The 70235-nt window shown below is 38.1% G+C and overlaps 3 protein-coding genes across 4 annotated transcripts; 1 reads left to right on the top strand and 2 right to left on the bottom strand.

Moving 5' to 3' along the window:
• Positions 1–9659: 9659 nt before the first annotated feature.
• LOC110895321 (zinc finger BED domain-containing protein RICESLEEPER 1) lies at positions 9660–12535 on the bottom strand. Of its 2 annotated transcripts, XM_022142606.2 has the most exons (6): positions 12198–12535; positions 11645–11711; positions 10593–11554; positions 10206–10515; positions 9965–10121; positions 9660–9860 (listed from the first exon to the last, which is right to left on the bottom strand). In XM_022142606.2, the coding sequence occupies exons 3-5, from the start codon at positions 11331–11333 to the stop codon at positions 9985–9987; spliced, it is 1188 nt and encodes a 395-aa protein (XP_021998298.1). In that variant the 5' UTR covers positions 11334–11554; positions 11645–11711; positions 12198–12535; the 3' UTR covers positions 9660–9860; positions 9965–9984. The 2 variants fall into 2 exon arrangements, with proteins under 2 accessions (XP_021998298.1, XP_021998299.1); XM_022142607.2 differs by lacking the exon at positions 11645–11711 and having other exon boundaries at positions 12198–12523.
• A 14734-nt stretch (positions 12536–27269) lies between these two features.
• On the bottom strand, positions 27270–28157 carry LOC110893104. The gene has a single exon (XM_022140225.1). The coding sequence runs from the start codon at positions 28155–28157 to the stop codon at positions 27270–27272; it is 888 nt and encodes a 295-aa protein (XP_021995917.1).
• Positions 28158–60741: 32584 nt separating this feature from the next.
• On the top strand, positions 60742–67355 carry LOC110895322 (GDSL esterase/lipase At1g28580). The gene is made up of 5 exons (XM_022142608.2): positions 60742–61048; positions 61386–61610; positions 66255–66403; positions 66473–66749; positions 66903–67355. Exons 1-5 carry the CDS (start codon positions 60793–60795, stop codon positions 67175–67177), a joined length of 1182 nt encoding a protein of 393 aa, XP_021998300.1. The 5' UTR covers positions 60742–60792; the 3' UTR covers positions 67178–67355.
• The last annotated feature ends 2880 nt before the right edge of the window (positions 67356–70235 follow it).

The raw sequence follows: 70235 nt of genomic DNA, 5'->3' as shown, positions 1-70235 counted from the left end.
TCATAGTTGGCCAGTAGTATCCTGTCCTTAAGATCCTTGAGAACAATGCCCTGCCCCCAGTGTGGTTTCCACAATCTCCTTCATGGAAGTCTTTTAACACTTCTTGAACTTCAGGATCCTCGATACATCTTAAATATGGTCCTGCAAGAGATCGCTTATATAGCACATTATTTAAGATTGTGAATTGAGATACCTTAATCCTGGAAGCCCTAGGATTTTCTCCCATAGGAATTTCCCCGTGTTGTAAGTATCTTATGATTGGTGAGATCCATGATCCTGAATAAGATTGAGTATCCTCACTAGGGATCATTGCAGTATCCTCTTCTATTTCCATGGCCACCTGATTTTCAATAGCAGGAGCCAGGATATGGATGATGGGGATACTTATATCCTCTGGGATCTTCAAAGATGATCCTAGGTTGGCCAATGCATCAGCTTCTTTATTTTCCTCCCTTGGTATCTGTGTTAAACTGAAAGAAACAAAGGAGAGTGCCAATTCTTTGACTATCTCTAAATATTTGGTTAGTTTTTCACCTTTAACAGCATAGGATCCATTAAAGTGATTAGTGATTAACAATGAGTCCACGTATACCTCAAGATACCTGATCCCCATATGTTTAGCAATTTGCAAACCAGCGATTAAGGCTTCATATTCAGCCTCATTATTAGTGGCTTGGAATTCACAAGCTATGGAATGGGGTATTATGTCCCCCTGTGGCGATTTTAGTAGTATACCAAGCCCCGTGCCTTTAACATTTGAGGATCCGTCAGTATGTAGTATCCAAGGATCCTTAGTTTCATCCAGCTGCTGGACTTCCAATTCGGCTTCCTTTTGTAGATCACTACTGAAATCAGCCACAAAGTCTGCTAATGCTTGGGATTTGATGGCTGTTCTGGGCTCATATCTTATATCATGGGCACTAAGCTTTACTGCCCACTTAGCCATTCTTCCGGACATCTCTGGTTTCCTGAGGACATTCTTAATTGGGAAATTAGTTCTAACAACAATAACATGGGTTTCAAAATAATGTCTTAGTTTAGTAGATGCCATAATCAGTGCAAGAATAAGTTTTTCAAGGTGTGAATACCTGGATTCAGCATCAAGTAAACTCTTACTTACATAATAGACAGGATATTGTGTACCTTCATGATCCTTAACAAGGACTGCACTTACTGCTTTTGAGGATACCGCAAGGTATAAGGATAACACATCTCCTTTTTCTGGTTTCATCAATGCTGGTGCTGAGGACATGTATTCTTTTAGGGCTTGTAAAGCATTCTCATGCTTTTCAGTCCATTCGAATTTCTTGTTCTTTCTTAGGATATCATAGAATTCTTTACACTTTTCTGAGGATTTGGATATAATTCTATTTAAAGCTGCTATCCTGCCTGTTAGTCTTTGCACATCCTTAGCGTTGGCAGGGGATTTGATATTCACCAATGCTTTGATTTGTTCCGGGCTTGCTTCAATGCCCCTCTGGGTTACCATATATCCTAAGAATTTACCTGCTTTAACACCAAAGTGACATTTTGAAGGATTAAGCTTCATGTTATAATTATCAAGGATATCAAATGCTTCCTCCAAGTCCCTTAGGTGATCCTCAGCTTTTTTGGATTTCACCACCATATCGTCTATGTACACTTCCATAGTTTGTCCAATTTGATCTTTGAACATCATATTCACTAGCCTTTGATATGTTGCACCTGCATTTCTTAATCCAAAAGGCATAGCAATATAGCAATATAAACTGGTTGGGGTCATAAAGGCCGTATCCTCTTGGTCAGATGGTTCCATCTGGATTTGTTGGAATCCAGATGATGCATCCATAAAGGTTAACAGTTCATGACCCGCCGTTGCATCCACCATGGAGTCAATGTGGGGTAATGGGAAAGGATCCTTGGGACATGCCTTATTCAAATCAGTGAAATCGACACATACCCTCCACTTTCCATTTTTCTTTTGAACAACAACCACATTGGCTAACCATTTTGGATACTTCACTTCTCTAATCATACCTGCTTGTAGTAATCTTTCTACCTCTTCCTGGATAATGGCATTTCTTTCTGGTGCAAACTTCCTCCTTTTTCGATGGATTGGTTTGACTGACCTGTCAATGCCAAGTTTATGAGTGATAATATCCTTAGATATACCTGTCATATCCTCATGTTTCCATGCAAAGGTAGATTTTCTTCTTTTGAGGAAGGATACTATGTCTTCTTTCATTTTATCAAGGATCCCTAATCCGATGTAGATCTTGGATTCAGGATCATCAGGATCCAAGAGGATTTCGTCCACATCCTGCTCTTTTGCCTCCAAGACACCCCTTGGAGGATACTTTAATTGCTATTGCTCCCTTGATTTCGAGGCTGGTTTCATTGATGAGGTGTAACAATCCTTAGCCTCCTGTTGATCACTATCGATCTTGATTATTCCCCATGGGCTAGGAAGCTTCACACATTGATGGTAGGTGGATGGGACTGCCTTCATATCGTGTATCCAGGGCCTGCCAAGGATAACATTACAACAAGACAAACAATCAATAACACAAAATTTCTGATAATTATGTAATCCTTCCACGTAAATTGGGAGTTTAATGTCCCCCAGGGTTTTCTTAGTTTGGCCACTAAATCCTACAAGCACGGAGGATCTTGGTGTGATATCTGATTCAGGGATACCCATTTTCTTCAGAACATCAAGCTGGATAATGTTTACTGAGCTTCCTCCGTCAATAAGGATCCTGCGGACAAAATGGTTAGAAATAAAAAGAGTAATAACTAAACTATCATGATGAGGATCCTGGATGTTAATTCTATCATCCTCATCAAAGGTTATGATTTTTCCTTCCGAGATGCTCGATGTTCGAATATGTCTTTCTCCGTTATCCATTTGAGCTTCCTTTGCATGCCTTTTAGCTGCTGAGAAGGATGTACCACAGATGTCTGATCCTCCAGATATAAAGTTGATCACTTGTGCATCTACTGGAGGAGCTGGAGCTTTCTCAGGGATCCTTTCAGGATCCTGAGTCCTTTGCTTTTTTCTTCCCAACAATTCTTTCAAATGCCCCTTGCTCAGCAGATATCCAATTTCCTTTCGTAATGCGATGCATTCCTCTGTCAAATGCCCAAAATCTTCATGGTATGCACACCACTTTGATTTATCTTTAGTCGCGGCTGTTTTGTCATTTTTTCTGGGCCATCTGGCCTTTTCTCCTAGATTCTGCATTGCAAGGATTAGTTCATGATTATCAACGTAAAAACAGTATTCAGAAATTGGAGGATAATCTTCATCATCCTCTTCTTGGTCTACAACATGCACATTCTGATTGTCAGTTCTGTTATAGGATTTGAATTTGTTGCTTTTGAAAGAGGATCCTTGCTTTTCTTGTTTTGAGGATCCTATTTGTCTCTCCTGGATCCTCTTGTCATCCTCTAGCCGGATGAACCTGAGTGCCCGAGTTCTTACTTCGTCTAGGTTCCTGCATGGTGTCATAACAAGATCATCATAGGACAATGAATCCTTAAGCAATCCCATCTTGAAGGCCTCAACAGCTGTGGCCACATCCAAGTTAGGAATGTCCAAAGATTCTTTACTAAATTTGGTTACATAATCCCTTAATGATTCATTATGACCCTGAGTTATCCTATATAAATCACTAGTCAATCGTTCAAATTTTCTGCTACAAGAAAATTGATTATTGAATAGGTTAAATAAATTAGCAAACGAAGTAATAGAGTAAGGGGGAAGACTTAGCAGCCATTTAAGAGCTGATCCAGTAAGAGTGGATCCAAATGCCTTGCACAGGCATGCTTCCTTTAACCTTTCTGGAATAGGACTGATCTCCATCCTCTCCCTGTATTGTGCTATGTGTTCCTCAGGATCCGTTGTACCATCATACAGCTTCATAGTAGGGATATGGAATCTTTTGGGTATCTCAGCATCACAAATTGGTGGTGCAAAACGAGATACCTTATGGCTTCCATCTGCAATCTCCGGGATTGGTTTGACTATCCCTGGAACACTCGATATCATATCCTTCAGTTTTTGTAGTTCTCTGGCCATAGCATGATTGATACCTGTATCCTGCATGAATCCATGGTTAGCGGTAAGAGAATTATTAAAAGTGTTACCTTCCATCGGGTTCAAGTTAGGAACATTGGATGTGAATCCATATTGCTGGGATTCTGGGATGATGGAGGGACCAGTGGAAGCAATGGTCTGTATTGGAATAAAATCTCCTTGAGGGACATCAGGACTTCCTGTTTGCAAATTCTTCAAGGATCCTGATATCTGAAGGGATCCCTGAACATGGGATGATCCTGGAACAAAGAAGGATCCTTGAACCTGGGATAATCCTGAAACGAAGGAGGATCCTTGAACCTGGGATAATCCTGGAACGAAGGAGGATCCTTGAACCTGGGATAATCCTGGAACGAAGGAGGATCCTGAGTTCGTGAAGGATCCCATATGCTGAGTATAGGATCCTGCCAGTTGGAAATATGATCATGATGCCTGAGTCACTACTGCTGGGCCGAAATGCACTCCTCTTAATCCACCCATATGTTGAACGTCTGGGGCCTCTGATGGCTGTGAAGTAACCATCGGAGTATCAAAATTCAAAGATTTGGGCATTAGTGGGGAATGATCCTCTGCCGTTTTCTTTTGCCTTTTGAGATCTCCGATTTCCTTGAGGATCCTATCATTAGTTTCATCCTGCTGCTGCATACGATCCCTCATCTGCAAAATCAAAGTAAATATATCACTAGTACTGGGAGCAGAAGAAGTTAGAGCAGAAGATGAAGGTTTAGAGAAGATAGGAGTTGGTCTCTTCTTAGCATTTTTCTGAGATCCAGCTGGTGGTGGAGGCAAAGGTGGAATGCCATTAGATGAATTGACTGCAGACATCGCTGTGGAAGTATTTTTCAACGACGAAGCCATGCAACACTTCCGGAATGATCACCGACAGAAAAATTTCCTTATGAATGAAGCACCAATTGCCCCACGGTGGGCGCCAAACTGTTTTGGTCAAAAATCACTTAAAGATAATGCAACCAAACTTTATGTAAACGGGGAATGATGCTTGGTATGATGAACAAAGTGAAGGATCACTCAAATGTAAAATGCACAAGTGACACAAGGATTTATACGAGGAAAAAGCCCTTGATCAATGAATGATCTACGGCATAAAAAACCTCGGGTGATGGAAACTACCGATCACCAAACTTCAATATAACAAATAATGGTTACAACTTCGGATGGTAACGAGCTAGGTACAAGGATCACTATAGTATCGTATGCTAAAGCGTGTGAGAAGTGTGTTGTGTCTTCTGAATGTTCAAGAGTGCCATTTATACAAGTGTGTGTGGTTCTATTTTAGGCAAATCACCTAACTACTAGCTCGTTACCCCTTTAGAAATAGAAGTAAATTTAGCCTAAATAATCACCCTTGAATTGTGCTGAGTTTCCATATTTGTCATAACGTCCATCTTTGATTATGCGTGTGCGAGATTAGTGTGACAGATTCCTTGTTTACGTTGCTAAGACCAGATCCAACTCGTAATTCCTGCAAGATAACACTAAATCCAAAGAGAACAGTTGTTAGTATGAGGATCCTTAGGATGATCCGTGATCCTGATCCTGGAGCTCCTCTGAGGATCACAATCTGCCAAAGAAACAAGGATCACTTGTTAGGATCACATGTAAGGTTCATAGGTCATAAAAATCCAGCCCTAACAATCACCAACAGAAAAACTTTCTTATGAATGAAGCACCAATTGCCCCACGGTGGGCGCCAAACTGTTTTGGTCAAAAATCACTTAAAGATAATGCAACCAAACTTTACGTAAACGAGGAATGATGCTTGGTATGATGAACAAAGTGAAGGATCACTCAAATGTAAAATGCACAATTGACACAAGGATTTATACAAGGAAAAAGCCCTTGATCAATGAATGATCTCCGGCATAAAAAACCTCGGGTGATGGAAACTACCGATCACCAAGCTTTAATATAACAAATAATGGTTACAACTTCGGATGGTAACGAGCTAGGTACAAGGATCACTATAGTATCGTATGCTAAAGCGTGTGAGAAGTGTGTTGTGTCTTCCGAATGTTCAAGAGTGCCATTTATACAAGTGTGTGTGGTTCTATTTTAGGCAAATCACCTAACTACTAGCTCGTTACCCCTTTAGAAATAGAAGTAAATTTAGCCTAAATAATCGCTCTTGAATTGTGCTGAGTTTCCATATTTGCCATAACGTCCATCTTTGATTATGCATGTGCGAGATTATCGTGACAGATTCCTTGTTTACGTTGCTAAGACTGGATCCAACTCGTAATTCCTGCAAGATAATATTAAGTCCAAAGAGAACAGTCGTTAGTATGAGGATCCTTGGAATGATCCGTGATCCTGATCCTGGAGCTCCTCTGAGGATCACTATCTGCCAAAGAAACAAAGATCACTTGTTATGATCACATGTTAGGATCATATGTAAGGATCATAGGTCATAAAAATCCAGCCCTAACAATACTTTTATCAAAATACGCATTTAAGAGTATTTTCTAAAAATACATAAGTTACATTCTAACGTTCGTGTGGTGATAATAATACCGGTGTAACTTAAATATTTATTTGTGGGGGCGTTAGTATTATTTTGGAGTCGTTACTGTTTAGTGTATTTCAGTAATATTATTTTTACCCTAAAAATAATATTTATGTAGTTCACAAAATAATCATAAAATTACACAAGTGTTGCTATGAAAAATATATATTCTCAATATATATTTAACAAGCTTTATTTATGAAAATCCCACCTCCGACACTTGGAGATTTTGCAATAAAAATCATGGCGAAATTTATATTTTGAAAACAAGTTAAAAATTTATTTCTAACACTTGTCATAAAAATATTTCCAAGTGTTATATTTCTGGAAAAATTTCGCCAGAGTTTTCTCTGTAACTGAAGGTGGCCACGCTTACTAGCGTATCATTTTTCTTTTAACAACTCAATCAATCAATTTTTAACCATCTATACTCAATATCAAAACATCAAACTTAGTCAAAAATATGCATAAATTGCAAACACATGAACTTGTAAGTTATGTGAAAATACGTAGTAATCTTCCAACATTTTTAGTAGATCTTTTTACCTTAAAAAAAATAAAATAAAATCGGTTTCTTAAAGACTTTATTTTCAAAGAACATGTAACTTTACAATTTCTTAGTCAAAAATTACGAAAATACTTCTTCGTTAAAACCTTTTGTCACCCAAGTGTTTACACACTTGTTTGTTCACAAAAAAAATGCTTTTAGTCATGAAAGATCCGGCCTTTAAACATGATTTGCATCGTACACTTGGTTCTTCGAAAATACCACTTGTAGATCTTTAGATCTACTGGTTTAGAATTCCTTTTTACAATTTACTCAAGTTCATGTTTATGTATGAAAGGGTTCGTCATCTAGTAACTTTCCTACTTAACATAATGCTAGTTCATGTTCGATGAACATGATCTAGCGTGGTTTGATGACGATCCGTTCCACTACTAGCAACCAACAACATAAAATAACCATAACTAAATAAAATTAATGAGTTTTACACCATTATTTACTCTTTAACCATCTTGTTTATCATTCTTGTAAGACTTTTAGTTTTGTTTTCGCAAGTTCTTGATTTTTATCCGTTAAACTTCTTATTAACCACTTTAGACAAGATCAAGAGGGTGTTTAGAATCACTTACACCTAGCTCAAGGCTAGGGAAGAATCAAAGCGAAAACAAGGTGGTTAATAGCGATGTAGAGAGGTCCTTGTGATTCCGTAAGCACCGAGCCTCCTCGTATGAACTCTAGCACACTTGTATGTATGTGGTTTAACAGGATCAAAATTTGAAGGTGAGGGTGGGTGTGTGGGAGCTCTCGGTCGACTTCAAGAGAGGAGAGGGAGAGTAGAAATTGTGTGAAGTGCTTGAATGAATGAAAGTCTTGATCTTGTGGTGATACTTATAGACCATTTAGAGCTATTAACCATGGTGTATTATGTCATCTTGATACTAGACATAGGTAAATAAAATAATCAAAAATTGTAAGGGTGTGTCCCCTCATGGGACCGATTCGGTTGAAGGGGGGGGGAGGGTAATTGGTTTGGTTTGAACTTTATAGTTAGTAACTAGTTAAGTTTAGTTAGGAGTTTAAGTAAGTTACTAGTGTGTTATGTGTTATAACGGATGTTAGGGTGTTAAGGGACCCTAACTAGCTTAGAAAAGGAAAAACAGTGTCATTGACAATATTTTTTTGTTCCGAGTAAAGTCCGGTTGTTCGGTTGGATACTGATCCGTTAAAGTGCTTAATAAGCATTTAAAGTGTCTTTAATGTTATTTTTAGTGACACAATGAATTCCCGACACTTTAGAAAGTGTCTAGTATTATTTTCCATGTTTTTGCACTTTACTAGTTAAGAAAAATGCTGAATTTAGTAGTAATGTGCAGAATTTTGTACTTAGAGCATGTTTTAGGCACATCCGGTCACTATAACTATCACCTAGTGACGCAGTCTTACAATCCTCACCTCCCTACATTCCCTACCAGTGTAGTAATCTATTCCCGGCTCATACTGGCCTCAGAGACAGTGTCTGTCTAGTGCTGGCTATGTCAGCATATCTACTGGGTTATCCGTTTATTGTGCTAACTACGCTTTTGTGCATCAGTTGGTCAATATTGTTTTGTGTGTAATAAATGAAGTGACAGTGATAAAGTATGATGTACGAATATGTATGTATTAGAAATCAAGAAGCAGTTTAACCACCTTTGTAAGCAAGCACAGTAATTAGGCATTAATTAAATATAAATTAATCGTACGGATACCTGAAGTTTTTAGGGTTGTCACAAGGATGCCACATAAGCAAAATAGCTCCACCATCCAATCCAATGACACATAGCCCAAATCATCTCATTTATTAATATAATATAGATTCATAATTTTAAGGTTAAATCGCTTAATTTCAGTTAATCAAAACTAGTATTAAACGTATGTGAAAAACATTATTGGATGAAAATTGTAGTAGAGGATCGTGATCATAAATTGGAAACCTTACAACTAATTTATTTATACAATAAATTAAAATTTACACATAAAACATTATATCTGTTGCATGTAATGTGTATATGTAAAATTCACAATAGAAACATAGCGTTATATATGAACGTTACAGAGCATCCGAGGCCAGGAGTAACTCGACCTGACACAAAAACGACCCGCAAGGTAGGAGCAGAAAAAATGTCGAAACAAATGAAATGGTCAATGTCTATTTTTTCCTAATCAATTATCTATTAGTTGGTCAAAGATAGTTGTTGATTGATTAAAATTAGTTTTTAATTGATTGAACTGTAGTACTTATGGTAGGGCTGGCATATCGGGTCAACCCGATCTGTTAAGACACGAACACGAAACATGTAAATACGAACACGACACGAAATCTTATCGTGTCAGATTTTTAAACACAAACACGAACCTGTTAATAAGCAGGTTACACGAAATGACCTGTTAAGACACGAAAATGTTACCAACATATCATATGACCTGTTTAAGACACAAATACGACCTGTTAAGACATGAACACGACCTGTTAAGACACGAACATGACTTGTTATTCCATATTTGAAATTAGCGATTAAGGAACCTGTTTAGTGAAAATTTAGTCGCCAAAGGTTCACAAAAGTCATAAAACATGCATAAACACATAATGTCTTAACAAACTTAAATCGAAATCCATAAAAGTCTAATCATAACATCCAAATAGTGTCAACATTCAAGTTCGGAGTTCCCATGTGTCTTTCTTTCTCAAGATCTTCAATTCCAAATAATCAAACCTACACACAAATAATTACAATCGTAATAGGCATGGACAATTTGACATAAACTCATTCGTATAGTTTTATCAAGCAACACTACTTGAAGCATTTGGAATGGGTACCTTAGGATGTTCTCTGATTTTTAACAAGCAACACTACTTGAAGCATTTGGAGTGGATACCTTGGGATTGTTCACAGAATTTGAAGCATCTGATTCACGGCTAATGTCAAGCGACATTATATCTTCTGTGAGCTCATCTACACTAACTTGGTTCGAACCTACAAAGTACAAACAAATATACATAATAACATTAATAGAATACCATGCAAAAAACATAGAAAAATCAAGAGAAAAGACATTACAGTAATCTCCAAATAACCAATCTTTTGTGCATATGAGAACCTCAACGGTATCTTTGCTAAGTGAACTTCGATGTTCATTAAGTACTCTTCCACTTGCACTGAATGTAGACTCTGCTGTGACAATAGATACCGGAATGGTCAAAAAGTCTCTTGCCATTCTCGCAAGTGTGGGATATCTAAACTCATTGGCTTTCCAAAAATCCAACACATCAAGTTCACAGCTTATGTCAACCCTTAACTCCTCCAAATACATTTGCAATTCTGATTTTTTGTTAATTGTAAAATCTTTACTTTGAAATTGATCAAAATCCTAAAAAACATATTAGGAAATTAGTTAGTCAATAATTAAACACAACATACAAATATATAAATATATAAATAAATTACCTTAAGCCTTGCGCTCATTCCATAGGCATGTGTAGAATCATCCATTGTGTCCCCAACCCCTTTACTTGCATTTGAAGCACGTGTTGGATCATCCCTTCTATCATCACCGGCCACATTTAACATGTTGACATATTCATTAAATGTAGAATTCAAAAACTGCTCAACATTTGAATATTCGGGGCTCGCCTCTCCATATATTTGTGAATAACTCCAGTCGATAAAATGCAACTTGTATCTAGGATCCAACACTACGGTTATGGCTAAGGTAAGACCAAAATCTGACCAATATTTTTGAAACCTGGTCATCATCAGTTCTGCCATATTCTTGATATACTCATCATTTGAACTCATATCCTCAAACAACGTAAGATAAGCCATAAAGACGTGCGGATGGTACAAGTTTGCAGTCGGATATTTGGTACCCGAAAAAACATTGGTCACATCATAACATACTCCAAGAAAAGTACATATCTTTCTAATCTTTTCCCACTTTAATGCATTTGGACTATGCTTAAAATTAGAATCACTTAATTCTAAATGACAAAAAGCACGTCGATAATAAAGAGCGCCATCAAGCATCACAATTGCAGCTACAAGCATTTCACGAAACGTATTTTGACTAAAACTAGATGTCTTTAACTTCATGTCAGTATCTAAAAGCATTTGACCAACAGCTTGATATATGTCGAGTAAAATTTCCCGTACCTTGCTTACTATCAAACATGACCACATTTGTTGCATTTTGATGGAACCTTTCCGCCTAAAGCTTTTTTTTGTTGTTTGGTAAAGTAATGGAAAACAATTGATCTTTCCTTTCGAGATCTCTTTGCCTTAGGTTTTCAAACACCACTATCATTTTTATCATCTACATCCACAGAGCCAACTTCATCATCTTCCAAATCCAAATTCATAGTGCTATCATTTTCTAGGTCGACTTTGATAGAGTCAGAATCCATATCCATCTAGAATAGAGAAAAAAAATACACAAAGTTACTCAAAAAGTTAATAAGGAAATTGAACGAAAAGCTATCATAGTTAAACCAAAAACATACTGGTGTTTTGCCCGTCTTCTTCCCGACTTTATTTTGTGAATCACTCATGACTTTAATAAATCGGCAACTATATCCAAAAACAAAAGTTAATTGATTATAATTTTTTTCAAGTACCTAAATATTCGACTTTAATGAAGTAGATTCCATATCAAGAAACAAACAGTTAATTGATTATAATTTTTTTTTCAGCAGATTCCATATCAAGAAACAAACAGTTGATTGATTATAATTTTTTTCAGTAGAATCCATATCAAGAAACAAACAGTTGAAGTAGATTCCACATCTAGAAACAAACAGTTGATTGATTATATTTTTTTCAGTAGAATCCATATCAAGAAATAAACAGTTGAAAGAATCTGATTTATTATAACTTTTTCAGAAGAATTAATCAAGAAACAAAAATCTACATATCAAGAAACAAAAACGAGATACTGATTAAGCATATCATCAAACAGTTGGTGGTCAAACTAAATAAGCATATCATCAAATAGTTAGCATATCATCAAACGAGATACTGAATTACTGATTAAGCATACTGATAAAAGTGTCTTACCTTAACAAAACGAGATTCTGATTAAAGTATCTGATGATGAGCGGCGACTGAAGTTCGAAGGAATAGCCGACTGAAGTTCGAAGGGATGAGTGAGCGGCGACTGAAGTTCTTCGAAGGGATGGCGACTGAAGTTCGAAGAGATGAGTGAGCGGTGACTGAAGTTTTTCGAAGGGATGGCCGACTGAAGTTCGAAGGGATGAGTGAGCGGCGACTGAAGTTCTTCGAAGGGATGGTGGCGACTGAATTAGGAAATTAGGGTTTGGTTACTTTGAAGCGTGAAGTGAAGGAAAATGGATTTCAAAATTTTGGGTATACATTATGACTCCACATGCCCCCACCCCACCCCACATATTTGATATATTTTTAATTTAAAATTATAAATAAGTCATTAACGGGTCTTAACAGGTTAATGGGTTTTAATCTGTTTAGACACGAAATTTAAACAGGTATTATCGTCTCGACCTGTTTAGACACGAAACCTATTAAGATCAAACACGAGACCTATTAACTTCGTGTAGGTTCGTGTCGTGTTATCGTGTTCGTGTCAGAATTGTCAACCCTACCTTAAGGGATATGTGTGACGGTAATGTGTCTCTGTTGATGCATATGTCTGTCGACTTCGTCTTGTATCGAGTCTTGTATCTAGATTGGATAGAATGGAGCTCGGTAGACTAGTTTATAGGATTTTAGAGATGTTGGACCATTTCGCACGAATTGGCAGAGGCCAATTCGCACGAATTGAACATTGTCCATTTCGCACGAAATGGATCATGTCCATTCCATGCGAAATGGCATCCACTATAAATACCTGAGCTTGTGATTTCATTTGAAATAGTTCATGATTCCAGAGCCGAGCTGCTGCTGAAGTGTCGTTTGATCTGTAATCGTGTCAAATTAATATACAAGACATTTAAAGTGAATCTGTGTGTGAATCAAGCTGCAATCAAGTCCGAATCACTGAATTTTGCCTTTGGTTTGGATTAGAACTCTTCTGATAGACTCGTTTAGGTCGAATCTCGATCCTACAAGTGGTATCAGAGCTCAGGAGGAAGAGTTCTTACCATTTCAGCTTGTGTTCACCAAAATTTCTAACTTCTACTCATTCTTCTTCACATTTTTCAAAATTAACGAAGATTTCACGGTTAAAATGGATTGATTTTCACATATAACGTGCGAAACGCTGTTTTAATCAATCCTTGAAAGAATCAGACCTTAAATCAAACTAAAACTTGATCAATTTTGTTAAAAACTAGCCGATTGTGTGACATCAGCATCATTTCGCACGAAATGGACCTTCATTCCATTTGAAATTGCTTCCATTTCGCACGAATTAAAACTTAAGTGTTCCATTTCGCACGAGTTGGTAATTCAGAGGTCCATTTCACACGAATTGAACTCTAAGTGTCCCAATTCATTTGAAAGATTATCAATTCGTACGAAATGGCCCAATTCGTGTGAAACAGACCTCCATTTCGCACGAAATAGATTTCCAAATCGCACCAAAGTGACCAGTTCGCTTGAAAAGGACCAGTTCGCTTGAAAGGAACCTCCAATTCACACCAAAGATCCAATTCGCACCAAAGGTCCAATTCGCACCAAAAAGTTCAATTCGCACCAAAAAGTCAATCCGCACCAAAGTTCATTTCGCTTCAAAGTTGTCCAGTTCGTTGGAATCGTCAATCCGTTTGAACTTTGTGAATTTGTGAAACTGTTTTACCGAAACATGGAAGAAGAGTTTTATAACGCTTTTGCAACCACTCCAGCTGCTCCAGTTACAGTTGCCGAAACAATTGAAATCGAAAATGAAACAGGAACCTTTCAAAAGCCTCCGAAGCTTATGTACATTGAGGATTTTAAAGGATGACAAAATCGTTTTGAAAACTGGGTCCAAGCTTATAAGTTTGATGCATGGGTTTCGTTAGACAAAGATTATGTTATACCGACAGATGACCGTGGAAATGAAAAACCTTTAAGTGAATATTCAGCAAATGAGAAGTTAAAATACACCAGTGAAAAAATGATGATTAGCATTCTCCAACAAGCGATGAAAGAAGATATTTTTGTTTTGCTTCAACATGAGGAAACGGCTAGATCAATTTGGTTAGCGTTGATTCAGAAGTTTAAGGGAAGTGCTGATATGATAAAAAATAAACGTGCATTACTAAAGAAATCTTTTGATATGTTTACAGCTTGGAAAGGTGAAACGACTAAGAAGACTATCAATAGATATTGTCATCTTGTCCAGGAAATGAAAAGATTGGACATCAAAAAGGAAGATGATGAATGGGTTAATAAGCTTTCTGATGCGACCACAAGATAAATGGGGAACATATCTGTTGATTTTAAAACATATGAGAAAATCTGAAAGTATGAATTTGTGCAAGTTCATTCAGAAGCAAATTTGAGACTACTCCGAGTTCGAAGATTCAGACTACTTTCAGTGCTGATGGTACTTCCGGAACAAATGTTAGCACTACAACTTAAAGTGGTGGATATTCGTCATCGTATTCAAGTTTTGATCCGAATTTCTCAACACCAAGTTCTCAACGACAGAGTTCAACAAATCTGCAATGCAATGTGACATTAAACATACAAAATGGTCAAAATCTCACTCCAGATATGGCTAAGCAACACATGGCATCACTTGTTACTATGTTAGAGTCTTATGAAAGCTTAGTTTCTGCAAGAATTGGGAATCCGATGCTCACCAAAGAGGATTATGATCAGATTGATTCTGAAGAACTTGAGTTGATGGATATCAAGTGGTGTTTAGCTAGTGTTTTGAGAAGAGCAGAAAAATTCAAACAAATCACCGGTAGAGATGATCTTCGTGATGCTGCTACATCTCAGTTAGGGTTTGACAAATCAAAGGTTACTTGTTTTCGTTGCCGAGAAAAGGGGCATTTTAAACGAGAATGTACAAACAGAGAAGCAACCAGAAGACAAGATCCGTTTGGAAACAACGATTACCATCGAAAAGCAATTTATCATCAGGTTGCTCAACAACCGTCATCATCCCGTGTTATTGAAGATGGAAAGAAGAAAGCTTATCTAGTTAATCAAGATGATGAAAGATTGCCAAAGGGATTTAGTTGGGACAAATACATTCCGGCTGATTCAGAAAAAACAGCATTTGTTGCTCGAATCTTGGAAGAAGAATCAGTCAAATCTAAGCCAAACAAGTCATCAGAAAGTGATGAAGACACAGATGATGAGGAAGAGTATATTAATACAGCTAGAAAAAATTTGGACTCGTTTAGTTTTAATTTGTTTTTTGCAGATAAAATCGAGATGTTGAAAGAGAAAAGGGCTGCTCGACTGAAGAGAGAATTGGAAGAAATTGAAGCAAGAAGGGTTGCTGAAGAACAAACTAAAGTTCAGATGGAAACTGCAAAGGTAAACGCTGAAGAAAAACCGACAGAGAGGGTCGAAATTGATGATAATGAAGTGATGACAGAAGTTGAAACAGAACAGAATGTGATTGAGAAGGTGGTTGAAAAAATTGTTGAAGTTGAAAAAATTGTTGAAGTTGAAAAAATTGTTGAAGTTGAAAAAATCGTCGAAGTTGAAAAGATAGTCGAAGTTGAAAAGATTATCGAAGTTGAAAAGATTATCGAAGTTGAAAAGATTGTCTAGGTCACGAAACCTTGTCTAAAATGTTTGGAACCATGCAAACATTGTGAAGAGAAAGACAAGAAGTATAGTGAACTAGACGAGTTGAAAGAAAAATTGTTGTTTGATGTTAAGTATGTAAAAGAATCATATGATGTGCTGAACAGAATGCTTGACAGTTTGAACAAGACAAACTTAGAAGTAGAAGCTGCCTCAACGATGATGAGTTCAACATTAATGACTAAGCAGAAGGTCATAAATAGCTATATTGAAGAGTGTGCAAAACTGAAGCAGGATTTGGAGACCGAAAAGTTTGAAAATGAAAGAATCAGACGATTGTTGCTGAGTTATTCAACTTGTGATTATTTGATTGATAGAGTTTATCCTACTGTTGCAGGTCTTGAAGCTTTTCAAGATAAAAAGATGGAAGTTACGAATACTGGTAAGAAACAAAGTATCAAGTATAACAAGTGTCCGCCTCCGATCTGGGAAAGTTATTCTCCTAGAAAACCAAATGAGGAACAATTAAAAAAGGCAATCAATATAAAGTTAAGGTCTGAAACAACTGATGAGTTACCAGACAACATTGACGTCACATTCACAGCGTCTGACACTGATCATGAGTCTGAGTTATTAAAGAAAGTGGTCGATCAGGTGTTGGATATGGATGAAGAGTCAACGTCGGAGTCTAAATCTGAAAGTTCGAGTTCATTAGACAAGAGTCCGAGATCACCGGTCAAACGGGTTTACAATAAAGAATTTCTGATGTCAAAAAATATTTGGAATGATGAAACATTCAAAGTAGCATATACTTTGAATGATTCTAACAAATTATTTTTTGATGAGGAATTTCCAATAAGAAGTGTTAAAACTGAACAGATCAAACATGTTTTCAAATTAACAGAAATTAATATTTCTAAAATAAAAGATGTAAATCTTACTGAAAAACCTAAAAAATACACTTCAAGGGTTCAACAAAGATTGAACAAGAAAAAAAGGTTACAGTTCTGGTTCTGGTTTTCAAAAGAAACTAAACCATAACAGTAATTTGAAAAAGAAAGGTTAAGGATATATTCCCCCAGAAAATCATAAAAATGAGAAAAATTTTAAACCAAAAACTAAATTTGTTTCAGGTACTAGTTCAGAAGAAGAAAAGGAGAAACTGTTCAGAAAACAGTCAAACAAAGAGTTTCTCGCAGAAAAGAAAAAGAATGTTTTGAAAAATTCTGCACCAAGAGTTGACAGAAGAACCTGTTTCAAATGTCAAGAAGTTGGACACATTGCTTGGAATTGCCCCAAGTCTACTTATACAAAACAGGGAGTTACTTATAACTCAGATTTGAAAAAGAAATGTGTTGATAAAAAAGAACAACCAGCAGAAAAAATCAAAGTTTTCAAAAATTCAACTTTCGAAGTTGGTGAAAGTTCGAAACGTTTTTTATAAAAGAAAGTCGATTTGAATAAACAAAAACGGGTTGTTAAATCTGAAACTAGTTCTGACAATGAATCTGACTCGTCAAAGTCAGAGGAGTCATTTGTTGTGAAAAATAATGAGAATTTCGTTCCAGAAATGAACGATGAAAACTTTCCGCTATTGTCAAAAGAAAACTTGAAGTTAAAAGTTGGAAAGATTGAAATCTCAGATCAATTCTTCCTTGGTAAAGAAGAATTTGATGCTGAAACAGCGTTTAATGGAAAAGTGAAATATATTTTTGGAAAGATGATCGATGGGAAGGTGAAAGGTGCAAAAGAGTTTTATAAATCAAAAAAAATGGTGGATTGAAGATGATTCACAATCACCCAAGACTGGTCAGGCTTGGGTGACAGCATTTTCTACTTAAAATTCTGACTTGCCGGAGCTCCCAAGTTGGTAATCGTGGAGCAGGAATCGGCATCATTCTTGAATATGTTTGTTTGAAAAAACCTACAAGTGGTAAAACTCAAATTGTCATATTTCAACTTACAAGTGGTATTGTTGATAAGTTCCTACAAGTGAACTTACAAGTGGTTAATCAAGGTCATTAAGTTGAACTTGATTTAACTTTCATACAAAATGATTGAAAAAACAAAATAATGAGTTTATCCCAATCTTACAAGTGGTTTCAACAAAACTAATTTTCCGGAAAAACCATTTTGATTAAAACAAACTTAAGTGTTTTGAAATCATAATGGGAAAATAGTTTGTTGTCAGGGGGAGTTCTGATTGTTTATGCCAAATAGATGGAGATTTGAAGCAATTCTCATCGGTTTGTCAATTTTTCTTTAAACGATTTTGTATTTTAAGGGGAGTCTGTGGATGCATATGTTTGTCGACTTCGTCTTGTATCGAGTCTTGTATCTAGATTGGATAGAGTGGAGCTTGGTAGGCTAGTTTATAGGATTTTAGAGATGTTGGACCATTTCGCACGAACTGGCAGAGGCCAATTCGCACGAATTGAACATTGTCCATTTCGCATGAAATGGATCATGTCCATTCCATGCGAAATGGCATCCACTATAAATACCTGAGCTTGTGATTTCATTTAAAACGGTTGTGATTCCAGAGCCGAGGTGCTGCTGAAGTGTCGTTTGATCTGTAATCGTGTCAAATCAATATACAAGACATTTTAAGTGAATCTGTGTGTGAATCAAGCTGCAATCAAGTCCGAATCACTGAATTCCGCCTTTGGTTTGGATTAGAACTCTTCTGATAGACTCGTTTAGGTCGAATCTCGATCCTACAGTCTCCCACCTATACTGGAGATAGAGGGTTCAAATCCTATGAGATACAAGTATAAGAGTATTTAGTAGTAGGTTAGTTTGTCATTAAAAAATTGATTGAATTATAATTATTAGCTTTTTATATGGTTTCCAAAACTAGGGTTTTGGTAGTCCTTAAAATTCGATAAGGACAACCTTTTTTATAGCTTTTGTTTTGAATATTGAAGAATTGTAATCAAGACCTTGTGAGCTCTTAAGGTAGCCGAGATTCAGACGGAACCATTCGGTTCCAAGCCTTTAAATAACTTATGACTTTGAGACATTTGAGTGCGCTTCCAGCTCGCATAATTTGGTATCACAACATGCTTGTTCAAATGACTTTGCGTGAAGATTAATGCCTTACTGTTTATAGAGTCGCCAGAAGAGATAACAGAGTGCCTAAGGAAGAGACAAGTTTTCTTCCAGCCTGCATCATTTGAGCAAAACTTGTTTTCATCATTGTTTTTGATCGCATTGACCGTTTGACTTAAACAGTAATTGTTTTTAGTGTTTATGATAGGCTTCTAAGGCAGGAACTAGATGGAAGGACAACCAAGTACGCGAAAAACCGAACACCTTTAAACCGCCATTTCCGCGGGAGCATACTTTCGGGAAAGTTTAAGCATGATCACGCATGACAAAGTTTTGTGTATAAAACCTTATTCTTTTTTCCTGTAATTTATTTGTGTAATAACCCGTTATGTCGGTTCGTCTAGATTGCCAATCAACCCAGACTTGTTTGATATTCTTTTAAAAATATATGGAACCTAATCATTCAAACTTGTATGTTATTTGATCTTAACAAGATAGAGTGTTAGATATTACTTGTGTTAACATAAAAAAAAACAAAAAATAAAACAATCAACAATTATAAATATCAATAATTTACATGGTTAGTATCCGTGGTTTACTCATTTTGCTATTTTCATGCCTATTTATTGGAAATTACACAATTGTTACTAAATTTTACAAATTGTTTCACCATTAATATAACACAAGTACTAAGTATGTAATTAATTCTACAAATACAAATGATTTCACCATTAATACACCACAACCACATGTACTAAGGCCATGTGTAATGGGCGTTATAAGGGCATGAAAGGGTTTGATAACGCACCCACCACCATCCCCCTGGACGTTATATAGGGGCATGAAAAGAGAGAGACATTTTTAGATTAATGACAAAAGATGAGAAAAAATGAAAAGTATTGAATAAAATGGAAATTAAGAGCCATTAACCATTATACGATTTTTGAAGAGGCATTATGATATTGATGTAATGGAAAATGCCCCTTATGAGACATTAACCATTACGCATGATCTAACGGTAAAAAGTTGGTGACAGTTGTAGAATTTCTAATAAATATGTATGAAAATAAGAAAGTAGATCAACTGCATGTACTAATTAAATAATTAGTTTAAAAATAGTAAACAAATATTACATGATAAGTATAAATAATTTGTTTGTTATAAAATAATTTGCTAACCATTTAATCTTTCTATACTAATAAATAAAAATATTTTTTTAACACGTGTCAATCTCTAGTGTCTTCTTATCTTATTTTTCAATTTTTTCCTATTAAATAATAGTTTAACTGCATGTACTAATTAAATAATTAGTTTAAAAATAGTAAACAAATATTACATGATAAGTATAAATAATTTGTTTGTTATAAAATAATTTGCTAACCATTTAATCTTTCTATACTAATAAATAAAAATATTTTTTTAACACGTGTCAATCTCTAGTGTCTTCTTATCTTATTTTTCAATTTTTTCCTATTAAATAATAGTTTAACTAAATATAATTTAGATAAGGATAATACTTTTTTTTCAAACTTTGAATTAATAATCTCCTTATCTTATTTTTCATTTTCTTTTTTCTATCAAACAATAGTTTAACTAAATACAATTTAGATGAGGATAGTAACTTTTCTATCAAAGTTTTGAATTATTAATTAATAATAATATAGAATATGTATTTTCTCCGTAGGGGATAGAAAAAGTTTTTTTTTTCTTTATAGAACCAGGCGAATATATAAATTTTTATTCTCATTTAAATTAAATTTAGTTAAATAATTTTTTAATATGATTTTTATTTAATATTTAATAGGATATAGAAATAAGAAAATCATATTAAATCACAAACTTCATGGAACTCTCTTATTTATTTATTATTTCTTTTATTTTTTCCGTTTATTAATAATCATCTAATATTTCATTAGTTTTACCACGTTTAATACATATGTTTCTAACCTAATAATAAATAGAAAAACAAATTAAAATTTTAATAAGTAAATAGTACATCAAATTTATTATTTAAATACGTATCTTGACGACCGCATGTGTTAATCGATTACATTATATTTATATAACTTGTGCAATATACAAGGTATTTTAAAGATATAACTATATTGATTATTATATAAAATTAAATTTATGCAACACGTGTAAAACACGGGACTTTAAGCTAGTAAATGATTAAGAAAAAATATTAGAAAAGGTTAGCGATTATTAAACAATCTAAAACCAAATGTTTTTTATGAACAAAATAATATTCTTTTATTGAAAAGAATAACAAGATACTGATGTGAGAAATTCTTGACAAAAAACGTAGAGAGAACTAGACGATGTGTTGTAAGTTGGTAACTATTACCAAATGCATAGGTGTCACTAAAAACATAAAATACAAAGCACATTATTATTTTTGTTACGTTTTTATAATTATTAATATCTGATTTCATCATGACAAATAAAATACAAAGCATATTATTATGTTTGATTACGTTTTTATAATTATTAATATCTGATTTCATCATGACAAAGATGTCTTCTCGATGGTGAGGCGTTTAGATACACACATATGTGTGTTTAAAATCAATATATACTACATACACATATACATGCGTCTAAAATCAATATATATAGGCAGAAAAATAGAGTAAATTGTCACAATTATCCCTGAGGTTTAAGTTTGTTTGTCAGTTTCATTCAAAATAATTTTTTTGTATCAAATAGCCCTTCACCTTTGGCATTTTTTGTCATTTTCATCCAAATCACTAACTTAGTTTACTTTTTCTGTTAAGTTAAAGGATATTTGGATGAAACTGGCAAATATAAAACCTCAGGGACGATTTTGTCAATTTACTTAAATTCTTTTTAATTTCTTTTATTTAATTAATTTTATCACATATATATAAAACAGAATATACATACAATTCTTATAAAAAAAATTAATAGTTTTGTCATATATTTTTTTAATAAATTTTCATCTAACCACTAACTCAGTTATTTTTTTTCTATTAAGTTGAAGGATCTTTTAAATTTTATAAAGTAAGATAAAAATTAATTTCCATTTTTTATATACATCAGTTTTATAAAAATAAAATTTACTTCAACCTCTAAATTTCATAAAACTAAAATGCTAGTGACCTTACAGAAAAATGTCAAATAAACAAATCTTATCATATGTACCAAATTTGTAATTTATCTTCTACTATTTTAAATTCGCTCCTAACAAAAAAACAGAAGCCACTGCCCCCTATCAAACAGCGTATCGTTACCAAACCTTAAAATTACCGACCAAATAGTAAGTATAATGCCATGAACCAAAAGTTTCTTTACTCAAACTACTCGTAATAAATATTAGTTAGTTACCCCCATAATCTTAATTAGATAAATATTTTGTTTCTGCAACATATTCCTTAGGTGCTCAACACATTTAAAAATATGTAACATTTTACAATTTTTTTCTATATATACACTTGATTAAATACTAAAAGTTGTAATCGATTGTTATGTGTTGCACACCATTGATATTTATTTTATATATCGTCTTCTCTATATAAAACTAATCTATATAAAAAACTGGATATTAATTTCTGTCTTAATTTAGAAAATTTAAAACATCCTTCACCTAAACCTTGAGTTAGTGGTTTGGATGAAAATTTATAAAAGGAAAAATTACAAGTCTTGTCCCTTTATCTTTATACCACTTTTCAGGCGGTGTCCTTTTTAACGAATGTTGGCAGACGGTGTCCTTTACTAGGTATTTTGTTGCAAGTTTAGTCCTTTACACCCAACTCAGTTAAAAAAACCCTATTAATTGTTGGGTGTAAAGGACTAAACTTGCAACAAAATACCTAGGTAAAGCACTAAACTTGCAACAAAATACCTAGTAAAGGACACCGCCTGTCAACAATTAACAGAGAATTTTAACTGGGTTGGGTGTAAAGGACTAAACTTGCAACAAAATACCTAGTAAAGGATACCGCCTGTCAACATCCGTTAAAAAAGACACCGCCTGAAAAATGGTATAAAACTATTATTTTTTTTTAAAAAACTACATGTATATTCTGTTTTAAATATATATGACAAAATTAATTAAATAAAAGAAATTAAAAAGAGTTTGAGTAAATTGCCAAAATCGTCCCTGAGGTTTTATATGTGCCAGTTTCATCCAAATATCCTTCAACTTAACATAAAAAGTAAACTACGTTAGTTGTTTGGATGAAAATGACAAAAAATGACAAAGGTGAAGGGCTGTTTGGCATAAAAAAGTCATTTTGGAAGAAACGGGCAAACAGACCTAAACCTTAAGGACGATTTTGGCAATTTACTCCAGAAAAATATTATGATATGTTGACATCAATTCGTTTTATACGTTAGACAATACGTAATGGAGTCACACGCCTCGCAATCTCATCATTTTCTAGCGCCAAACGGTGAAACAGGGGCTCGAAAGCGGGGCGTGAAAGGCTTGGGCATGAGTGGTGTAACAAGCATGGTAGAAGTTTGGATATGTGTGTGGCTTAAATAAAAAAACACGTGTGCATAGACATCGATCAACTTAGTGCCCCGAGAGTGCTCGAGATTGATTCCGTTGGCCGTTTAAAAAAATTTGTGTTTTGTTCTCTGTGTATTTTAACCCTTTAGTTTTTAGCATTATAATATGACGTTTTCATACTTTTTATAGGTACGTCGGTTGGTCTATGTTTTGGCATAAATTTGGTTTGGAAACGAGTCGGGTCAAATATAATACGTGTTTACTAGGCGGTATAAAATCGAGTTATTTTACGTTTTGATGTTGCCGCAACGCACGGTACCATTCTAAAACTTAAAAAACATTATTTTCTTACGTGCCTATTTTTAAGTACGTTGCGGTATTAATCCAGTTTCAGAAATGAGTCAGGTCAAACAAGAAGTTTTTGTGCTTATTTTCTATGCGTTTTTAGTTGGTTTGCGTTTTGCCATAAACTTTGGTCGGAATCGGTTGGGTCAAATATAATACGTTTTCACTACACGATATAAATTCGAGTTACTTTACATTTTGATGCCGCCACAACGCCCTATACCAAGTTTTAACTTAAAAAAAACACTATTTTCTTACGTGCTTGTTTTAAAGTACGTTTCGGAATAAATCCAAGTTGGTTTACGTTTCGACGTAAATTTTTCTCGGTAATGAATTAGATCAAATATCATACGTCTTCGTGCTTATTTTTATGTGTGTTTTCAGTTGGTCTACGTTTTGACGTAATTTTTGTCGGAAACGAGTCGGATCAAATATTTGACGATATAAATTCGGGTTACTTTAAGGTTCGACGTCGTCGCAACGCGCGGCGGGTCAAAATACTAGTAATAAATAAAGTATATTAATTCACAAAATTGAGAGAAATATTGACTTTTTTGTTTTGTTTTGTTTTTGGGTTTTGTGTTGTGAGCTATAATTAAATGAAACGGATCAATCATGCCACCCGTCTTTAGTTAAGTTTTTTTAACGGAAAAGAGGATTATAACATTGCTCAAAAAACAGTTACAAATATAATTTCTAGCCAGGAGCTAGAAAGGCATACAAGTAAGAGACATCTATCACCTATTTATAATTCCTTTCACACCCAAGCTAAACCAGAGATCTCTCCCAATATCCTTCATTTGGCCTCTATGTTTAAGCCAAAGTAGTGAGCATTCTTTGATATTTTCGACAATTCTTGAGTATGACTTATAAGTGTTATTAAAGACAGGGGCGGAGCTAGTGTATTAGAAGGGGTAACACGCGCTACCCCTCTACCCCGTCTCTGTATCGTTTTCGTAGTGTAAAAGAAAAATAAAAAATCTGATTATATATAAAGGATAACCCTGATCCCAAAAAAATAAATAAACTGGGGATGCCACTGAATTTTTGGGCTAGCTCCGCCACTAATTAAAGATCCTCTCGTTCCTTTGTATCCAAATGTTCCATAAAGCCGCCATGATCACACAATAAAAAGCCTTCTTTTGTACAGTCGGTAAGTTAACCCCCATGCCACAGCGAGAATGTCTTTGACCGTCATGCAAGCAGGTAAACCCATGTTTTCCAGCCAAACTCCGACGAGCCACCATATGGTTTTAGCCTTTATGCACGTGACGAAGATGTGATCAGCCGTTTCTTCCTAATAGCCGCAAAAAGGACAAATCACGGACCCGACCAGTACACCTCTTTTGGCTAGTTCTACACGCGTTGGAATCCTACCCGATATACTCCTCCAAGCCAATGTGTTCGCTTTGGCTGTTGCCCATCCACACCACTTCATAACCGGGTCACCGTCACTTTGGTAAGTCGCATCGCCTAGGTCATTTCTCACGGCTTTCACCGAAAAAAGACTATCTCTTTCCGTTTCCCAACCCCACGCATCATTCGAATCATTCATTCTTTTGTTGTTAAGTATTTCGAAAAGCCGTAAGAACTCAGCCTAACTCTCGCTGTTTGATGGTTTAGACTTCCAGTCCCAATGCCAAACAATATTTGAGCCCAACTTTATGTAATTCTCATATACACTAGCATTCTTCTTAGAGGCCATTTTGTATAACAGTGGGAATTCTTCTTTTAGTTTTTTATTGCATATCCACAAATCTTCCAAGAACCTTACTTTTTTCCCTTTGCCCACTTTGCATTTCAATTTAAGATCAATGTTTAAATTTCTTTTTTGGAACTCCTTATTGATTGCCCCAATGTTTTTCCACACCCCTGTTAATGACTTGTTTATTGGAATGATTTCTTTTTTCCAACATCTCCCATGTATCGCTTTTATCACCCTAACCCATAGTTGATTTTCGTCTTCCCTTAGTCTTCACCACCATTTGATTAGCAATGCCAGGTTTGCGTCTCTAATGCTCCCCAATCCCAACCCGCCCAGCTTCTTTGACACCACCAATTTTTCCCATTTAATCCATCTGATTTTTTTGTCGAACTTACTCCCCCCCCCAAACAAATCTTCTCCGAATGCCTTCGAGTGTGTTAATTACTTTTGTTGGTGCTTTATATAGTGAGAGGTAATATGTGGGAAGATTACCCAATACCGCCTTCGCTAATGTAACTCTTCCTGCTAACGATAGACATTTTGCTTTCCACCTAGACAGTTTAGAGTTAAAATGATCTACCACAAGTTTCCAATTTCCGATTCTGTTCATGTTGGATCCGCCCATCATACCAAGATAATTAAATGGGAAAGATCCCACATTGCAATTGAGCACTTTTGCGAGGTCCTCCATACTCGAATCGTCCAACCCGACCCCGTATACCTTGCTTTTAGATTGGCTGATCCTAAGGCCTAAAGCCAAATAAAAACAATGCATGATCCGCGCCAGGTTTTTCATATGCTCCAAGTTACCATCATTCACAAACACCACGTCATCGGCGTAAAAAGGTGCGAAATTAAAGGGCCTCCGTTAGGTAATTTTAACCCACCGACCAGGCCGTCCTCAACCGCTTTGTTCATAATGATGTTAAGTGATTCTAAAGCTAAAATGAACAAAAAACGGTGAGATGGGATCCCCTTTCCTAAACCCACGTTCCATATTGAAACTCCCTGTAGGTGACCCATTAACGAGTACCCTGCCCGACCCCGCATACAAAATTCCCATAATCCAGCAACGCCACTTGGATGGAAATCCCATGTGGTGTAAAATCGTAATAAGGAATTTCCAATTGAGGGTATCGTATGCCTTTTCCAGGTCGACTTTAAAGAACACAACCTGTTTTTTAGTCTTTTTAACCCATGCAAAAATTTCGTTTAAGATTAGCGGGCTGTCCACGATGTTTTTACCCCTCAAGAAAGTCGTTTGTACAGGAGAGACAAGATTATCGATGACCGAGACAAGTCTATTCGAGAGCACTTTAGATATTACCTTATGCACCATGCCGATCAAGGAGATAGGCCTGAATTCGTTCAGGGTCCTGGGATCGTTTGTCTTAGGGATGAGAGAAATGAAAGAAGCACCGTGAGCTTTGCATAACGGGCCATGGGAATGAAATTCATTGAGTACCTCGAATAGCGGTGACTCGAATTCCCCCTAGAACTTTTTTAAGAATCCAAAAGTGAACCCATCAGGTCCTGGCGCCTTTTCACCGCCACAATCCCACACAACACCTTTAATCTCCTCTTTTGTAAACGGCCTGATAAGTGCTTCGCCTTCCTCTAGTGATAATTTCTTGAAACCATTGCCGCTGATACGTGGTCACTTTGCCAAGGGTTCCTTGAATTTTGAGCTAAAAAATTTGAAAAACACCTTTTTTATGTCCTCCACCCAAGTCACCCATGTATCATCTACCAGAATTCCATTAATGCGATTTCTGGCATTGTTGCAATTGACCCACTTGTGGAATAAAGACGAGTTGTCATCCCCATTTTGAACCCATGATGCTCTTGCCTTAATTTTCAATTCTTCCAGCTTCTTTGATTCCTAGTCAACAATAAAATCTATTGCCTCAAATCTTTTCTTTTTATCCTCCTCATTTAGCGGCCCTGACTCAGCTTTTATTTCCAAGTCGTCAATTAATGTTCTAGATTCAACGATCAGTTTATTTTCCGCCTCTTTTTTCTTCCTTCTCCATTCTTTAATTCTTTCCTTGAGCCTTTTAAGACATTCAGCCAAAGAAAGCCCATGTGTGTGAAGCTTTTGTCTGCTGGATAATTGCAACTTAACCACCTCGGCCAGCTCCGAGTCTTGGAGCCAGGTATTGAAGAACCGGAAAGGAATTGGGCCGAAGTCATCGAAATTTACCTGAGGGATGACGGGTCTGTGGTCCAATTTTTCTCTCAAAACGGCCGTTAATCTAGCATTTGGCCATTTATCCATGAATCCGTCACAAACTAGAATTTTGTCAAGCTTGCTTTGTTTCGACCCATCCAGCTTAATATAAGTGAATTTTGCACCTCCCATGTTGTACTCCGACAGGCCCGCCGATCTTATGAAGTTCTTAAAAACCAAGGCGTTATTCGGGTTAAAGACGGAGTTTAACCTATCTTCCTGTGTCCGCACCTCGTTGAAGTCTCCAAGGAAGACAAAAAATCCATCGAACGATTCCCTCACTTCCAGCAATTCAAGCCACAAATGTTTTCTTTTACATTCATTATTGGGGGCATAAACATTCACTATGAAGAATTCCCCATCTAGTCTAGTGATTTTTCCACCCACAATGATAAAATTTTGTTTTATAATTCTCAAATTCACATTAAAAATAGATGGATTCCACAATGAAATCAAACCTCCCGAACGGCCGGCCGCATCCGCTATAGCGAAATCCACTGCTGAACTATCCCAAAGTCTGCCGATTTGTGAACTGGTCATGTTTGAAAGTTGGGTCTCTGATCGATGTCGTAAGGTCGGTCAAAAATATAAGTGAAAATGTCTTATTCACCTTTTACTAGTAAAGGGTAAGCAGGGTGTCGAATCCACGGGGAATCAGTGGAGAGTGTAAAAGTTGGTTGTTTTAATTATCATCTATTTCTAACTAATTGATTTTTGCAGTTTTGAGAATGATTGTGAAAGCAAATGTGAAATTGTAGTTGTAAACAATAATGAGAAAAGGGACCAATCTCCGGGTTTTCAGGTTATGCAGAAAATCTGGTTACTTAGTTACAACCAGTTGAAAATCACATAAACATGATTTGTAAAACTTGTTTTGATAAATAATTAACGGACAATATATTTGATTGCAATGATCCACAATCGAAACCGAAAGATTGATGCAAATGAATAGTAATCCAGTTAATTACCAATTTTAGATTTCATAAACATTAACAGGTTCAATGATTAAAGGTTTAAAACAATGACATCCTAGAATTTAATCCCGGTTGTTGATGAACAAACCAAATAATTGATGAACAAGAATGAATACGATTGTAACACCTCGAATTTTTGTGTCCAATGATGTGTTAACACGTGTCATTTGTTTACACGTGGCATCTATAATAAATAAAGGACTAATTTTGACAAGCCTTGAAAGTATATAAATTCGAGGGTTATAAAAATGTCAACAAGGGTAAATATACTGTATAGTATCCCTAAATAATGCTTAAACCTTCAAACGAATAAATTATAGATCGTACAAAAACAAAACGCGGAAGAAAGTGATAGATTACAAACTACAGGGGTTAACTGTGTCAACATGTTTAATAATACCTCTGAGTGACCCTTTAACGTTCCCAAGACTTTGTAACGGTATTATACCCTCACTAAAATAATATATATGAATTTCGCGAAGTTTCGATATGAAACGAGAAGGTTACGATCGAATTCGTAGAAGAAGGGTTAAAAGCGTCAACAGTGAAAGTTAAGGCTTTCCAATATAATTAATAAATAAACCGGGGACTTAATAATGCGGGTAATTAACACGAGGCCCCTATCGGTAAATAACCGAGGGCCAAACCGCAAAGTTACCCCTTCAAACCCGAAAGGTCAGGTAAATCATTACGAAAGATTTCGTTATTAATGGCCAGATTCTGTAATTATTACAAAAAGATTTAAAAATCCTGAAATCTTAACCTTAGGCGACCCGCGTGAAGGTTAGGGATTAGTTGAGGCGGGCCGCGAGCCTCCTCACTAATTCGCCTGATTTCTTAACCTTTAGGCGACCCGCATTAAAATGCATGGGAACTCCCATGCGGGCCGCGTAAAGTGCCCAGATGCAGAATGGTTGTAACTACTTGGCTTTTGGAACTTTTGAACGATCAAACCCCAATTAATGGAGCATGGGCACCCTACATTTGACCCATAACACTTAGGGGACATCTACCCATCACCCCTGACCTGTTGTAGGTGTTGTAATGATCATGCTTGCTTGACATTGGCTATAAATAGCCAAGTTTGGCACATAACATTCACACAAATCAAACAACACCTCTCTGATCATTCTAAGTGCTCCCAAGCATTCTCTTCTGCTCTATAATCAAGAAACAACTTCTGTAAGTCGTTCATAACCATTTTGGTTTCACATTTCCATAGTTTTAGCCTATAAACGCAACCGACGTAACTAACGGTTGTCATTACAATAACTCGCAAATGATTCAGTCTTATGACGAATCAAAAATGGTTATGAGTTGGTATTTATGTGGGTATTAAACCTCTAAAATGGTTCCCCCTGATCACCACTCTAACTATGTCAATTATCGAGTCAAACGTGCGGTTAAAAAGTCAACAGAAAGCTATTTTAGCGATTTATGCATAATCTGTAATATATATGTTATGGAACTTGTTTTGACAATCATAAAACATGATAATAAGTATATGAACATGTTTGCGCTCGTTTGAATCGATCATTTGCTATATAGGACCGGTTCGGAGCCGAAAGTCGCAAAAGTTTGACTTTTGCTTTGACTTCAGTTCTGACCCGTTTTAGTGAGGTATAAATATACCTTAGGACTCTCTTAGGACCAGGTCACATGTTGGTTTATGCCTCTGTGGTCGGTTCATGAGTTATCCAAGTCTTTTACGTATTTCCGTCATTCGCCTAAAAGTTGACCGTAACGGCCTTTTTAAAATTAAAACGAGTATTTCGGACACGTGAACGGACCAAAACCTTGCTTATTAAAATATAAGCATGTCCTTAAAGTTTCACGCCAATCCGAGGTCTAGAATGAGAGTTATGCTAAAAGGCGCACTTTTAAGAAAATTTTGTAATTAACGGCGCAATTAGCATAACGCCCATCTAACCCAAGTTTTCGTCACCAAAACTTTTACCCACTGTGGTAAAATAATATTTTGGGAATTTTAAAGATTTTTAATAATTTTTACCTTGCTCATAACCTGCGGTTATGGCTACGGTTCGGTAAATACCGAATATGCCCTTTTTGGCCAAAACGGGAGTTCTACAAGGTCTTTTGACCCGATTCCAGTTGCCACTGATTTTAAATAATAAATAAAGTATTTTAAACTTTATAAACTGTTCGGGAAACTCAGATTTACTGTAGAACCCGAAAAGCTCTTTAAAAGTCTTTAAAATGACCGAAAAGCCCCTACGGGGCATAATATAAACTTAAACTCGTTACGGGCATTACGGAAGGTATCCTACTGATACCACAACACATTTAAGGCATGTTGACTTAGGAAATAAGCGTACGACTCTCATAGTTAACCGTTTCGCCTATTTGCGCACACGGTACGGCTCATGGAACTAGTTTTCGTGCAATAGCCGATATGGGTCAAATTATATTATTTGAACCCCAAAATCCAGAGTATGAACTATAAACCCATATAAAACAAGTCACTGAACTTGTTGGGTCCAAATCATACTCCATTCTCGGTTTTCGCCTTTTCGTGCGAATTAACCATATCTATATATCGGAATCAACCGGTTTAAGCTACGGCTAATACAAGGACCGTTAGGATTCTAAGAGGTTAATTAAAACCTTCGTTCCAGATTAGGAGCCCCAGTAAAAGCTATCGGTGACTTGATCTAAATTAAGGATTAATACTTGCAAAGGTAAATACTTTAACTTATTTCCCCTATATGGGCTTGGGTTACGGTATATTAATACCGCTTGATTGAGCATCATATAATTCCATCGCTTAGGTGGTTAATTGACTAAATATGATCGGCTCATTTAAACAGTTTTGTTGCTTATAAGCCTTTGGGGGGTTTAATGACCGTTGTCCCGGATATCCTTGGCATCATTTTACGAAATGGCCACGACCATCGACATCCCGGTGTAGGCGTACACCCGGTATAAAGTGTCGACATTAAAATTAAAAGACGTAGCCGTTGGTTTTTATACTACGGTTTTACGCAAACGTGGTGTGTCTATAAATCTTTAACCCGGCACGACCCGGGCTACTGAACGCATAAAAGAACATGTAAAACGTTCACAAGATCATTATGAATTTTCCCAAGTTATAAAAGAGTTTGTGCCTTGTGCATTCAAATCAATTTTAATAAACATTTTCAAATGTGTCAGTTGAATGTATTTACCAGTGTAAACTGACGTATTTTCCCCAAAAAGATTAAGTGCAGGTACCTAAACGTAATTGGCTGGTATTAGCTCCCTAGCGTCGGGATAAGTCTCGCAAGCTTGATTGCAGTATCTAATGGAACAATACTTTATCTTTATTTACGATCCACTGTGGATATTCAACTTCTGTAATACATTGATATTATCACCAGAGGTTGAAGTTATATATATTTATCTTATGCTTCCGCTGTGCATTATATAATTGTGTGGTTTGACTATATTGTTGCCAACATCGTCACGGTAATCCCCCACCGGGCCCACCGGTGAGACACGTGGAAATCGGGGTGTGACAGGTTGGTATCAGAGCCAACATTGAGTGAATTAAACACTATCCTATTGTGTTTAATCTCAGTGACACAATTGCACATACTTGAGTCTAGACAAGAACTTAGGACAAATTCGGATTATTACTCCTTTTTGTCTTTTATTTTCGATTTTTAATAAGTTTTGGAGCAGGAAAATGCCACCTGTTCTATTCCGAGGAAGAGGAAGGGGACGTAGAGGCCGAGGAGAAATCGTGACACATCACGATAAAGAAGCTGGACCATCTGGTACAAGACATCCTTCGATGACACGGAGCGAAGAGCCACAACGACGAAGAGATCTTTACGAACCCGCGAGGCATTCCACTTCGCACAGCTCAACGCCATCCTACCGGCACTCCTTTGGGCCAGATTCAGAAAATAATCCCAACAACCCACAACCTTCCTTCATACCTCTACAACGTTCGGTTTCGCACCGGAATTATGACGACCCTACTCCGTACTACATAGGTCAGTTTAATCCGGCTGACTACATACAGGAACCTTCAGGTTTTGTTCCACTAGGTCCACAAGACCACTTTTCTGAAGATCCCATGGAGGAAGATGAGGATCCAACTGAACCAGCTCGTGGTACGCCCACACATCCGATAGAAGTATCTGACGGATCTTCATATCATGGTCCGTAGTATCAAGGCCCAGACAGCTTTATGGCCTTGTTTGACCGACATGAGTGGTACAACACACCATCTCATCAGACATCGCAACCGAGACATCCACAGGATCCCTCTGAGGATTCACGCTTTGAGGCAGTTACGCCACCACCTCCGCCACCGGCACAACCAGTAATACCTGATCCGCCGAGGCGTAGGAGGACAAATGCTCGTATGTCTACACGAGGAGGAAGGGGTATGCACTTCAGCACTCCTCGACACTCTAGTAGTAGCCACTATCCGCCGCTACAAGAAGAAGGACCTTCGAGTCCTATACAGGAGGCGAACTCCGCACCTACTGCACGAAATTCGCCACCATTCGGGTATGACCAACCCATACCAGCTTATACGGGACCAACGGCTTACAATCCGTTCGAACCGTCACAAGCACAATACAACTACGGCTATGAGCGCGACCCATATGTGGTGTCGGCTAGATACAATGCGTGCTACCCTGACGGAGCACATGGAAACATGGGACCACCGGACTACTCAGCTCATGGGTATCCAATACCTCCCAGACCTCCCGTTCCGCATCAAGCGCCACAACCACGATTCTCTCCTCCTGAACAGGAAGAAATACTCCATCGACTAGATCGTGTGGAGAGAGAGTTCGAGGAAGAGAAGAAAAGCCACCGAGGATTTCTCAAGGGCTTGGCGAACCTACTAAAGGGCAAAAAGAAGAAACGTGACCATTAGCCCTTAATAGTAGTACTACTGTAATTTCTACTTTGAAATAAGTCCCTGTGTGGACAACATATCATATTTCAGTCCCTACGTGGACTTATCTTTAGTCCTTGCATGGACACCTATCTTGTACGAGTCCCTGCGTGGACTTGTCACTTATTTTAAAACCTCTATGGAGGTATGTACTATTTGAAAGACCCGTTTAGGGCAATATGTAATTGTATTTAAGATTTTGGAATGTATGTTATGAGTTTTGTTTTAATATATATAAAATAAATCAAAACCATTCCTTTTATGTTGATCTGCCTAGATAAAGAATCTTAAAAGGTGAAACCTAGCTTGGGGTCTGTTAAGATCTAGTCAAGATGGTACGACCTAACTGAAAAGATTCTGATTCCCTGTTAACCTCTGTACGCATGTTAACATTCATGGCAGATGTGATTCGTTATAATCACGCACGTCATTCTTATACAATAATCCTTTGAGGATTTCAAAACCCAACTAAATGATATATAGATCGTGGGTTAAATCACCAATGAAGGTGATCAATATTATAAAGACATCCATTTAGTGATGCAATGCCTACGGGCCAGTGTTATAAAGACATCCATTTAGTGATGCAATGCCTACGGGCCAGTATTATAAAGACATCCATTAGTGATGCAGTGCCTACGGGCCAATATTATAAAGACATCCATTAGTGATGCAGTGCCTACGGGCCAGTATTATTAAAACATCCATTAGTGATGCAGTGCCTACGGGCCAGAATTATTAAAACATCCATTAGTGATGTAGTGCCTACGGGCCAGTATTATTAAAACATCCATTAGTGATGTAGTGCCTACGGGCCAATATTATTAAAACATCCATTAGTGATGTAGTGCCTACGGGCCAACCATATTAAGACATCCATTAGAGGTGTAGTGCCTATGGGCCATAATAATTGTCTTATAAAGACAAAAGGCAGTGGTAGTCTATGACTCTCTGTCAGAAAGAGATAAAAGAACTACGGTTCAACTCTCTATGCCTTTGATTCTATGAAATCTCGGCTAATATTATAAAACATCATCATGATTAGGCTTTATGCCGCCAGTACTATTTATATAGTTAAAATAGGATATATTCAAATCCTAATATTTAATGAAATAAAAAGTTAACCAAATATGGTCTCTGTACCATGGTTGACAAATTGTCATAAAAGACAATCATATAATAATCTCCTAAATTAAAATTTTGTTATCTTCTGTAACAGATTCAAGTTACAATGGCGGATCCCAATGGAGAGAACAGCCACACAAACGAAGATGACTATGACAATGCGTCAGTGCATTTGACAGGCGCACAACTGAAGGCTCTGATTAACAATGCTGTCCAGGCAGCTATTGATCGTCAAAATACTGAGTCTCAAGGCAGAACTGTGTCAAAACCACCCTCTAAACCAAAGACACACTCCAAACCACCCTCTGAACCCAAGAAAGATGACGACAAACATTCGTCTACTGAGCACAGCGTTCATCGCGATCGAGAATATACTGATGCGTCCAGTGCTAAGGGTTGCACCTACAAATACTTTGTATCATGTAAGCCCCGTGAATTTACAGGGGAGAAGGGTGCGGTTGATTGTATCACCTGGCTGGACGAGATGGACACGATAGTGGACATCAGCGGGTGCGCTGAGAGGGACGTGGTTAAGTTTGTGTCCCAGTCATTCAAGGGCGAGGCCCTGGCGTGGTGGAGAGCTCTGGTGCAGGCTTCAGGTAAGTCTGCCTTGTACAAAATGTCATGGGGGGAGTTTATTACCCTCATAAAAGAAAACTACTGCCCTCAGCACGAGGTTGAGAAGATTGAGGCAGATTTTGTCTCACTGGTGATGACAAACCTGGATTGTCAAGCATATCTGACAAGTTTTAACACTATGTCACGCCTGGTGCCATATCTTGTGACACCAGAACCTAGAAGGATTGCCCGTTTCATTGGGGGCTTAGAGCCGGCGATCAAGGCCAGTGTGAAAGCCTCTAGGCCAACGACCTTCAGGTCAGTTACTGACCTCTCCTTGTCTCTTACACTTGATGCTGTCCGTCTGAGGGCACAAAGGAGCAAGGAGGCTGAAAAGCGAAAACGTGAGGATGATACCTCACGAAAGTCTGGGAAAAAGCACCGTGGAAACGGTGAAGGCAAGAGAGGGTCGGAGGCAAAGAAGGAGGGGCAAGCTGATGGAAGACCCCACTGCAAGGTCTGCAAGAAACCTCACTCCGGGAAGTGTAGGTTTGCGTCTGGTTCACAGTCGCAACAAAAGACTCCATCCTGTGGGCTATGCAAGTCCAAGGATCACAAGACAGTGGAGTGCAAAAAGATAAAGGATGCAACCTGCTTTAATTGTAATGAGAAGGGGCATATAAAGAGTAATTGCCCGAAGTATGCCAAGAAGGCGGAAGAGACGAAGAAGTCGAATGCGAGAGTTTTTCGCTTGGATGCAAAGGAAGCGGTCAAGGACGACAATGTGCTTACAGGTACTTTTCTCGTAAATAATATATTTGCAAGAGTACTGTTCGATTCTGGCGCTGATAAGTCCTTTGTAGACCAGAAATTTTGCCAACTACTAAATATGCCAATCAAAACCCTTGACGTGAAATACGAGGTAGAGTTAGCAGACGGCACGATAGAAACCGTCTCTACTGTTCTAGAAGGATGTGAAATGTCCATTAGGAACCATTCTTTTCCTTTATCCCTACTTCCTTTCAAACTTGCGGGTTTTGACATCGTGCTAGGCATGGACTGGTTATCCCATAACCAGGCCCAAATCATTTGCGGCAAAAGGCAAATAGTTTTAAAGACTCCGAGTGGTGAATCTCTTACCATTCGAGGGGATACGCAGTTCGGGTTTCCCGAAAACGTATCTATGCTGAAAGCTTCAAGGTGTTTGAACAGAGGCTGTGTAATTTACATGGCTCAGGTGATAATTGAAGAACCAAAGCCGAAGATCGAGGATCTTCCTGTCATTTCTGAATACCCCGAGGTTTTTCCTGAAGAACTACCTGGTTTGCCACCAGATAGACAAGTGGAGTTCAGAATTGACATCATTCCTGGAGCAGCTCCGATAGCAAGAGCACCTTACAGACTAGCGCCAACGGAAATGAAGGAACTAAGGACCCAGTTGGACGAACTGCTGGCGAAAGGTTTTATCAGACCCAGATCATCTCCCTGGGGAGCACCGGTCCTTTTTGTAAAGAAGAAGGACGGGTCAATGCGTTTATGCATTGATTATAGAGAGCTGAACAAAGTCACTATAAAGAATAGGTATCCTTTACCAAGGATAGATGACCTATTCGACCAGCTGCAAGGAGCCAGCTACTTCTCAAAAATCGACTTAAGGTCGGGCTATCATCAGCTCAGAGTCAGAGGTGAAGATGTACACAAGACTGCATTTAGGACTCGTTATGGTCATTACGAGTTCCTAGTGATGCCTTTTGGGCTCACAAATGCACCGGCTGCGTTCATGGATCTCATGAATCGCGTTTGCAAGCCGTACTTGGACAAATTCGTCATAGTCTTCATCGACGATATCCTTATCTATTCCAAGAATCAAGCTGACCACGAGAAGCACCTCCGTTGCATTCTCGAATTACTACAACGTGAGAAACTCTACGCCAAATTCTCGAAATGTGAATTCTGGCTACGAGAAGTTCAGTTTTTAGGACACGTTGTGAGTGAGCGTGGTATCCAAGTGGATCCCGCTAAGGTAGAGGCGGTCATGAACTGGCAAGAGCCAAAGACGCCTACCGAAATTCGTAGTTTCCTGGGGTTAGCAGGATACTACCGGAGATTTATTGAAAATTTTTCGAGAATTGCTGCGCCCTTGACTTCCTTGACCAAGAAGAAAGAAAAGTACATTTGGGGCCCGAAGCAGCAAGAGTCTTTTGAAATACTGAAGCAGAAGCTAAGCAACGCACCTGTGTTGACATTACCGGAAGGTACAGATGAATTCGTAGTCTACTGCGATGCATCACACACAGGCATGGGGTGTGTGCTTATGCAGAAAGGCAAGGTGATTGCCTATGCTTCAAGGCAATTAAAGGTGCATGAAAAGAATTACACCACCCATGATTTGGAGTTGGGTGCCGTTGTATTTGCACTGAAGTTGTGGAGGCACTACCTTTATGGTATTAAATTTGTGATTTATTCAGATCACAAAAGCCTTCAGCACCTGTTCAACCAGAAGGAGTTGAACATGAGACAACGCCGTTGGATGGAAACCCTGAATGATTATGACTGTGAAATCAGGTACCATCCCGGTAAGGCGAATGTAGTCGCCGATGCATTGAGCAGGAAAGAAAGGGTAAAACCCATTCGAATCAATGCCAAGAGCATTGAAGTTAAAAATAATTTGATGGAAAGGATATTAGCTGCGCAGCGTGAGGCTGTGTTGGAAGCTAATTATCCAAATGAAAAGCTGGGAGTAACTGAGGAGCAGTTGACTCTTGGCAAGGATGGAATCCTTAGACTGAATGGACGTATATGGGTTCCGATTTATGGAGGATTACGAGATGTTGTTCTCCAGGAAGCCCATAGTTCCAAATACTCAGTCCATCCTGGTGCTGACAAAATGTACCAAGACTTAAAGGCAAATTATTGGTGGATAGGCTTGAAAAAGTCTGTAGCCGCCCATGTAGCAAAGTGCTTGACTTGTGCTCAAGTCAAAGCCGAGCACCAAAAGCCGTCTGGCTTGCTACAACATCCTGAACTTCCCGAGTGGAGGTGGGAATGCGTAACTATGGATTTCATAACCAAGTTACCCAAAACCAGGAAAGGACATGATACAATATGGGTCATAGTCGATAGGCTGACTAAATCAGCTCACTTTCTACCCATCAAGGAGACGTATAGCTCCGATATGTTAGCCCAACTTTATGTTGATAAGATTGTAGCCTTACACGGCATACCTGTGTCTATTATCTCCGACAGGGATACTAGATACACATCTCACTTCTGGAAAAGTTTCCAGCAATCTTTGGGCACGCGTTTAAACTTTAGTACGGCTTACCATCCACAGACGGACGGCCAAAGTGAGCGTACTATCCAAACGCTAGAAGACATGCTTCGTGCATGTGCGATCGATTTAGGTGGTAACTGGGATAAAAACCTACCCCTGATCGAATTCTCCTACAATAATAGCTACCACACCAGCATAAAGGCTGCGCCTTTCGAGGCATTATATGGTAGGAAATGCAGATCGCCTGTTTGTTGGGCGGAAGTAGGAGAGGTCCAATTATCGGGACCAGAGATTGTTTTCCAGACGACGGACAAGATTGTCCAGATCCGGGAACGTCTCAAGGCTGCCCGCGATAGGCAGAAGAGCTACGCTGATCCAAAGCGTAAGGATTTTCACTTCGAAGTGGGTGAAAAGGTATTACTTAAGGTATCGCCCTGGAAGGGGGTGATGCGTTTCGGCAAGAAGGGCAAGCTGAGTCCGAGATACATAGGACCTTTTGAGGTCATTGAACGAGTCGGATCAGTTGCCTATAAACTAAACTTGCCTGAAGAGCTCAATGGAATTCACAATGTGTTCCACATCTGCAATCTCAAAAAGTGCTTCGCCGACGAATCGTTGGTGATTCCACACACAGATGTGCATATAGATGAGAGCTTAAAGTTCATAGAAAAACCTTTGTCGATTGAAGATCGACAGGTGAAGAAGCTTCGCAGAAAGCACGTACCGATTGTAAAAGTCAAATGGGATGCTCGTAGAGGTCCTGAATATACGTGGGAAGTCGAAGCTACAATGAAAGAAAAATACCCCTATTTATTTGAGTAAATCTCGGGTCGAGATTTATTTTAAGGGGGTGAGGATGTAACACCTCGAATTTTTGTGTCCAATGATGTGTTAACACGTGTCATTTGTTTACACGTGGCATCTATAATAAATAAAGGACTAATTTTGACAAACCTTGAAAGTATATAAATTCGAGGGTTATAAAAATGTCAACAAGGGTAAATATACTGTATAGTATCCCTAAATAATGCTTAAACCTTCAAACGAATAAATTATAGATCGTACAAAAACAAAACGCGGAAGAAAGTGATAGATTACAAACTACAGGGGTTAACTGTGTCAACATGTTTAATAATACCTCTGAGTGACCCTTTAACGTTCCCAAGACTTTGTAACGGTATTATACCCTCACTAAAATAATATATATGAATTTCGCGAAGTTTCGATATGAAACGAGAAGGTTACGATCGAATTCGTAGAAGAAGGGTTAAAAGCGTCAACAGTGAAAGTTAAGGCTTTCCAATATAATTAATAAATAAACCGGGGACTTAATAATGCGGGTAATTAACACGAGGCCCCTATCGGTAAATAACCGAGGGCCAAACCGCAAAGTTACCCCTTCAAACCCGAAAGGTCAGGTAAATCATTACGAAAGATTTCGTTATTAATGGCCAGATTCTGTAATTATTACAAAAAGATTTAAAAATCCTGAAATCTTAACCTTAGGCGACCCGCGTGAAGGTTAGGGATTAGTTGAGGCGGGCCGCGAGCCTCCTCACTAATTCGCCTGATTTCTTAACCTTTAGGCGACCCGCATTAAAATGCATGGGAACTCCCATGCGGGCCGCGTAAAGTGCCCAGATGCAGAATGGTTGTAACTACTTGGCTTTTGGAACTTTTGAACGATCAAACCCCAATTAATGGAGCATGGGCACCCTACATTTGACCCATAACACTTAGGGGACATCTACCCATCACCCCTGACCTGTTGTAGGTGTTGTAATGATCATGCTTGCTTGACATTGGCTATAAATAGCCAAGTTTGGCACATAACATTCACACAAATCAAACAACACCTCTCTGATCATTCTAAGTGCTCCCAAGCATTCTCTTCTGCTCTATAATCAAGAAACAACTTCTGTAAGTCGTTCATAACCATTTTGGTTTCACATTTCCATAGTTTTAGCCTATAAACGCAACCGACGTAACTAACGGTTGTCATTACAATAACTCGCAAATGATTCAGTCTTATGACGAATCAAAAATGGTTATGAGTTGGTATTTATGTGGGTATTAAACCTCTAAAATGGTTCCCCCTGATCACCACTCTAACTATGTCAATTATCGAGTCAAACGTGCGGTTAAAAAGTCAACAGAAAGCTATTTTAGCGATTTATGCATAATCTGTAATATATATGTTATGGAACTTGTTTTGACAATCATAAAACATGATAATAAGTATATGAACATGTTTGCGCTCGTTTGAATCGATCATTTGCTATATAGGACCGGTTCGGAGCCGAAAGTCGCAAAAGTTTGACTTTTGCTTTGACTTCAGTTCTGACCCGTTTTAGTGAGGTATAAATATACCTTAGGACTCTCTTAGGACCAGGTCACATGTTGGTTTACGCCTCTGTGGTCGGTTCATGAGTTATCCAAGTCTTTTACGTATTTCCGTCATTCGCCTAAAAGTTGACCGTAACGGCCTTTTTAAAATTAAAACGAGTATTTCGGACACGTGAACGGACCAAAACCTTGCTTATTAAAATATAAGCATGTCCTTAAAGTTTCACGCCAATCCGAGGTCTAGAATGAGAGTTATGCTAAAAGGCGCACTTTTAAGAAAGTTTTGTAATTAACGGCGCAATTAGCATAACGCCCATCTAACCCAAGTTTTCGTCACCAAAACTTTTACCCACTGTGGTAAAATAATATTTTGGGAATTTTAAAGATTTTTAATAATTTTTACCTTGCTCATAACCTGCGGTTATGGCTACGGTTCGGTAAATACCGAATATGCCCTTTTTGGCCAAAACGGGAGTTCTACAAGGTCTTTTGACCCGATTCCAGTTGCCACTGATTTTAAATAATAAATAAAGTATTTTAAACTTTATAAACTGTTCGGGAAACTCAGATTTCCTGTAGAACCCGAAAAGCTCTTTAAAAGTCTTTAAAATGACCGAAAAGCCCCTACGGGGCATAATATAAACTTAAACTCGTTACGGGCATTACGGAAGGTATCCTACTGATACCACAACACATTTAAGGCATGTTGACTTAGGAAATAAGCGTACGACTCTCATAGTTAACCGTTTCGCCTATTTGCGCACACGGTACGGCTCATGGAACTAGTTTTCGTGCAATAGCCGATATGGGTCAAATTATATTATTTGAACCCCAAAATCCAGAGTATGAACTATAAACCCATATAAAACAAGTCACTGAACTTGTTGGGTCCAAATCATACTCCATTCTCGGTTTTCGCCTTTTCGTGCGAATTAACCATATCTATATATCGGAATCAACCGGTTTAAGCTACGGCTAATACAAGGACCGTTAGGATTCTAAGAGGTTAATTAAAACCTTCGTTCCAGATTAGGAGCCCCAGTAAAAGCTATCGGTGACTTGATCTAAATTAAGGATTAATACTTGCAAAGGTAAATACTTTAACTTATTTCCCCTATATGGGCTTGGGTTACGGTATATTAATACCGCTTGATTGAGCATCATATAATTCCATCGCTTAGGTGGTTAATTGACTAAATATGATCGGCTCATTTAAACAGTTTTGTTGCTTATAAGCCTTTGGGGGGTTTAATGACCGTTGTCCCGGATATCCTTGGCATCATTTTACGAAATGGCCACGACCATCGACATCCCGGTGTAGGCGTACACCCGGTATAAAGTGTCGACATTAAAATTAAAAGACGTAGCCGTTGGTTTTTATACTACGGTTTTACGCAAACGTGGTGTGTCTATAAATCTTTAACCCGGCACGACCCGGGCTACTGAACGCATAAAAGAACATGTAAAACGTTCACAAGATCATTATGAATTTTCCCAAGTTATAAAAGAGTTTGTGCCTTGTGCATTCAAATCAATTTTAATAAACATTTTCAAATGTGTCAGTTGAATGTATTTACCAGTGTAAACTGACGTATTTTCCCCAAAAAGATTAAGTGCAGGTACCTAAACGTAATTGGCTGGTATTAGCTCCCTAGCGTCGGGATAAGTCTCGCAAGCTTGATTGCAGTATCTAATGGAACAATACTTTATCTTTATTTACGATCCACTGTGGATATTCAACTTCTGTAATACATTGATATTATCACCAGAGGTTGAAGTTATATATATTTATCTTATGCTTCCGCTGTGCATTATATAATTGTGTGGTTTGACTATATTGTTGCCAACATCGTCACGGTAATCCCCCACCGGGCCCACCGGTGAGACACGTGGAAATCGGGGTGTGACAACGATAATCAAATATTGTTTAATCAAAACAAAAACAATAGGAACTACTAACCGAATGATTAACCAGTTTCCTAATCCAAAAAGTCGTAACATACGCAAACCCGATGTTTCATACAAACCCTAGTCCCGGAGATGGTCACGGGACGACTAGCCGCTCATGCCGTTAGAACAATCTTCAAGAGGTTTGTAGAAAGATAATCCTTGCATGCTTGATTTGGCTGGTTGTGGAAACTTGATGATGAATGATGATGGTATCGATGTGAGTGATATGAGAGATGAAAAATTCTCCCCCCAAATAACTAATGATTCCTGCCAATATATTCGATGCCTCCTGACGATGCTTTGACTAGGGTTTTAAAAACCCTCCAAGCCCAGCAGCTATGTGTTGTTTTTGTTTAAATCCGTAAGCCACATATCCAATACGTAAACCTTAAGTCCAACATGTTGTTGCTTTATGTGAATACCATGCAAAACCGTAAGTGACGGTTTGATTCCGTAAACCGCAATAGAATGTTGCTGTTTATTTTTCATGTGAAGCCATGACCAGAGCCGTAAGTTACGTGTTGCAAGCGTACACCCCATGTCATTGTTGCTGTGAACATATGTGAACACTATGCACGAAACCATATGCCACATGTTAATGCCTCTGTTGACTTTTGTGAACACCAACCCAAATGTCAAATGCACTATCAATTTGTCCAACCAAGTGACCAACTATGCACGTGTAGTAATGATATTGTTATTAAAACCAATGAGCTGCTACCTTTCCTTGTGTTTCTCTAAATGGCGGCCCCCAATCTTTGTGTTGAATTTGGCGCCTGCATGTTGTGATGATCATGATTATGTTGTTGACTTCATATGATGCCTCACCTTTTTGATGATACCTCCTCTTCACATGCATGTATAACTAAAACCTCCTATCTCTCACATGTGCAGCCCACTTTCCATGTATATGGCTGTTAATGATCGATTGATCATGAAGTGTTGATGAATAATGATTTTTAGAGTTCAAGGCTTATATTCAATGGTTGCCAATGTTGCGTCCCTTTTGTCTCTATGTGATGATAGGAGCCACCAATCTCTTCTACAGGTGTGCCGTGTGCGTGCTTGTTGAATATCTTCCTTGTGTCTTGTGCCTACAATCATTCAACAAGCAACCCCCTAAAGTCTAAGTGGTTATGGCTCCATAAAGTCACGTGATGCCTTCAAACACTTTGATCTGTACATATTTTTACTCATCTCATCTTCAGATTAATGACACTAAGACCCCTCGACTTTAATCTTTTATATTTCTCGCACATCTAAGCTGCATCTTGATTCGAAACACGTCCCGAACATCGCCAATTACCTCACTTATCCATCTCGCACGTTCCGCTTTCTCTTTAAACTCCGTAACTTCACCCATTTCACGCGTTTTACCTACAAAGATACAAGCACTTGCAATAAACTAATTCCAAGCTTATAATCATGTAAAACACGCTAAGCCACGTAAAATCAACACATAAACACCAATGTTTCACACTCTACATCACATCCCCACACTTACCTTTGATTGTCCTCAAGCAAACCAATTCGGAACTACTCACCATAGTAACAACACTTCTAAACCCCTAAACCAGTGCAACAGTTTAAGTCCCAAGTCATACCCGTTCCATAGACTGACACAATCAAGATTGACAGTCCAACAAGCAATTGATGCAATTTCTAAAACTTAAGACTTGTCTATTCAACACTAACATGCTTAGGATTATACACATGCTACACGCCCCTCACAATCAACTCTCCTCTCGGTTTAAAAACTGAACTAGCGTGTAATGTGCTAGTATGTATAACACTCAAAACCCAACATGCAAATCTGTAGTCATAAGCTTGTATAACAATCATACCTCCACTGTATCATGTAACACGGCACATATCAAAAGGACTTTCGGTTTTGGGCTTAGGCCAAGGGTGGGAATTTTTTTTAGCTTATATTTATATGTTTTTCGTGGCGAACAAACAAACGACCAAACCGTGACAACTTTATTTGCAACACACATAACAACTCACACTTTTGGGTTGGTTTCTACCCAAAACAATATAACATTATTCCCGAAACTTTCTTTTTGTTCTTTTTCCTTTTTCTATTTTTTTTCTTTTCTTTGCTTTCACTTTTTTTTTCATAATTCAAAACTTGTCATTCACGGTCGGTATCAAACAATTCACATTGGGTGGACAAACGAAAGGGTAAATAGGCTCAACAGGGCTACTAAGGGTGTTGGTTCGGTAAACATGAAACAAACACAACGGGTGTAAGGTATATCCTAATGCCTTTATCATTTACGTGCACATGTCAAACCACAGTCTCAGCATGTATCAAATCATACAAGTTCTAATCACAGAATAACATGTGGCCTGCTCTCAACAAATGAATTCAATATGTAAATCATTCTATCAGTCTACAGGCTCAAAATTCTCACCGAAGAAAAGGATAAAAAGGGTTACCGACATGTAGCATATGCAATCTAAAGCATGTTACCCCTAAATAGACATCTCTTCTCAGTTGTTTTTTTTTTCTAAAACACATGTCGGACCTACTCTCATGAAACTTAAAGGAACGACCATGACAAGGGACTATGTTAGTTTACTACCGGCAAGGAATCCATTAGTGATTGAAACATTCGGTTTTCGTATCCATTTAGTTCACTTAAGGCGATGAAATTCTTTAAAATTTTCAAAATTTTCAATTTTTTCAATTTTCATCATTTTCAATCACTTTCAACCAAACTCTATCCCAAGCCTTCCCCTTCCCGGGTTTCCATATCCCCACACTTGGGCGACATTATCCCCAATGTATAGTGCTTTTAAAACAAACCCGGGAATACCAACCAAAAAACCTTATGAGCGACCGTTCCTAACACAATTAGAAAAAACACATTCCCTAAACACAATATAGTTTAACACCACCAAGGACACGAATAAAAATGCGATAATAAAAGTGGAACAGACTCCCCTGGTTTAAAGGGTAGAATCCTCATGCGTCATGTTCCACCACGACCGTATAGCATTTCATTCGCGGTCGTGTCCAACAAGTACTCGGGCCAATCTCTACAATTAGTGTTCAAATCATCCTTGTCCAAATGGAGATTGAGTATGGACTGCTCTGACTGAACTCTAATCCGTGCATTGTCTGCCACTCCAACTAGAACGTATTGGGATTTCGCCAAACATCCCCACACTTGGACCAATGCATCCGTAGAGATTCATAACCTGATAACCTGCAAAAATAATCACGCAAAAACAAAACAAATACACTACTCTACATCCTCGGGCTGCCTCCCGAGAGCGCTAAGTTTATAGGTCTTCAGCCAGACCGTACCTGATATACCTTTATGGTGGTCGAGTGGGATGCTTGCATCCCATGGTCTCTAAGTATGTACTCCGCCAATGCTCTAGTAAGTCATCCACTGTATTCCACATTGGACCGAATAACTTTAACCTCAGTTTTACATTATCACATTCAGGCGGTTTCTTTTTCTTCTTTTTCTCTCGTGGCTTCCCTTTGTCCGTTTTGAACTCCTCATGAGCCACACCTTCCTTTTTCCTTACTGCTTCGCTTCTTGCCGCGTCAAACCTGTCAACCAAAAAACACTCCTGTTTGGTTTGAATCTCCTTTGCAGGAGAGACATTTTCATCACCATTTTTAACTTTTGAGCGTTCACCTGAAATGGGAGGATTAGTCGCATTTGAAAACACATTTAACCGCAATTCGCGGTCACCAAACTTCATACTTACCGTTCCATCAACACAATTGATAATCGCATGAGCAGTCGCTAAGAACGGTCTACCCAGAATGACTGGAGGTTGCGTGTTCTTTGAACTTGTAGCACAATCAAGCACTAAGAAGTCAACTGGGTAATAACACTCTTCTACCTTAACAATTACATCTCTTACAATCCCCCTCGGACACATGGGAGTCTGATCAGCCAACACCACGGTGGTGTTGACCTTTTGTAGCGGACCAAAATCATATTGGTCATACAGACTCCCTGGTAGAATACTAACACACGCTCCAAGATCCAAAAGTGCCCTTTCTATTTTAAATTCACCCACTTATACGGAAATAATGGGCGCTCCTGGATCTTGGAGTTTGGGGGGTAGGGTACCCAACAAAACGGTATTCACATTTGCAGTTAAATCAAGTTTTTTAGGAAACTTGTGAAGCCGTTTTTGGGTACTTAACTCTTTCAGAAACTCAACTTGATCGGGACTCTCTTTAATCGCATCAAGTAAGGGTAGATTAATTTTAGCTTGTTTAAAGCTTTCCCACCTTTCATCCCTTGGTGGGCCCCGATCACGTTGAGAGTCCGATCTATTACCAAAATCCTCCACCACCTCCTCAACTAATTGTGATGGTGGAATAATTGTGACACTACCAAATTCAGAAGTTGGAAGAATACTTACCGCGTTGATGTGCACATTTCTTCCATTTTTCAAGCTAGATGACTGATGTGCTGGGTTAACTGTGGTAGTGCTTGGCAACTTACCTGGATCTCTTCTCAGCTGAGCTAGATCTTCTGCTAGCTGCCCCAACTGCTTCTGCATTGCTTCAGACGTTTTGTCCCGAACTTCATTCTCTTTCTGGACGTCCTTCATGAACTTCATAATAGCATCCAATTTGTCATCACTCGTTCCACCACTAGCACTTGAGGAGTTCCCTTGCTGAGTACCCGGATTATATGGGCCCTGATTTTGGTAATTACCTTGCAAATAATTACCTTGACGACTCTGATACTGCTGGCCTCCTTGCATAGGTACCTGAAAATTAGGGTTCATTTGATTAGCAAAATTACCGTAACTAAAATTGGGGTGGTTTCGCAAACCTGGATGATATGTATTCGATTTCATATCATATTGCTTTCGTTCACCATAGATTTGATTCACTTCATCAGTCTGACCACCCAGTACAGCACATTCTCCAACTTGATGCCCTAACTCTCCACACTCAGTACACACCGAAAACGTATTGGTGGTTTTAACTTCGGCTCCCTCTCCCAACTTAATCTGAGCTACCTGTCGCTCTAATAGCAAATTCTGTTGTTTCAATTTCTCAACCCGTTCTTCAGCTTCATAATCAACTGATCTCGCCGATGCTGATCTCGCTCTCCTGCTAGACTGTGCCTGCCTTTTAGAAGTGGCACTCTGTCTCTCCAAATATGCCCAATCTGCAGCTTCTGTATTCGTGAGAAACGTACCATTACTGATGGCTATGAGATCTCTTACATCATCAGGAAGTAGCCCATCGTAGAACGCTTTAATCAATTCCCATGTCTGAATGCCATGGTGGGGGCATTTCCTAAGCAACTCCTTAAACCTTGTAAATGCCTCATGGAACGCTTCCCCTGAATGCTGTTGGAAGGCTCTGATTGCCTCCCGAGCTTCACTGGTTCTATTCATGGTGTAATATTCTTCCAAGAATACCAGCTGCATCTCTTGCCAAGTGTATATACTACCTGGAGGTAATGTCGCGAACCATTGTCGAGCTTTGTCTTTCAAGGTGAACTGAAACAACATCAACTTAACTTCATCCTTTGTAAACCCCGGAACCCCAATTGTTTGGCAAATTGAATCAAAACTTGCAATGTGCAAGTATGGTTGTTCGGTCCTTTTTCCATAAAACTCGGGCAAATGGCCTAAGTATTGAGGCCTTACCTCAAAAGGTCGGTTATTATTTCCAATTGGTGTCACTATAGCCGACGAGTTCGGTGCTACAACTGGTCGACAGTGACCTTCAACGCCTTGAATTGGTGCCCCTTGAACGACTTGTGGGACACCATCCACAAACTGTATCTGATCACCCCCAACCCGATTATTAGCTCTTTGATTCCCCGCATTGAATTGCGGGACTCCATGTTGAACTTGATTCTGTGGAATCGGGCGCAGGATGTGATTTCTTTGATTGACCTGTTGTTGTACTGGGTGTCCTTGATTCACATTGTACCCCTCATCGTATCTGTAATCCGCGTACCTCCCATCATACTGATTCTAATAATCATCTTCTTCCCAACCAGATTCCCAAGTATGCACACTGCCTTCTCTGTGTTGGAAACCCTCATCATACCCGTGTTGATGCTGTGGTTGGTTGAGACGAATAATTTCCCCATGTCGGAGATTCAGATTTCCCGGTTGGTTTTATGGACCTGGGTTAAATTGTGGAAATGGTTGTGGTGGTGGTTGATTCTGGTTTTGGTTAACGGGTTGGTTTTGATTTTGGTTTTGAGGGATTGGTGGATCTGGAATGGGTGGAATTGGTTCGTTCTGAGCTTGGTTTTGTGGTTCTTGATCAGCCATCTCGTTAGCTGCTTTTTCAAGGTCTTGAGCAACTGTTGATGACTGAGCTCTAGCTTTCACAGCTGAACGGAGAAGAACGAGATTCTGTCGAGCAGTCTTTTCGATCTCTGGATCAAATAAGAGCGGTGATGATTTCTTTGAAAACCTAGTATGCATGCAACTCAAAAATCACCTGCACACAGATAAACAAGAAACCGAGCGTAATACTGAACGAAACAAATAAAAGACAAACAAAAGGAAATATTTTTGGATTTTTTTTTTTGTTTTTTCTAATTTTTATATTTTTTTGAATTTTTAGGAAAAACAACTAACTAAACTAAGCGCACCGATTCCCCGGCAACGGCGCCATTTTGATCGATGTCGTAAGGTCGGTCAAAAATATAAGTGAAAATGTCCTATTCACCTTTTACTAGTAAAGGGTAAGCAGGGTGTCGAATCCACGGGGAATCAGTGGAAAGTGTAAAAGTTGGTTGTTTTAATTATCATCTAGTTCTAACTAATTGCTTTTTGCAGTTTTGAGAATGATTGTGAAAGCAAATGTGAAATTGTAGTTGTAAACAATAATGAGAAAAGGGACCAATCTCCGGGTTTTCAGGTTATGAATAGTAATCCAGTTAATTACCAATTTTAGATTTCATAAACATTAACAGGTTCAATGATTAAAGGTTTAAAACAATGACATCCTAGAATTTAATCCCGGTTGTTGATGAACAAACCAAATAATTGATGAACAAGAATGAATACGATAATCAAATATTGTTTAATCAAAACAAAAACAATAGGAACTACTAACTGAATGATTAATCAGTTTCCTAATCCAAAAAGTCGTAACATACGCAAACCCGATGTTTCATACAAACCCTAGTCCCGGAGATGGTCACGGGACGACTAGCCGCTCATGCCGTTAGAACAATCTTCAAGAGGTTTGTAGAAAGATAATCCTTGCATGCTTGATTTGGCTGGTTGTGGAAACTTGATGATGAATGATGATGGTATCGATGTGAGTGATATGAGAGATGAAAAATTCTCCGCCCAAATAACTAATGATTCCTGCCAATATATTCGATGCCTCCTGACGATGCTTTGACTAGGGTTTTAAAAACCCTCCAAGCCCAGCAGCTATGTGTTGTTTTTGTTTAAATCCGTAAGCCACATATCCAATACGTAAACCTTAAGTCCAACATGTTGTTGCTTTATGTGAATACCATGCAAAAATCGTAAGTGACGGTTTGATTCCGTAAACCGCAATAGAATGTTGCTGTTCATTTTTCATGTGAAGCCATGACCAGAGCCGTAAGTTACGTGTTGCAAGCGTACACCCCATGTCATTGTTGCTGTGAACATATGTGAACACTATGCACGAAACCATATGCCACATGTTAATGCCTCTGTTGACTTTTGTGAACACCAACCCAAATGTCACATGCACTATCAATTTGTCCAACCAAGTGACCAACTATGCACGTGTAGTAATGATATTGTTATTAAAACCAATGAGCTGCTACCTTTCCTTGTGTTTCTCTAAATGGCGGCCCCCAATCTTTGTGTTGAATTTGGCGCCTGCATGTTGTGATGATCATGATTATGTTGTTGACTTCATATGATGCCTCACCTTTTTGATGATACCTCCTCTTCACATGCATGTATAACTAAAACCTCCTATCTCTCACATGTGCAGCCCACTTTCCATGTATATGGCTGTTAATGATCGATTGATCATGAAGTGTTGATGAATAATGATTTTTAGAGTTCAAGGCTTATATTCAATGGCTGCCAATGTTGCGTCCCTTTTGTCTCTATGTGATGATAGGAGCCGCCAATCTCTTCTACAGGTGTGCCGTGTGCGTGCTTGTTGAATGTCTTCCTTGTGTCTTGTGCCTACAATCATTCAACAAGCAACCCCCTAAAGTCTAAGTGGTTATGGCTCCATAAAGTCACGTGATGCCTTCAAACACTTTGATCTGTACATATTTTTACTCATCTCATCTTCAGATTAATGACACTAAGACCCCTCGACTTTAATCTTTTATATTTCTCGCACATCTAAGCTGCATCTTGATTCGAAACACGTCCCGAACATCGCCAATTACCTCACTTATCCATCTCGCACGTTCCGCTTTCTCTTTAAACTCCGTAACTTCACCCATTTCACGCGTTTTACCTACAAAGATACAAGCACTTGCAATAAACTAATTCCAAGCTTATAATCATGTAAAACACGCTAAGCCACGTAAAATCAACACATAAACACCAATGTTTCACACTCTACATCAGTCTCCTGAATAGCGTAAAAAGCCACATTATTCTCCTTAATCAATCTTCTGATCGTCGATGCCTTGGCTTCAGAAGATCTACCCGCCCCTCTAATATTTGTAGTTGCAAGATTCATTGTTGGTCATTGAGCCCCTTTGTCTCTTTGACCAGATCTTCAACTAAGTTTCTTACGTTGTTCACCGCTAAGCCCACTGATACACCAACACGTATAGTTTCTTCTACCTCTTTGTCGATCTCCTGCTGAGAATGAGGTGCTGGGGAGATTGGCTGAGAATCCTTCACTAGAACAAAACCATCCGTCCATTCCCCATCAGAAGAATCAGTTTCCCAAAATCGATCTACGTGGCCGTCTCTAATAAAACTGTTAACCTCGTCATCAACATCAATCTCATCCTCCGATATTGGAACCCTATTTTTCCTTCTAAGAGGAGCAAGTCTCTTTCTCCTGATGATTTTATTCCTCCATTTTCCTTTGCCTTTTTGAGAAATATCAATATTAAGGTCAGGAATCTCTCTACCTTTACTTTTGGGCTTGGCCAAGTTATCGTAGATACCCGGATGCTCGCTTGATACGCCAATATGTGGATTATTAACAATTTGATCCATTGGGCCAACATTGAAAGGGCCCACTTCTCTCAAATGGGAGGATTTTGGAGATGAGGGGGTTGGAGGCCCACGCGCCAAAACTGGGACCACTGGTGATTCCATCACACGCGCCAAAAGGGTATTTTGTTTCGGAATTGAATAGGGTGGACAGCTGTTAGGGGAACATTCTTCATGGGATGGGGGAATACCCGATGTGACATCATTGATAATCTTTTCCAAGAAATCACCCACGTTTGGTAATTGGACCGGATCTCTCTCATCCCTGCAATTATTTTATTCTCTAGGTGGCGATTCCCCAAAAAACTCTTTGTTACCCTGACCCTTCAGATCCAACTGAGCCGATTGGTCTTCTCCGATCATATTTTCCGGCGGATATCCAGTAACAACAGGATTGTTGTTAACGGCAATATCCCCGACCTTCATGTGAACTCCAATTGTCTTTTCTTTCTCGTGTTTGTCGTGGTTAACTTGAGCAGGAACTTCATCTTCGATCACAATAGGACGTAGGACGTCTTTTGCCGGCGATGTCCTCACTGGTTTGAGGAGGACAAAATCTGGGTCCCAATCAGTCTCCGATTCTGTAACCCAAACCTGGAAAGACTCCCTTCTCCATTGTACTTCAATCTTCTCGGCTACTTTCCATCCATCTTCCCAAATGACTACCACTGAATCATGAGCCAAGTTCCCATCATTCACAGAAGCCAACGAACCGTGAACAATAGGACCAAAATGTTCCGCAATTTTATCGAACACCTCTTTGTCCCAAAGATGGATTGGAACCCCCATAATTTTTAACCAAACAACCCTTTCAAACTTGAAACTTTGACCTTCCCATACATCCAGTGTATGAAACCATGTCATCCATAGCTCTTTCTCATTTTGTAAGATTTTTTTTGCATTCCGGCAACTCGGAAACGTAAGTAATACCCTCATTCCACCAACATACCTTACAGTTAGGCCTTCGATATTCAAATAACCTAGCAGGTCTTCCATACGACATAGCCTGGTAACGTCCCGGACTGCTCCTAAGAGCGAGAATTTCCCCTATGAACGGTTGGCCTGATATTCTTTACTCGGGGTCTTCAACACCGATTTACCAGGTTGTTTTTCCTGCACATGTGAATCGATCAACCCGGGGAACACCTCGGGCTCCTTTTGTCTCCATGCCACCTTGTTCAATGGTGGTACCTTCCATGAGTTGGGTTGATAAACACTCCTGTTGAGCTGTTGTCTCTTAGGGGCTTCCTCCTTCACAAATTTAGCTACGTTGACAAGAACTTTAGACTCCCCAATCGACATCTGTCTCAATGCCTTCACCATCTTTTCTTTATCCTTAACACCTTCGAACCTTATGAAAGTAAAGTATTTCCCTGATTTGTCCTTTCGCTTCGCTAAATAAGCGTCAGTCATTTTCCCACATACTTGGAATTCTTTCCATAACATACCAACCGTGCATGAACTGGGGAGGTTGGATACATAAAAGGACGTTGTGTTGCCACCCACCATCAGACGGTCTCCTATTAGCAGACCTATCCGCTGAAATCCGGCGCTTTAAAAGGTTAACATGATTCGTTACGATCTAGCTGAACTATAAAGATAGCCGCGACCGATGACAAACCTGCTAAGCAATCAAGGGCCGGAAAGAGCGAGATAGGAATCGACACGGACGAAGAACACACGAATACAAAGGACCCAGAGGCGAATGGAAGGATCACAGGGACGACTTAGAATGAAAGGATCGACCAGGGAGGGATCCTCGCACGCTAAACCGATCTGGAACACTTCGTCGAGCCATCCGGCGACCACCGGGTATTCGTCCGGCGACATATCAGAGGGAGATTGCGTAACTAGAGAGAGAAAAACTGATCACCTATACCAAGCTTAATTAACTAATTAAGCGTTCATAAAGCTAACATTAATATCATTATAAAAGCAAATATTAAAATGAACTTTTTTATATTTGTGTATTTGGAGAAAGAATGTTGGAAAAGAGAAAGAGAAGTAGGTGGCAATTGTCTTTTTCTCCTGACCACGACATTGTACAAAGACGCAATTGAGATTTCACCAAAAACAGAAAAACTGATCACCTAACCTTATCCAACTGTTATCCAGCAAAATGAAAAACAATTTTTTATATAATTCAAGTGATTGAAATGTTTTTTTTTTCCCGAAACGACGTTTATTTTTACAAAGGTATGATAACACTTGTCACGTTCATCTTGGAAGCATCATGTGCTGTCCTTGAATCCTCGAAAACCAACCATTAATCATGAATATATGATTTGTCATGTCATGTATTTATAAGGCTACTTGATGTGGGGCGTGGAGAGGGGAGGGCAAGTCCCTTCACGCCCCAAACACCACCCCACATGTTCTTTTTGGCCGGCGTTGTCCAAGGAGGTGACAAAAATTCCATAGGCGTGCGAGCACATTTGGGTTGTTGATTTGTGCTTTGATTGAGTGAATTTTGTGTGTTTTCAATATGCCCCTTGCTCTTGCTCTTGCCCTTGCCCACCATCCCTTTCATTTTGTGTTTTGGAGGTAACCCCCACTGCCTAGGGGGCACACACGTGATAGGATCTATCCCTTACCCTTACCCACTACACCATGTAATCAAAAGAGGGGTGGCATGGAGACAATCTGTGAAGCACCGAGAAGTGCAAGCACTTAAGACACACGTTTAATTAATCGTTGAGATGGTCCCGAATGATGTGTGAGTAACTATAAACTTCATGTGTTTAACATTTTTAAGTAATTAAAGAATATCCAAACAATTTACGTGTCAAATAAAGCAAAACAGAAAAATTCTAATGATGGATTTGATTAAAAAACGATTATTGTTTTAAATTTATATCACAGTGCATTTAAAGCAAAAGTCGTATATATTTAGTTTTCAAGGGATATGGTGGTTGTGAAAAAGTGTCTTGTCACTATTTTAGAAGTGGAGTGTAAAAACCTTAAAATCCTAGCTATAACTTTAGTCATCTTGAATTTTAAGTTGAAGCGAAATATCTAAGGTTGTTTAGGTTTTAATGGGGTTTTTAGGTGTTAAGATATTTTACTCTTACTGGTTCAGCATTTAATGGTTCAGACTGTTTGTTTCACAAGCAGATGTCTAAATGGTTCAGACATTTGTCTTTAAATGGTTAAACATTATACTGAGTCTGAATGGTTAAGACCTATAATCTGATTTTTTCAGACATTTATCTCTGAATAGTTAAGCATTACACTGACTCTTAATGGTTCAAACCTATTATTGGTTTAGCACTTAATAATTCAGAGCTCTAATTCAACACTTAATTATTTAGAAGTTGTCAAAAACCCTCTAAATGGAGATAAGTAAATCATTAGTACTTGAAATAGTGATAAGCATTGAACACATACGTCCAAACACTTCATTGGTCTTAAAATTGATTTACTTATTTTTTTACGCTTTAAACACTCAAGCAATAAGTGAAATATTAAAACAATTCAGAAAAAATCAAAATAAAAACTTACTTATGAAAAAGAGTAAATTATGTTTTTGGCCCATGTAGTTATATCACTTTTACTATATTAGCCTAAAATAATAATTTTTAACATATCTATTATCTGCCTCCATGGTCTCTATAACTAACCATTTTGGCCTCTAAGTCTAGAGATCATGGGGGCCAAAATGGTTAGTTATAGAAACCATGGGGGCTAAAATGGTTAGACTTAGGGGCCAAAATGGTTAGTTATAGAGACCATGGGGGCATATATGTTAAAAATTCTTATTTTGGGCTAATATAGTAAAAGCGATATAACCATACGGGTCAAAAACGTAATTTACACTATCAAAAATGACTTAAACAATATGAAATAATTAATGGAATATTATGTAAATATAGATATAATTATGTTATTATCTTTGTAATTAATGATTCCCTAAAAATAAGGGATTGTATCTTGTATTTATATTGAGGTATCAATGAGAGAGGAATTCAATTGAGCCATATCATTCTTCATGGTATCAAAAGCCTAACCCTAACCCTAATTCTTCTTCTTTTTTTTTCGCCCCCCCCCCTTCCTTCATCCTCTCTCTCTCGTAATCGGCCACCCTCATACAGCGGTCGATCATGTCTTCTTCAACCATCCTGCTGTCACAGTTAATAATATCAAGAACTTCATCCCGCTGATTCTTGATAGTCAAACCGAACACTACAACACATGGGCTGAATTATTCGTCCTCCACTGTAAAGCCTATGATGTCTTCGATCACTTGCAAGCTCGCGACACCGGTACCTCCTCTTCCACCGAAAAAGTCAAAGAAAAAGAAAAAGAAACCGTCCCCAAACATACTTATCGTGAGTCATGGGAACGTATAGATTCCATTGTTCTACAATGGATCTACGGTACCATATCTCAGGATCTCATGCACACAATAATGATCACCAACACCACCGCATACGACACTTGGTGTCGACTTAAAAATCTTTTTCTTGACAACCAAGCGGCTCGTACCATCACCATCCAAAACAAATTTTTCAACACGCGCCTTGAACAATTTTCTACTATGGCCGAATACTGTCAACACATGAAGCTACTTTATGATCAACTCACAAGTCTCGGGTCCACCGTCTCCGAAAACCAACTGGTTCTTCAGATTCTCACCGGCTTAACGGATCAGTATGAGAGCATCTCTCTCATACTACAGCAAACACTACCTCTTCCGGATTTTTACAACACTCGGTCGCGTCTATGCCAAGTTGAAGAACGAAAAACTGCACAAGCAAAACTCTCGACCCAATCGGCCGGTACTGCTCTTCACGCCGCCACGGAACCTACTCGTGCATCTCCTAACACCCGCAACCACACCCGAACCGACAACAATACTGAACGTGGTCGAGGCCGTGGCCGCGGTCGCTCCTCCTATGGACGCGGCGGACGATATCAGCAACAGTCCCACTATTGGCCGCCACCACCACCATGGCACTCATCTCAGCAGCCCATGAACTATTGGGCCCAATGGACTCCTCCGCCATGTCCCTACCCGTCCAACCCAAGCCCGACTCATGCATCATCACCACAGCATTCAACTTCGGCCCAGGGACTTTTAGGCCCAAAACCAGCATCTCCATCTACGGCCCAAACATATGCGACTGGCTATTCTCCAACCGACATAGCCCAAGCTCTCTACAACTTGGCTCTTCACAACAATGATTCATCATGGACCATGGACACCGGTGCGTCAGGTACAGTGTCTCCTCAATTTGATAAGTTTCACTCTATTTTTAATTCTGGCATTATTCGCAACATAATAGTCGGCAATGGCACAACCATTCCGGTTCTTGGACAAGGCAACATAACCCTCCCACCACCATTCCCACCTTTTAAACTCAATAATGTCTTATACGCACCTAACTTACTCAAAAACCTTATTTCTGTGCGTCGTTTTACAACTGATAATCATTTGTTTGTTGAATTTGACCCATATGGTTTTACTGTGAAGGATCTCCAGACCAAGAAACCTATCCTACGGTGCAATAGCTCGGGGGATCTCTACACTCTCAGTCCGTCCAACATCACGAAACTCAACACCGCTTCCACTTATGCAGCTATCTCTCAAGACATTTGGCACCAACGGCTCGGTCACCCAGGCCCAGCTATTTTACAAACTTTAAAAACCTCTCGTTCAGTTTCTTTTGGTTCTTTTAATAAAAACGTTTGCACCGCTTGTATTTTTGGTAAACATACTAGACTTCCTTTTGTTGCATCTAATACAAGTACTTTGAAACCATTCGATATTATTCATAGTGATGTTTGGACATCTCCCATCCTTTCTAGTGGGGGTCATCGTTATTATGTCTTATTCTTGGACGATTACACAATTTTTTATGGACCTACCCTATATCTCACAAATCTGAAGTATTTACCATGTTCACAAAATTCAACAATTTATCCAAACCCAATTTGACACTAAAATAAAACAATTCCAATGTGACAACGGACGAGAGTATGCCAATCACTAATTTCAAATGTTTTGCAATATGCAAGGCATGCACTTCCGTTTTTCATGCCCTCACACTTACTCACAAAATGGTAAAGCCGAACAGAAAATACGTACAATAAATAACCTTATCCGTACCCTCTTGGCCCACTCTTCTACACCAACCAATTTTTGGCAACACGCACTCGAAACCGCAACCTACCTATTAAATATCGTCCCCACCAAAATTCATAATTTTCAAACCCCCACCCAACATTTATATCACTGCCTCCCATCTTACAATCACCTTCGTGTATTCGGGTGCATTTGCTATCCACTCATTCCCCATACAACTATTCACAAACTTGCTTACCGTTCCTACCCATGTGTATTCCTCGATTATCCCTCTAATCACCGAGGATACAAATGCTTTGACTTTAAAACCCGAAAATTACCATCAATCGACATGTCCTTTTTGATGAAACGGTTTTTCCTTTTTCCAAATCCCACAAGCAAACACCTCAAACCTACAATTTTTTAGATGATCCTATACACCCATACTTCCACCACATACCTCCCTCTTTAACACACCAAACACCTGAGCCCACCACACCTACACATCCCTCACCACAGCCCAATCCCCATTCGGCCCAATCCCCCCTCCTTCAGCCCATACTCAATCGACCCCACCTCTCACCCCTCCGCCAGCCCACTCCGACCCATTGCTCACCATCACCACGCCAACCCACTCGGCCCAATTCCCTCCTCCCTCGGCCCACACACAATCAACCCTGGCCCACCTTACACCTATCGCACCGACCCCCCACTCACCACTTCAGCCCCCCACCGAATCCATACCGCCTCCACCACCCTTACCCCCCACTCGCACTATGCAAACCCGTGCCATGTCCGGTATCTCCAAACCGAAACATATTTTCAACCTTTCCATAGCAACCATAGCCCCTATACCCAAAAATCCCAAAGATGCATTGTCCAACCCGGAATGGTTTAACGCTATGCAGACCGAATTTAATGCCTTAATTAAAAACAAGACTTGGGAACTTGTCCCGAGACACCCTGATATGCACATTATTCGCAGCATGTGGCTTTTTCGCCACAAATACAGGTCCGATGGCACACTCGAAAGGTACAAGGCACGGCTTGTGTGTGATGGTAGAAATCAGGAGGTGGGTATTGATTGTGGGGAAACTTTTTGTCCGGTTGTTAAACCGGCTACGATTCGAACTGTTCTAACACTAGCATTATCTCAATCTTGGTCCATTCATCAATTGGATGTCACCAACGCTTTTCTTCATGGAAACCTCAACGAGACTGTGTATATGTATCAACCAATGGGGTTTCGCCATCGAGATTTTCCGGATCATGTGTGTCTTCTCAAAAAGTCGCTTTACGGGCTTAAACAAGCCCCTAGGGCGTGGTATCAAAGATTTACAGATTTTGTTACCTCTATAGGTTTCTTACAGAGTCGATGTGATAACTCTCTCTTCACATATCATCACGGGGGTGACATTGCTTATCTATTAATTTATGTTGATGATATCATACTCACTACTTCAACTGACTCGCTTCAAGTCAAGCTCATGGGCAGCCTCACGGCTGAGTTTGCAATGAAAGATCTTGGACCTTTCAGCTATTTTTTGGGTATTACGGTTTCTCGCACAGGTCACACCATATTTTTATCACAACAATCTTATGCCTTGGATATTGTCAACCGTGCGGGTATGTCTACATGTAACCCAGTCGCCACCCCTATTGATACAAAACCGAAACTTAGTGCTCAATCTAGCGTCCCGTTTGATGACCCCACTTCATATCGCAGTCTTGCGGGCGCATTACAGTATCTCACTTTCACTAGGCCTGATATCAGTTATTCCGTTCAACAAATATGCATTCACATGCATAATCCTAGCATCGAGCACTGGCAAGCTTTGAAACGTATTATTCGTTACATCCGCGGCACAGCAGAATATGGACTTACTCTATCTCCATGTCCTGCTATCTCTCTACGGGCTTATACAGATACTGATTGGGCGGGGTGTCCGGATACCCGTCGCTCTACCTCCGGATATTGTGTCTACATGGGGCAAAATCTATTGTCTTGGTCTTCGAAACGTCAGTCAACCATCTCTTGCTCCAGTGCCGAAGCAGAATACCGAGCGGTTGCCAATGTAGTTGCTGAAGTTTGTTGGCTTCGTAACCTCCTTCTCGAGTTACGTCGACCGCTCTCCAAAGCCACTTTAGTATATTGTGACAATATCAGTGCAATCTACCTATCTAGTAATCCGGTTCAGCATCAACGCACGAAGCACATAGAACTGGACATTCATTTTGTGCGAGAACATGTTCAACGTGGTACTATACAGATACTTCACACTCCTACTCGTTTGCAGATTGCTGACATCTTCACCAAAGGCTTGTCTCGGGTATTATTCGAAGATTTTCGCTCCAGTTTCAACATTCGCCCACCTCTTGCTTCGACTGCGGGGGTGTAATGGAATATTATGTAAATATAGATATAATTATGTTATTATCTTTGTAATTAATGATTCCCTAAAAATAAGAGATTGTATCTTGTATTTATATTGAGGTATCAATGAGAGAGGAATTCAATTAAGCCATATCATTCTTCAATAATGATTATATAGAAAAAAAATACAATTTAAATAGAAAACCAGCCTAAAAAACAAACTTTGAACGTTACTTGACTGTCACTTAACTTACAAAAGGGCAAAAAAGTACTTTCACATAAAAGTGCATGTGTAGTGCCAATTTGTAAGGTACATCTAATGCACAATATGATTTTCATTTTTCAATCCCACTTATAAATAATACAAACACACCATATAGATATATCACCAGCACCATTTTTATCTTCACCTGCCTCAAAGTCTTTAATGGCAATTTCATCATCCCTTTTGTCCATGCTACCTTTCTTGATGCTGTTATTAACTGGTACCTTGCATGCGAATGGATGTTATACGTCGATCATAAGCTTCGGAGACTCGTTAGCCGATACTGGAAATTTAAAACAACTCTCGACAAAACCAAACAGTCAACCACCACATTTCATGTTTCCACCTTATGGTGAAACATTCTTCCACAAACCCACCGGTCGGTGCTCCGATGGCCGCCTCATCATCGATTTCATTGGTACACACTTGTTTTTTATTCCATTTGTTCTTGTTTTCTCATATGTACAATGGTTTCTTGTATTTCAAGTCAAGACGGCTCAAAGGGCAGTGAAAAAATAAAGAAAGATTTTGGGCCCCGCTTTCAAATTCCTTAAAAACATATATGTATGTGATTTGGGCATATTTTGGCAATAGGTGTATGATACATAATCATGTATAAAATAGTATATGAATCACATAATCCAAAGCGTTTTTTTTTATTTAAAAAAAGGGGCCCAATTTTGTTATTCACTTTAGGTCTTGAAAAAACTTGAGTCACCGCTGCATTTATTTACCATTTAGTAATTTTTTTGAAGCTGAGAGTCATGAGATGCCGTTAATACCACCATCTGAGGTTATTCGTAGAAATAGCGCGATAGGGAAAGGCCAGGGAGTGAATTTCGCGGTCGCTGGTGCGACCGCACTGGATTCATCATTTCATGAAGCACAAGGGGTTGTCAATCAATGTACAAATGCGTCTTTAGGTGTTCAGTTGGAATGGTTCAAAAGTTGGTTGTCGTCTGTTTGTAGCAATGGGCCAGGTAACCGAGTCTAACCTTACACTCGTCACATTTTAGTGAATTATTATTGTTATACATAGATGTTTTCATATATAACTAGACCCATCATTAACCAGGCCGCCTTATCAGTTGGTCAAACGACGCCATAAATAATTTAAAAGTTAAAAGTATTTATGTATTTTTTTTTAAACGACAAATTTAGATCACTGACGGAACACTAGATATATGTTACAGTACTGAAATCATTATTGTTTAACAAAACTATATATGTGTAATGCTAATAAAATATGAAGCTTTAAACAAAGAAGATATGGAACATGAACTAATAAATAAGATGTTAGAAGGAAAAAAAAATGATAAAAGATGAAATCCGGCCTAACCACCTGTTCTAGTTCAACTGTTCTGATTAGTAACCAGATTCAATCGGAGACAATTTAGATAGACTCAACTAGACTGGTTATATTTCCCGTTTAGCGGTACGATACAAATTTCAAATATTTATTGTTTAACAACCGAGTGAGTGAAGTCTATGTGTGGCGATCCTCTCACCCACCCCAGCAACAATAACCATCACCAACCGAATTGAAAAGGATATTCTAATCAACATAATACCTTGATTTATTCTATTTTCATTTTCAAGTGTAACGATAACGACTTTGTGCGGACTTTACTATATTATTTTGTTAGATTAGATATAGTTGAACAAAAAGGAACTAATATATATTAGAACATAACAAACTACGAAACTAATTTTTTGAATAAAATAATTTTACAAATAGGTAGCTAAAGGTTTACAATCGTGTTGTATTAACTGTGTGTTTGACTTTTTTTTATAAAATATCATAATTATACATGTGACTAATCAATAAATTTAAACTAAAAAACCACAAGTAAAATAAAACAAATTTGATTATTCACTTAAATTGACAAATTCATATATGATAATAAAGGAACTGAATGAACAGTTACTTTATTATTATTATTATTATTATTATTATTATTATTATTATTATTAATGAATATACTTTTAATATTATAATAAAATACATCTACGATTTTGTTCGGTATCGGTACAAGAAGGTAAAAACCAGTATCAGTCAGGTATAGAAAACGTCAAAAATCGGTACTGAATTGATATTGAAAATCTTTTAGTTCAGGAATTTCAGTACTGCTACCCGGTACCATTTGCTCATCCTTGATCACGGGTGCCGTAGATTTTCTTCAACTTTTAATGTTTTTTTTGTTTCAAGGGTAGGGATGAGCTCGGTGCTAACCGATACCAAATCGATACTGGTACCGAAAATACCGGTTACGGTACCGGTATATGAAGGTAAAAATTGGTACTAGGAACGCCAAAAGTCGGTACCGAATTGGTACTTAACATCTTTCGGTTCGGGAAATTCGGTACCGGTACCCAGTACCGTTTACTTATTTTTGACCACAGATTTCATACGAAAAACATCATTACCATACAACTTATTTATTGATTTTCTTTCAGTTATCTTTTAGTATTTTTTCTACATTTTCTTTTTATCTTGTCAACGGTTACGTGCGCAACACGCTCGTAGTGATTTTAAAACACATGTAAACACAGACTAAATAATAAAAGAAGTTCGTCGCAACACGGCGATGGTGATCAACCTAGTTTACCAAAAATAGAAAGTTATATTCCCTGTCCTTTGAAAAAGTTTAGGTGGTGACTGGTGACATGGCCATTTGAGTTGGTGAACCTTATTTTGAGCCACAGAGTATATTATTTTGTTTATTTTATAAATCTAAAGACAAAAAACTTAACAATGACTTTAATATTTTGCTATATTATATTATTTATATTCTGAAATTTTGCTATATTATACTATTTATATTCTGAAATATAATTTTTTTTTTTTTTTTGTATATAGAGGTATTGTACCAATATTGGGGGAGTTTAAAAAAATTGATTTTTCTATTTTTAATACAAATGTATTTGATAAATTATTTTTAACTCAAAACTATTTGAATATTTACTCTTAACCCGTGTTGTACCTAATACTTGGTGGAGTTTAAAAAAAAAAAAAAATTTGATTTTTTACTTTTGATCCAAAACATTTCATCTTTCGCAATTTTTTCATTTTACGTTTCGTTCTGGATTTTGCGAGTTAACACAGCGAAACATGCGTGTGTGGTTCAACGTTTTTACATTTCTTTCTAAATTTTGCGATGTTGACACGTCGCAACGTGCATGTGTGATTCAATCTTTTTACGTCGTCTATCTTTTTCCCATTTGACACGTACATCGCAATGTGTGGATTCTAGATCGACTTATTTATTAGAGTAAACTGCCATTTTGGTCCCTGTGGTTTGGGCACTTTTGCCATTTTAGTCCAAATCTCAAACTTTTTACATCTGGGTCCCTGTGGTTTGCATTTTGTTGCCATTTTAGTCCAAAATCCAAAAACCCTCTATTTTGACTGTTAAAAACTGATTATTTTGTCCTTTAGTGCAGGGGCATTTTGGTCATCTTTTAAATTTCATTTATTGTAAATTCATTTAAATGTTTAGACATAAGCAGCCGACACCTTGTCTTCCTCTCTAAAACCTAACTCCTCTTGATCATCTTCTTATGTCTTAAAAAACATAAACATCTCTCTTCTCATTCGATCCACCCACACAAAACATAGACCTTGAGCCTCATCATCTTCCTCACTTGTCAAAAACCCAGACCCCCTTGGTCTCTCCCTCTCGATGTCAGCTCCGGCAGCCGAAGCCGGAGGTCCGACCGGATACCGATACTCCTGTCCTCGCCGGTAAGTGACGACACCACTCACCCCTGCTCTCGCTCTATTTTTCTCCGACAAACAGCATCTGCCGGCGATGATTCTCAGCCAAACACCCCCCGTTTCTTGCAGTTTAATGGTCGGCCGCCACCGCCACGGTGCTGGCGTACGGCGACGACACAAACAAAGAGGAGAGAGAGAGAGAGTAATCGGAGGAGAGAGATGGGCACGACAGCGGCGGCAGACGAAGGTGCCGTCTCCGACAACGCCAAGAACGGCGGCGGTGGTGTTCGTTGTTTCCAATGAGAAACCGGTAAGCCACTCCCAGATCTTTTTTTTATATTTTGTTATTTAAGTGTTAATCGACTGAAACGGTTTCAGATCTGCCAGTGTGGTGGTGGTGCGGGATTTTTGGTGCGGGGTGGTGAGTGAGGATGGTGATTTTCTGGGTTTTAGATGTTCTTGAAGATGATGTTATTGATTTTATGGGTTTTGATGATGATGTTTGAAGATGAACGATCTCTGGGTTTTGATGATGTTCTTGAAGATGATGTTCTTGATTTTCTGGGTTTCGATGATGATGTTTGAAGATGAACGAGGTCTGGGTTTTGATGATGTTCTTGAAGATGATGTTCTTGATTTTCTGGGTTCTTGATTTTTTTGAAGATGATGTTCTTGATTTTCTGGATTTTCTGGGTTTTGATGATGATGTTTGATGATGTTCTTGAAGATGATGTTATTAATTATTGAAATGTTATAATAAATTAACATGGACCAAAATGCCCCTGCACGAAAGGACAAAATAATCAGTTTTCAACTCTCAAAAAAGAGGGTTTTTGGATTTTGGACTAAAATGGCAACAAAATGCAAACCACAGGGACCCAGATGTAAAAAGTTTGAGATTTGGACTAAAATGGCAAAAGTGCCCAAACCACAGGGACCAAAATGGCAGTTTACTCTATTTATTATTTTCTATGTTTTACGTTTCGGTCTAATTTCTTCGCATTAACACGGCACAACTTCAGTGTTTGTGCTTGCTAATGGTGGTGTGACATTGATGCTATTTCTCACGGTTTTACGCCTCTGCCGCAACGTGGAGGCCTTAATACTAGTTTGTATATAAATGATAAAACAATTAAATCTTGAATCAAATAAAAAAGTCTCATCTTGATAAAATTCAATAAATTCAATGTATAAGCATGATGTGTAGTATAGCTTATAAAAATATATAACTGGAATCCATTATAAAACATTCATCACACCAGCAAAGTCATTATTTTGATGCAGTCATGCAGACACCCATATAACTTTTAAAGTTTCTTTTTTTAACATTTTTTATTAATATCTGGTTATTTTAAACTCATACAATATAATTTATTTATTAATTCATAAAACTGTTAAACAGTCATATAAATTAAAACTTAATTATTACTGAATATTTTTAATCAATTTACCAGCTATTAATAACTTGGACATACACAAAATTTATTATAATCAGATTAGTTCACTGATTTCATAAGTTGCTCACTCGTCATAAACTAATTAAGGACAAATTAAGCAAAAGTTCACTTTAAATCTCGTCATTCATTAATCGGATACTTACAGGAGTGATATGATAATCTAATCTAATAAACTAGAGCTTAAACTTGTAACATTCATCGTGTTTTTTTTTTTTTTTTTTTTTTTTTTTCATTTAGTGTCACAACATTAATAATCGTGTATATATACACACACCCACATACATATAAAATAACTTGTTTGAAATTAACTACCATGCATATATAAATTCATCAATGTGAAATAACTTGGCAATTATCAAAATTTGATATCTGTGCTACACAAATAAGTAACGCAATATTAAACCTTATTGTTATTTAATTTCTAATGGTATTGAAGTGTTTACTTACAGATTGCAAAAACTATCTTCGGAATTCGTTAATTCTCATGGGAGAAATCGGAGGGAACGATTACAATCATCCAGTAATGGTTGGAAAACCCATTGACGAGCTGCGATCATATGTTCCTCTCGTCATTGACACCATCGTCTTCGCCATAAATGTATTCTTAAGTACATGTATAAGTTACATAAAGTACAATAATGTAACTTAATTCATATGTGACATGCAGGAACTCATTGATCTTGGGGCTGAGACGTTTGTTGTCCCGGGAAACCTACCAATTGGATGCTCAGCGGCGTATTTAACGATTTACTATGGTTCTGATAAAGTAGAATACGATAACACAACGGGTTGTTTGATTATGCTAAACAAATTTGCGGAGTACCATAATGAATTACTCCAAACAGCATTAAATCAAATCCGGGAAGTTCATCCGGATGTCAATATCATCTATGCTGATTACTACAACGCCGCCATGCAGTTTTTTCGCTCTCCAAATAAATACGGTAATTAAAACTTACTAATTATAGAAACCAACATCTAAAAAGTTCTTTATGACAAAAAAAATATATATACTAAAAAGTTTTTAGTAGTATGATTGAAATAGTTTTTAAAAATAATAGGCCCCATATATTAAAAAAGTTTATGAACTAATACAGGATTCACAAATGGGGCTCTAAAGGCTTGTTGTGGAGGCGGAGGACCGTATAACTACAATGCACTAGTAGAGTGTGCCGATCCATCTTCTACAAGTTGCGCTCAACCAGAAACGTACGCTAACTGGGATGGATTGCACTTAACAGAAGCAGCATACCAGGTGATTTTCAAGAGTTTATTTCAAGGAGCATATACCACACCCCATTTTAATTCTTTGTGTCCTACCTCACGTCTACAAGCAAGAGATGCATCATCTAGTTTAGTTCAAAGCTTCTAGTGTATGTGTAAGTAAACGAAGCTTGTAAAGTTGTAAAGGGTTTTATTTTAAGAAAATTGTGATTTATATTTAAGTTATGCAATGTGTAATATCTTAGCTTGTAAAGAATAGGTTTTTGTTAACAAAAATTGTCATTTACATTTAACTAATGCAATGTAATATTTGTAGTCGGATGTATATATCCTGTTCTATGCATTTGTCCTTTGTGAACACCTATTTGTCTATTTTCATTGATCTATGTTTTCAATTAAAGAAAAAGGCTCAATTAAATTCAATAAGAATCTCCCACAAAATAAGTTGTAATTTGTGCTATCATTTTTTTCAAATATATATATATATATATCGTATATAGGGTTAGGTTCAAGAGTGAACATGATGTAGTGCGTGGTACGATAAATGAAGATCAAACACGTTGATTCTACGAATACCCGTGTAGTTCTTCCCCAACCCCAAAATTCAACCCAAAGGGCATGGAATTTGAAGTGAAAAATCAGTTTTCTCAAAATTCAAGTCTGAACTTTTCATTATCTTTAGCAACATATAAATAGAGACTGAAATTCGAAAATGGGCCTAAAACACACTTGGGCCAAAAACTAGAACAAAACAAAAGTCCAAAAAACCCACTAAAAAACATAAAACATAAAATAACTCATGGAAATAAGCGTTTTTTGGCCTGGACGATGACCCAAACCGCCGTAGGCGTTTGCAGCAAGATAGAGCTTGTTCTCACGTTCGAATCGCCTGGTCGCACGTCCCAAACGGACCCCCGTAGCCCAAGTTAGAGCCATTTTAGTGAGGCCCCTTTTGTTACGCGGTCTTGGGCCTCCAAATACAAAATAGCCCGCTCTTCTACACTTGGGCCTACATCAGAACACTAGTGTATCTTGCGAACTGAGTGAACTAATCCTGGCCATACACGTATGTAAATCAATGGCCAGGATTTGATGATAAAATACACTAGTGTATTTTACGATTTGATGATGAAATCCTAGCCATACATGTGTGTAAATCAATGGCCAGGATTTGTTCACTCAGTTCGCAAATACACTAATGTTCACTCTAGAACCCTATCGTATATATATATATATATATATATATATAGGTAAATGTTCCTGTAAAAAAACCAAAAGTGTGAGAAGGATAAGAAAGAATCTACACCATTAGATCTTTGATCTAATTGTTTAGATTAATAGGGACCAAATTGTAAAAAAAATTTATCTTTTTGGACTGAATTGAAAATTCTAGGGGTAATAAAGTCTTTATATCCATTCAAAAATAGGTAACTGTAATCAAAATCCCTACAATTTCGATCTCTCTCTCCAATCGCACGACCAGAGCTCTCTCTCTCTCTCTACAAATTCGATCTATCTCTCTTCAAATTCGATTTACCCTCATCTCCTCCGCCTCATCTTCTCCGTCGATCTCCTCCGTCCTGCATCATCCTACCGCCGGAACAATCAATTGATCTGATACAGTGATCAATGTGAAGATGAATTCTAGAGAGAGAAACCACAAGTCAATGAAGACGAATCTGCATCGTCCTACCGGAACCAAACCCTAGCATTGAAATCGAGATTTTGAACTAATTTTGGATTAGGTTTTCGAGAATTTGAGATTGAAATTGATCGAACTTTATCAATCATTTCATCATCCGTCTTGATCATTGATTAATTATCGCACGACCAGATGATCTCTCTCTCTCTACACGATAGCAGCGGCGGAGCGGCAGTGGTGGTGCCGGAAGTGGAGAAGATGATACAGAGGTGTTTTTATCTTTTTGTGAATGGTGTTTTTTTCTGAATGGAGTTATTATCTTTTATGAATGGTGTTATTTTTTACTGAATGGTCTTATATTTTACTGAATTATGTTATTTTTTACTGAATGGTGTTATTCTTTTCTGAATGGTGTTATTTTGTTTCTGAATGGTGTTATTTTCTTTTTCTGGATGGTGTTATATTTATTTACTGAATGGTGTTATATTCTTGTACTGAATGGTGTTATATTATTTACTGAATGGTGTTATTTTGTTTACTGAATGATGTTATTTTTTGTTTACCGGATGGTGTTTTTTGTTTCGGAATGGTGTTATTTTGTTTCTGAATAGTGTTATTTTGTTTCTGAATGGTGTTATTTTTTGTTTACTGAATGATGTTATATCTTGTACTGAATGGTGTTATTTTGTGTACTGAATGGTGTTATATTTTTTGTTTACTGAATGGTGTTATATTATTTTGTAAAAACACCATGAATTGAACTATGGATATTTTTAAAACACCATGTCATGAACATGCTCTGATTCTGTGAATGATGCAAAAAAAAATTAAAATGAATGATGTTATGGACGGTTATAATTCCTTAAATCAAAGATTTTCTCTCTCCAAATCCTTAAATCAAGGATTACCATATTTGAATTTGTTAATGCATTTACAGTCATGCCCTTTTCAATTAATTTAGATCTAATGGTTGAGATTCTTTCTTACATTTCTCACACTTTTGGTCTTTTTTAGAATAACTCCACCCTATATATATATATAGGGTCAGGATTTAGAGAAAACGGTGGAAAGTGTGAGAACACTTATGGATCGTCCGATCAAAACAATCAATGGACTAGATTGGCGCGGTGACGTTTTCGTAAATAACACGAATTCTATTAAGTGGACGCGCTTCATTAAGGATAAAAAGGTCTTTACACTTCTATACCAAAACGCCATTACAGACCAAAACACATCCCTATATAAACAAAAACATTCCAGACATAAAAACACACCCCCAGAACCTGAAACGCCATATTTTCTACTATATACAATTCATCTTACAAACGCCAAAATCCCCAAAACATCAAACGCACCTACTCAAAAAACGTCATATTTTACTATATACCAATCATCTTAGAAAACGCCAAAGCACTCAAACATCAAAGATTCCAAAAATTCGACGTTTCTTTCAGATACACTATTTCCTCAGTAAAACGCCAAAAATGGCAAATATCGATTCTTATATATTCAATATTGTTCTACGCCAAGTTACGGAGAATGCATTCTTCCCTGAGGTGCTGTT

The sequence above is a fragment of the Helianthus annuus genome, chromosome 15 (genome assembly GCF_002127325.2).
Source record: "Helianthus annuus cultivar XRQ/B chromosome 15, HanXRQr2.0-SUNRISE, whole genome shotgun sequence".
NCBI classification, from domain to species: domain Eukaryota; kingdom Viridiplantae; phylum Streptophyta; class Magnoliopsida; order Asterales; family Asteraceae; genus Helianthus; species Helianthus annuus.
Note: the sequence above shows the minus strand (reverse complement) of the source record. Positions and strands in the feature narration are given on the sequence as shown.

Bases quoted from the DNA above. Each gene is read 5' to 3' on its own strand.
- LOC110895321 (XM_022142606.2), bottom strand. From the start codon at position 11,333: ATGCAACAAATGTGGTCATGTTTGATAGTAAGCAAGGTACGGGAAATT. The intron at 10,516-10,592 runs GTAATTTATTTA...TATGTTTTTTAG, and splicing joins GAATGAGCGCAAGGCTTAAG to GATTTTGATCAATTTCAAAG. The intron at 10,122-10,205 runs GTAATGTCTTTT...TGTACTTTGTAG, and splicing joins TTGGTTATTTGGAGATTACT to GTTCGAACCAAGTTAGTGTA.
- LOC110895322 (XM_022142608.2), top strand. From the start codon at position 60,793: ATGGCAATTTCATCATCCCTTTTGTCCATGCTACCTTTCTTGATGCTG. The intron at 61,049-61,385 runs GTACACACTTGT...ATTTTTTTGAAG, and splicing joins CCTCATCATCGATTTCATTG to CTGAGAGTCATGAGATGCCG. The intron at 61,611-66,254 runs GTAACCGAGTCT...GTTTACTTACAG, and splicing joins TGTTTGTAGCAATGGGCCAG to ATTGCAAAAACTATCTTCGG.
- LOC110893104 (XM_022140225.1), bottom strand. From the start codon at position 28,157: ATGACCAGTTCACAAATCGGCAGACTTTGGGATAGTTCAGCAGTGGAT.